General features: G+C 38.9%; 7 protein-coding genes and 3 long non-coding RNA genes across 13 annotated transcripts; 4 read left to right on the top strand and 6 right to left on the bottom strand.

Annotated features, from left to right (window-relative positions):
* Positions 1-17,271: 17,271 nt before the first annotated feature.
* Positions 17,272-18,667, bottom strand: LOC135610007 (uncharacterized). Its single transcript, XR_010486005.1, has 2 exons — positions 18,534-18,667; positions 17,272-18,414 (listed from the first exon to the last, which is right to left on the bottom strand). It is a non-coding gene; the product is annotated as an uncharacterized LOC135610007 (long non-coding RNA).
* Positions 18,668-18,694: 27 nt separating this feature from the next.
* Positions 18,695-20,703, top strand: LOC135610006 (uncharacterized). Of its 3 annotated transcripts, none has more exons than XR_010486004.1 (3): positions 18,695-18,853; positions 18,993-19,464; positions 19,539-19,844. It is a non-coding gene; the product is annotated as an uncharacterized LOC135610006 (long non-coding RNA). The 3 variants fall into 3 exon arrangements; XR_010486002.1 differs by lacking the exon at positions 18,695-18,853 and adding an exon at positions 20,047-20,703 and having other exon boundaries at positions 18,860-19,464; positions 19,539-19,926; XR_010486003.1 differs by lacking the exon at positions 18,695-18,853 and having other exon boundaries at positions 18,860-19,035; positions 19,168-19,464.
* A 524-nt stretch (positions 20,704-21,227) lies between these two features.
* Positions 21,228-22,230, bottom strand: LOC103981442 (glycine-rich RNA-binding protein 7-like). Its single transcript, XM_009398170.3, has 2 exons — positions 21,892-22,230; positions 21,228-21,788 (listed from the first exon to the last, which is right to left on the bottom strand). The coding sequence occupies exons 1-2, from the start codon at positions 22,003-22,005 to the stop codon at positions 21,426-21,428; spliced, it is 477 nt and encodes a 158-aa protein (XP_009396445.1). The 5' UTR covers positions 22,006-22,230; the 3' UTR covers positions 21,228-21,425.
* Positions 22,231-25,075: 2,845 nt separating this feature from the next.
* On the bottom strand, positions 25,076-26,358 carry LOC135609022 (uncharacterized). 2 transcript variants are annotated; one of them, XR_010485664.1, is made up of 2 exons: positions 26,276-26,358; positions 25,076-26,060 (listed from the first exon to the last, which is right to left on the bottom strand). It is a non-coding gene; the product is annotated as an uncharacterized LOC135609022 (long non-coding RNA). The 2 variants fall into 2 exon arrangements; XR_010485665.1 differs by having other exon boundaries at positions 26,280-26,358.
* A 917-nt stretch (positions 26,359-27,275) lies between these two features.
* LOC103981441 (deoxyuridine 5'-triphosphate nucleotidohydrolase) lies at positions 27,276-28,374 on the top strand. The gene is made up of 3 exons (XM_009398169.3): positions 27,276-27,599; positions 27,674-27,765; positions 27,894-28,374. The coding sequence occupies exons 1-3, from the start codon at positions 27,406-27,408 to the stop codon at positions 28,136-28,138; spliced, it is 531 nt and encodes a 176-aa protein (XP_009396444.1). The 5' UTR covers positions 27,276-27,405; the 3' UTR covers positions 28,139-28,374.
* A 655-nt stretch (positions 28,375-29,029) lies between these two features.
* LOC135610005 (uncharacterized) lies at positions 29,030-30,248 on the top strand. Its single transcript, XM_065103890.1, has 3 exons — positions 29,030-29,293; positions 29,417-29,629; positions 29,992-30,248. Exons 1-3 carry the CDS (start codon positions 29,072-29,074, stop codon positions 30,070-30,072), a joined length of 516 nt encoding a protein of 171 aa, XP_064959962.1. The 5' UTR covers positions 29,030-29,071; the 3' UTR covers positions 30,073-30,248.
* A 394-nt stretch (positions 30,249-30,642) lies between these two features.
* On the bottom strand, positions 30,643-32,647 carry LOC135610003 (omega-hydroxypalmitate O-feruloyl transferase-like). Its single transcript, XM_065103887.1, has 3 exons — positions 32,513-32,647; positions 31,890-32,339; positions 30,643-31,793 (listed from the first exon to the last, which is right to left on the bottom strand). The coding sequence occupies exons 1-3, from the start codon at positions 32,537-32,539 to the stop codon at positions 30,945-30,947; spliced, it is 1,326 nt and encodes a 441-aa protein (XP_064959959.1). The 5' UTR covers positions 32,540-32,647; the 3' UTR covers positions 30,643-30,944.
* A 426-nt stretch (positions 32,648-33,073) lies between these two features.
* LOC135610004 (uncharacterized) lies at positions 33,074-34,643 on the bottom strand. The gene is made up of 2 exons (XM_065103889.1): positions 34,313-34,643; positions 33,074-33,522 (listed from the first exon to the last, which is right to left on the bottom strand). The coding sequence occupies exons 1-2, from the start codon at positions 34,560-34,562 to the stop codon at positions 33,194-33,196; spliced, it is 579 nt and encodes a 192-aa protein (XP_064959961.1). The 5' UTR covers positions 34,563-34,643; the 3' UTR covers positions 33,074-33,193.
* Positions 34,644-37,399: 2,756 nt separating this feature from the next.
* Positions 37,400-38,413, top strand: LOC135608703 (flavonol sulfotransferase-like). The gene has a single exon (XM_065101728.1). The coding sequence runs from the start codon at positions 37,400-37,402 to the stop codon at positions 38,411-38,413; it is 1,014 nt and encodes a 337-aa protein (XP_064957800.1).
* A 2,382-nt stretch (positions 38,414-40,795) lies between these two features.
* Positions 40,796-44,222, bottom strand: LOC135610002 (hexosyltransferase GAUT11-like). Its single transcript, XM_065103886.1, has 2 exons — positions 43,935-44,222; positions 40,796-42,372 (listed from the first exon to the last, which is right to left on the bottom strand). Exons 1-2 carry the CDS (start codon positions 44,079-44,081, stop codon positions 40,942-40,944), a joined length of 1,578 nt encoding a protein of 525 aa, XP_064959958.1. The 5' UTR covers positions 44,082-44,222; the 3' UTR covers positions 40,796-40,941.
* Between the last annotated feature and the right edge of the window lie 20,097 nt (positions 44,223-64,319).

Genomic DNA, 64,319 nt, shown 5'->3' with positions numbered 1-64,319 from the left:
TGTGCTAGATTTAAAACTTCTAGGTCTATAAGTTGGGAATCAAAGAGTGAAGTATTTATACATGACATCCTTGGTGTTTTAAGTCTAAGGACCATATACACCATTGGGACGACTGAATCACTGTATGATAATGAGGTGTCATCAACCATCCAATATTCATGAGTGGATCAATCAGTGAACTCATTCTCCAATGAGCACATGCGTGGTGTCGCTAGTGTCCCTACACTAGCAGTTATGAGACCAGCCACCTATATCATATGGATGAGTATATAACACACCAGTCTATCAGTCATCTCGATATCCCTCTTGAGTGTCCTATGATTGGGATTATTTATGGTCTATGTTTAATAGTGAATCAATCTCATTATCATGATCTCATCATGATCTGATTCCCATTGCATAGATCAATGAACATCAAAATGCATGCAATATGCACTTTAAAATGAGAAAAATATCAAATAATTAATAAGCAAAAAGAGTGTGTATCATGTCACATATGTCATCACTCACGTAATTGGCTAACATGATACCTATAACTAGCGATCCCTCACTTGATCTAAAGTCAATCACCTACATGTTTGTTTTCAATAAGACACTTGTAATGCTCAAAGACAATCTAAGACAATATCTTTATTAGTGGATCTACGATATTATCTTTAGATGTAACTCTTTCCACTACTACATCTCTTTGAGCTGCGATCTCTCAGATCAGGTGGAACCTTCTTAGAACATGCTTAGACTTTTGATGAGACTTAGATTCCTATGCTTAAGTAATCGTCCTAACGTTATCACAATATAAGGGAATCAGCTCATCGCTGGTATCTTGCTTGGAACTCTTCAAACATACTACTTCTCTATTCATGGTGAACACATACCCTAAATTAAACTTGCTATCATCAACATCAGACTAAAAACTCGATTCCGTGTAGCCCTCAACCCTAAGGTCACTTTCTCCGTATATTAGTAAAAGATCCTTAGTCATTCTCAAGTACTTAAGGACATTTTACTGCTTTCTAGTGCTATGAGCCTACATTCGTATGGTACATACTCGTGACACTCAGAGCATATGATATATTTGGCCTAATACATAGCATAACATACATGATATGCTAGTCATAGGTGCCCTACAAGCCAATCACGTGAGTGATGGCACGCGTGATATGATACACATTCTTTTTGCTTATTATGTTTTGATATTTTATCACTTTATATTGCTTGTTGCATATATGCATATATATCGTGATAAGATCATAATAATGATATCGATTCACCTTTAAACGTAGACCCTAAATAATCATGATCATAGGTTACTTGAAAGGGACATCGAGATAATTAGACAGACTGATGTGCTATATACTTGTCCATATAATGGAGGCAGCTGGTCTCATAGTTACTCGTGTGAGGACACTAGGGCTATAGTATAGGTGTCAATTGGAGAATGAGTTCACTAATTGATCTGCTCATGAAATATTGAATGGTTAATGATACCTCATTGTTAGACAGTGATTATGTTGTCCTAGTGGTATATCTGGTCTTTAGACTTGAGACATTAATGATGTCCTGTATGAGTACTCCACTCTTTGATATCAGACTTATATACCTGAAAGTTTGAGATTTAGCATAGCCGATCATCGGGAGTGGCTGTGAATCTTACGAGGACTATTGAGTGTCGATAGAGGACCATCTATTCTGGATGTCATAAGAGGAATATCCCATATGTTCTTACTTAGACAAATCTCTAGCTATGGTTATTCGGATTGAGAGAGAAAGAGTTCTTCGGGAGAATCTGATTAGAGCGAGACTCGAGTAGAAATCGTATGAGCTTGACAGCACTATACTCGGTATACGGTCTTTGGAATATTAGATGGATGAGGTGTTGAATCTTATATTTTGATGATGGAACCAATTGATAGTGTTTATGATATGATTTACATTTTGAGTGACGTAGGAAGCTTCGATCAGGGAGAGACAATTAAAGCAGGAAGAATCATGTAGGGCCGAAGTGGAATATGTCAGAAGATTGAACGTCAAGCTGGAGGATCAGTCGACGTATCTGCAAAAGCCTTCGGGCCATGGGTTCGGGCATCGAGCCAAGAATAGCAAAAATTATACCAAGGAAATCGGAGTTATGGATGTCAATTGGTCGATTGGACAATAGGCCGCAAGAGAGGATGATGCGCTGAAAAATCGGACGAGGCGTCGATGAACCAATGACATGCCAGACAACATTTGATTTAGCTTTATAATAATTGTCTAGATCGAAGTAGGTTTTAGGTGTAATTGGGTTGAAATTGGGCCAACTCAATTAGAGACCAATTAGGCCCAAGTTTGGGCTGTGTTAGGCCAAGCGAAAGACTCAAAAAGTGACCCAATAGGTGGAACCATCGGTGGTGCAGTCTCCGAGACTATATCAGGCGGTGGTACTACCAAACTGGGTAGTGGTATCGCCTAGTGGCAGGGTGTCAAGCGATGGTACCGCCCAGTGTTAGTGCTACAGGTGGTGGTACCGCTAGTATCTGAAAGACCCAGGATGAGACTAGTTTTGGTTCCAAGTTTGAATCCATTTGGAGCCTATAAATACCCCCTCTCATCCCTGGTTAACAAACATAAGCATAAAGAACTTAAAAGTGGGAAAACGCTATAACAATCACTTGAGAAATCCCCTCCTCTAGTTCTAAAGTTAGAATTATATTTAGAGAGGAGTGAGTGCTTATAAAAGGTTGTCTCTTAAACCTGTGAAATGGAGAAGAGGGGAGTAAAAGGGTAGTTGATCTACACCCGTTGAAATAAGATCGGTAGTGGAAGTCAATAGCCTCGAGTGAAGAGGAATCAAGAGTAGATGTAGGTCACGACGACCGAACCACTATAAAAATTTGGTTTGCATTTCTATTTTGCTCTTTACTTTCATTGCAAACTACTTTACTTTCACTATGCTTCCGTACACTTTCAAGTTTAACATCTTTCCGAAATGATTTTATCGAATGAAATTTTTGACTCGATGTGATTTTTATCGCTACACTAATTCACCACCCCCTCCGCCCCGTCTTAGTGTCGACTCGATCCTAACAATTGATATTAGAGACAATTTTTCTTATTTGGTTTAACACTCAAAAGAAATGACTCTTTTAATATTTCAATAGGGTCACCCTATCATTCGTCCTCTTATGTTCAATGGGACGAACTACATATATTGGAAAACTCGTATGAGAGTTTTGTTGCTTTCTATGAATCTCAATTTATGGAATATCATTGAAAACGGATTTCAAAAGTCTTATCTTTCAATGAACGAATGGAATAAATTGGAAAAGAAGACTTTTTCTTTGAATGCCAAAGAATGCTTCGTTTTGCACCTTAGATAAAAATAAATTTAATTGTGTTTCTATTTACGAAACTACTCACGATATTTAGCACACACTTGAAATCACACATGAAGGCACTAGTAGAGTTAAAGACTTTAAAATTAATCTTTTGATGCATGATTTTGAGTTGTTTCATACGAAACCAAGCGAAACTATTATTGACATGTATACCTGTTTTACGGATGTCATCAATAGTTTAAAAACATTTAGAAAAATTTTTTATAACCTTGAACTTGTTAATAAAATACTAAGATCCCTTTCCAAAAATTGGGATCCTAAAGCAACAACTATCAAGAATCAAAGAATTGAACCATATTTTGATTGAAGAATTTATCGGGTTTTTAATGACCTATGAAATGAGTTGTATGACACAAAATAAACGTGAGAATTACCTTCCAAAGAACATGAAGGATTTGATACTTCAAACAAAAGAAGACCACTTGAGAGAAATCTCAAATGATGGTGATAATGATGATCATGATGATCTTGAACTCTTAACAATAAATTTTAAAAAGTTCATAAAACAAGAATAAAAAAATAAAAATAAACTTAAAAAGAAGAAGTTACCAAAGAAGAAGAAAGTATTCAAGACGGCTTGGGATGAAATAAGTGTATCGGAAGACGAGGAGTAAACTGATGAAGACGAAGTAGCGAACTTCGCTTTGATGACTCTTGATAATGAGGTAAACAACTCAAACAAATCTCCTTTACCTTATTTTAAAATTACTTGATGCATTTCATGAGTTGTTTTTAAATTAGTTAGTAAAAGAAAAAATTATCATGCTTCTCTTTCTAGTGATTTTGAAATAATAATAATTAAAATTTGAGCATGACAATTGAATGTTAACTCATAGCACTAAGCATGAAAAGTTAGATTCATTGAAAAAGAAAAATGCATTACAAACAAAATGATTTTGATTGAAAATACTTTATGTTTAATGAAATCATATTTGATGATTTAATGATGCATAATGATGTAATACGTAATAAAAATATTAAAAGTTTTGGTACCATCTTTAATGATTTAATCATGCATGATGATTTGAAATCTTGGTGATTTTTGTGATGAATCTTGTCTTTGTCTTTTGGTTTTAAATATGATGCATGGTTTTGACATAAAAACAAAAAAATAAAAATTTGGGTATACTTGTATGAAATCAATTACATGAATTGAAACAACTAAAATGGTAATGCATTATTGAAAATTTCTCTATCACTATCTTATTGATTTTTCAAAAAGAGATTAATAAATCTATTTATGTTATTTTTTATGAATATCTTGAAAGTGATTTTGATGATCTGACGATTTGAAATTGAATGAGGAACAGTTTGATTTCATTAGAAGAGAATTAGGCATGCTAAATCTTCCAAATGTGTAAATTCTTTTTTCAAATTTCTTGGTTCTTCATAACTTAAATTTTCTTTTTAAATCGAGATCATCTTTCTATTTGCAAAAGAAGAGCCTTGATTCATGGAATTTTGGATTAATGACTTAATTAATTCTTTTGAATCCTTCTTCCTTCTATTTACAAGAAAAGGGATTTGATTTATGAAATTTTATTCATAGATTTTTTATCCTTCATTTAATGATTACTTCCCATGAATTCTTCCTCGATCTACTCACGAAAGAAGAATTTTATTCATGAACTTTTAGTATGTGATAATCATTTACAAGGATAGAGATTTAATTTTGTATGGACATCTTAATCCTTTTAATGAATTCTTTCTCTTTGCTAAAATAGAAGCTTGATTTAATGAAACTCATTTATTATGGATTTGTCTAATTTGCTACAATCTACTCATGTGGGCCTTGCTAATGATATTGTATTTTTTTCAACCAACAATGTTGCCTCATAATCTTTAACTTAGCCCACTTAAATATGACAGCTCATCAACATATTCCCTGCACAAAGTTAAAGCTGTTTCAAGGTACTTTTCTTCATGACTAAGGAATGCATTCATGGAGTTGGTTAGTAGTTGTAAAACACTTAATTTCGAAATTTCCTATGCATGAAGGGTTGTTTCATGAACTAGTACTTATTTTGGTGTTTAGAGCTTAGAAAGGACTTTAGAAACTAATGATATTTTGGCAAAAGCCCTCTTAGAGTACTCCCTTAAACTCTATATCTCTTGGATGCGTCCTTGAATGACAAGTCTTTTGTTTTCAGCTCTGTATCCTTGTTTAAAATCCTTGAGGTGATGAACTTTTTGTATCCCTTTGTGATTTTAACTTGGTGATTGCTATTTTTCGATCTTATTTAAGTTTTATCGTGAGTTCGTGTCTTTTCTATTCAAAACACTCATTCTAGCAAATACAACTATACTGCGACTTTTTTTCGAGAGTTCGTTCCTTGTCTATTGTGACTTTTTTATTCGAAATACTCATTCTAGCAAATACAACTCTACTATCGGTTTTCTATCAAAATCTATTCTGCTTTACCAACCCCCCCCCCCATTCTCCATCACCCCCGGTATCAGAGCTAAAGGTTAAAGATCATGGCAAGGTGGAATGAAAAAGATATAGTTGATGAAGGTAGTTGCCATGAAGATGATACTAAGTCATCGAGGTTGTAGCTATGAAGATTGATGCATAGTCTACAAGAAAAAAATGTAATAATCGAAGAACTTCAAAGTAGACACAACTAGCTTGAAAATGATATCCATGAATTTACTTCTGATGATGATACACCTCCTCATCTAAGGGAGTCGAGAAGATTTCGGGTAAGACATGGAGTCCAAGACGAGTGGCAAAACAAATATAACCCAAGATTGGATATTCTAGAGTTTGAAGGTAAAATTAATGTTGATGATTTTATTGATTGGTTTAATACATTGGAAAGATTTTTTGATTTTCATGAACCACTAAAACAAAATAAGGTAAAACTTGTGGCACTTAAACTTAGATGGAATATATCTTTTTGGTGGGAAAATCTGAAAAAATAAAGAGAACGTGAGGGAAAGAGTAAGATCGTGATATGGGAAAAAATAAAAAGGGAGTTGAAGAGAAAATATTTACCTGACAATTATTGACAAGAGATATTTCTCAAAATTCATGATTTTCAATAAAAAGATCTTAGTATGGAAGAGTACATAGCAGAATTCGATAATCTAATGTTAAAAGGAGAGCTTGTGGAACCAGAAGAGAAAACCATTGCAATATTTTTAGGAGGTCTAAAATATGAGATTGCTAAAATTGTTCATCTACAGCCATATTGGTCTTTAAATAATGTGAGCAAGCTGACATTAAAAGTTAAAAAGCAACAGAAGTTTGAAAAGAGTTCTCAGTACAGTTCAAAAGAATGCTATATAAAAGGAGGAAGTTCCAAGCCTATTATCCATAGCAAGGTGATATCGAAGGTGTAAGAAAAGGGTGAAGAATTTGCTGGCAGCAAAAAAATACCAAATTATTCTACCCCAAGTGGCAAAAAAATACTTCAAATGTCATGGTTTTGGGCATATTGCTTTAGATTATCCAAATAGAAGGATTGTAACTTTGGTTGAAGATCATAGTGATGGAGGAATAGATGAAGCTGATGACGAACCAAAATATGATGAAGATCACTGGACATCTTGGTTGACAGATGCATCTTGGAGTCCGATATGAACTCCCATTTCGACTGGGTGTCGCTGCAGATGATTCCAAGCCTGGCTGGCTTCCCTGTGCCATCAGCTTTCAGACAAAGGAGCTTATCCTTTAATGTCAGAGTCTGCTGCTCTGTGTAGCTCCAAACATCTGATTCATCACAGGGGCCTAACTCAATTGGTCCAAGCAAAGATGTCCTTAGAACACACAGCCCAGTCGATGGATGGAAGATTATGCTGTACGGTGAAAGATCAGAAAGACCTGGACCTGCATCGAGGAATCTTACAACTCTTAAAGCAAGTCTTACATGAATGTATCATAAAGCAAGGAAGTTACTCATACCTTGAAATATGCAGATCATGGTTTGTCTATTATATTGTAACATAGCTTACAAGTGTCTTATGTGGCCGAGGATGAAAGTTGGGTGAGAAAAAATGTGTTTCACACTAAATCAACTTCTCTTGGCAAGGTATGCATGGTGATCATCGACAGCGGCAGCTTTAAGAATGTGGTATATTTGGAGATGATGCAGAAGCTAAAGTTGGACACAATCCCTCATCCACATCCATACCAATTATGTTGGTTGTAAAAAGGAAATGACATCAAGGTAACTAAAAGATGTTTAGTTTTGTTTTCTATTGATATGTATTATAAAGACAAAGTATGGTGTGATGTTGCTCCTATGGACGCTTGTCATTTGCTGTTGGGAAGACCTTGGCATTATGATAGAAGGGTGTTGTATGACGGCTACAAATATACTTATTCTTTTAAGGTGAATGAAAAGAATATTATCTTAGCTCCATTACAACCTTTCGAAATCAGTGCACCAAAGAAGGAAGTTAGCGCTTTTATATCCTATGGCGAATGCAAAGGTGAATTAGACAAGGGTGGTCATGTTATGACTCTAGTAGTAGTAGAGGAAAATGAACAACACAAGAAGACACCAGCAATCATGAAACAAATCATGGAGGAGTTTAAAAATGTTATACCAGAAGAGATTCCACATGACCTTCTACCTTTGAGAGACATCCAGCATTATATTAATCTTATTCCAGGGCCTATTATACTAAACAATGCAGCCTACAGAATGAGTTCCAAGGAGCATGGATAACTTTAAAGACAAGTGGATGAGTTGATGGAAAATGGATTGATTCGAGAGAGCATGAGTCTTTATGCAGCCCCAACCTTGTTGGTACCTAAGAAGGATGGTTCTTAGAGAATGTGTGGACAGTCGCACCATCAATAAAATCACAGTGGACTATCATTTTCCTATTCCAAGATTCGATGGTTTACTTGATCAATTACATGGTGCTTATATTTTCTCTAAAATTGATTTGAGGAGTGGCTATCACCAAATAAGAATGAAGCCCAGAGATGAGTGGAAAACATCATTTAAAACTAGAGAATTCTTATATGAATGGTTGGTTATGCTATTTGGGCTATCTAATGCTCCTAGTACTTTCATGAGATTTATAAATCACATACTTAGTCATACATTGGAATATTTGTTGTAGTTTACTTTGATGATATATTGGTGTACAACAAGAGTAAAGAGGAGCATATGAATCATCTGAAAGAGATCTTTCTTATTTTGAGGCAGTAAAAGCTTTATGTTAGTCTAAAAAAGTGTGATTTCTTTACTTCTAGTGTTGTGTTTTTGGGATATGTTGTTTCAAAAGATGGAATTATGATAGATCAAAGTAAGGTAGAAGCTATTCTCAATTGGCCAACACTTACTTCATTGCATGATGTGAGGAGTTTCCATAGCTTAACTTCCTTTTATAGAAGATTCATCAAGGGTTTTAACTCTATTATCGCTTCAATCACCGAATGTCTGAAATGTGATAAATTCAAATGGACTAATGAGGCTAATGATGCTTTTGAGCTTTTAAAAAGAAAGGTGACTGAAGCTCCTATCTTAGTTCTACCAAATTTTGACAATGTGTTTGGGGTTGAATGTAATGCATCTAATGTGGGAATTGGTGCTGTTTTGAGTCAAGATGGAAAGCCCAATGCATTTTTTAGTGAAAAGCTGAATGATACGAGAAAGAAATATTCTACCAAGCCATTTGTCTTATATTCTGATAATGAGGCATTAAAGTTCATTAATCATCAGCACAAGCTAAACAAGAGGCATACAACTTGAGTGGAGTCTTTGCAATCTTATAATTTTACAATCAAGCACAAATCTGGTGTTCAAAATGTAGTTGCTGATGCATTGAGCAGAAAGTATTTTTTATTATCAATAATGGAAGTCAAAGTGGTTAGATTTAAAACATTCAAAGATCTCTATGAGAATGATGTGGATTTCGGCTCAATATGGTAGAATTGCAAATCAGGTTCCTTTCAATAATTTTCTATCTTTGATGATTTTTCTTTTCAAGCTAATGCTTTATGTGTTCCATCTTATTCTTTGAGACAAGAAATTCTAGCTGAAGCTCACGGTGGTGTTTTGGGTGGATATTTCGGTAGAGACAAGATTCTAGCTCTTGTTCAATCAAACTTCTATTGGCCTAAAATATTTAGAGATGTGGAGAAACATGTATAGCAATGTCGAGTGTGTCATTTAGCAAAAATAAGAAGTTAAAATTCTGGATTGTACACTCCATTGCCTGTGCCAAATGCTTCATGGGAGGATGTGAGTCTTGATTTCGTTTTGGGACTACCAAGAACTCAAAGGAACAAAGATTCTATCATGGTTGTTGTTGACAGATTTTTAAAAATGTCTCACTTTGTTCCCTGCAATAAATCGAATGATGCATCTTGTATTGTTGATTTGTATTTTAAGGAGATTGTTAAATTGCATGGTATTCCAAGAACTATGGTGTTTGATCGAGATTCAAAATTTCTTAGTCATTTTTGGAGAACTCTTTGGAGAAAGTTAGGTACTTTTTTGAATTTCAATAGCTCGCATCATCTACAAACAGATGGTCAAATTGAGATAACGAACAGAACCTTGGAAAATTTGCTTAGAAGCTATATTGGCAAGAATATTAAGCAGTGAGATATCATTCTTACACAAATTGAGTTTGCATACAATCATTCTATGCATCATAGTATTGATAAAAGTCCTTTTGATATTGTTTATGGTGCTAATCCTACTAGTCCTTTGGATTTCGTCCCTCATTCGACAACTAAGGAATTTAGTGGAGATGCTAATGAGAGAGAAAAGCAGATAAAGAAGCTAAATGAGGATGTTAAAGCAAATATAGAAAAGCAAAATGAGAGGTACATGGAAGCTACCAATAAACACAAAAAACATGTGGAGTTTAATGTTGGTGATTTGGTTTAGATTCATCGAAGGAAGGAGAGGTTTCCACTGGGCAAATTTAGAAAGTTAAAACCAAAGGCTGATGGTCCATTCAAAGTACTTAAGAGAATTGGCAAAAACACTTATAAGATCGAGCTATCTGAAGATTATAGAGTGTCCCCAACATTTAATGTTGCTGATTTAAGTCCTTTTCACAATCATGTTGACGAAGCAAACAAGGACTTAAGGATAAGTCTTTTTCAACCAAGGGAGATTGACATGGGAGTATCTAATTTGCTACAATTTGCTCATATGGACCTTGCTGATGATATGATATTTTTTTCAGCCAACAATATTGCCTCATAATTTCAACTCAGCCCACTCAAATATGATAGCTCATCAGCATATTCCTTGCACAAAGTTAAAGCTATTTCAAGGTGTTTTTCTTCATGACCAAGGAATGCATTTATGGAGTTGGTCAACAATTGTAAAACACTTAATTTCAAAATTTTCTCTATGAAGGGTTATTTCATGCAGTAGTACTTATTTTGGTATTTAGGGTTTAGAAAAGACTTTCAACTTAGTGGTGAGCTATCATTGTCTACTACAAAAATTAATGTCTACTACAAAAATTAAATTTGTTTTCATGGAAAATATTTAATGTGGGTCCTTTAACAAATGTGGTTGGTTTTTGTTGAGTGTTACTACTCACAAAGCTAATTTCTTCTTTTCTACGAATATGACTCTTATTGGCAAGAATCATGTTTAAAGATTTACTACTAATTTTAAATTTATCTAACATTTATTGTAATAATAAAATTTTCTTTTTGCATGAATATAATTCTTCACATTTAGTGCAAGGAGTTAACATGCAATTATCGTGCTCATTTTTTAAATTTTCAAATTCATTAGTAAGAGAAGCATGTTCCTTTTTTAATAATTTATATTTTTCACTAACTAGCTTACATTTATCAAATAAATCATGAAAAGTATTTAATAATTCATCGTACGGTAAAGACATTTCAGTTGAGTTGTATACCTCCTTATCGAAATCTATTAAGGCATAGTTCGCCACCTCGCTTTTGTTGGTTTACTCATCATCATTAGATGTACTCGATTCGTCCCATATCGTCTAGAATGCTTTCTTCTTCTTTGGTATCTTCTTCGATTTATAGTAAAATGTGTCATTTTTAAGTTCATTTTTAGAACTAGTTTTTTTCATGAACTTTTTAAGATTTTTTGTCAAAAGTTCTATGTCATCATCACTTGAGCTTTCTCTCGAGTGATCTTCTATTGTTTGAAGTGTTAAATTCTTCATGTTCCTTGGAAGGTAGTTCTCATATTCATCATGTTCAATACAAGTCATTTTATAGGTCATTAAAGACCCAATAAATTCTTCTAGTGAAAAATTATTTAGGTTCTTTGCTTGTTGTATTGTCGTTACTTTTGGATCCAAACTTTTTAGAAGAGATCTTAGAATCTTGTTTACAAGTTCAAGATTAGAAAAATATTTACCAAGATCTTTCAAACTATTGACGACATCCGTAAAACAAGTATACATGTCAACAATAGTTTCGCTTGGCTTCATTTGATACAATTCAAAACTATACATCAAAAGATTGACTTTAAACTCTTTAATTTTACTTGTGCCTTCATGTGTGATTTCGAATATATGCCAAATCTCATGTGTAGTTTCGCATATATAAACCCGATTAAATTCATTTTTATCAAGAGTGCAAAATAATGTGTTCATCGCTTTAGCATTTAAAGAGAAAGTCTTCTTCTCCAAATCATTCCATTCGTTCATTGGTTTAGAAGACTTTTCAAAATCGCTTTCAATAATGTTTCATAAATCGAAATCCATAGAAAGCAAGAAAATTCACATTCTAGTTCTCCAATATGTGTAGTCCATCCCATTAAACATAGGAAGATGAGTAATAGAAAGACCCTCATGATTGTCAGTAAAAACCATTTCTTTTGGGTGTTAAAGTAAACTAAAAAAATCTTAGCTTTGATACCAACTATTAGGACCGAAATCGGCACTAAGAGGGGAGAGGGGAGGGGGGTGAATTAATGCTGTCGTAAAAATGACGATTTGAAAACTTCGTTCGATGAAATCGTATCGGAAAGCGTTTAAACTTAGAAAGCACGTTCATAAGTGTAGTGAGAGTAGTAATAAAGTAAATTAGTTTACAATATGAGAATGAAAAGCAAAACATAAATATAAACCGAGTACACCGGATTTATAGTGGTTCGGACGTCATGACCTACGTCCACTCCCGATTCTTCTTCAGTCGAGGCCACCGACTTCCACTATTAAACCTCTTTCCAACGGGCAAAGATCAACTACCCTTACAACTCTTTTCTCCTTTTTCACGAGTTCAAGAGTTAACCTTTACAATCCACTCACCCCTCTCTTAAACTAAAACCGAAACTTAAAGCTAGAGGGGAATTCTTAAGGATTTACTATAGAGTTTTCACACTATTTTTGTTTTAATTCTTATCTTCATTGAGCAAGGATAAGTGGGGTGTTTATAGGCCCCAAATGGATTCAAATTTGGAGCCAAAATAGTCTCATCTCGGGTTTTCGGGGTATTGGTGGTACTACCGCCAGTATTGGGCGGTACCACCAACTATCAGTCTGACACTGGGCGGTACCACCACCCAGTCTAGCAGTACCATCACCGGATCCTGCTATAGGTCACTGAATGGGCCAAACAATAGACCCAATTTAGCCTTGATCAGGCCCAATTGGCCTATAATTGAGTTGAAATTGTTTTATCCCAAAATTGACTCAATTAGTCCTAAACTAACTCGATCTATACACACGATTACAAGCATGAATCCTATATTGTCCGGTATGTCATTGGTTCATTTGATGCTTCGTCCTATCCTTCAACGCATCGTCCTCTCCTTTGGTGTATTGCCCAATTGGCATGTTGACTCTTGCAACTTTCGATCTCCTTGTCGCAATGTATGATCCTTTGGCCCGATGCTCGAACTCATGGCATGAAGTCCTTCTGCCGGTACGTCGACCGATCCTCCAGCTCAACGTCCAATCTCCTAACATGTTTCACTCTGACCCAACATATGATTCCTCCTGTTTTAATCGATTTGCTTTTTCTAATCGAAGTTAGTCCTACGTTACTCAAAACACAGATTAGATCATAAACTCATTAATTGATTTCATCATCAAAATCTGAGATTCAACAATCCACATGGCAGTGGTTGTGAAGACGCTTCTCAAATCGCTGCTCAAATCTCCTTGCTGCGCACACCACATAATCAAGAAGGGGTCGACCCTTCTTCCAGTCCACACACCCCAAATATGGGCTACTGGTTGAGGAGGAGAGGGGGAGAGGAGAAAAGAAGGTGATAGTCAAATGAGGTATAACTTGTGACCCTTTGGTTTTCTCCTATTTATAGAGGTCTCATATCAACTTAATCATAATGGATCCTACCCTATTAGATAATGGATCTTCATCCAACTACTCAAGCCTCTTAGATTAGTGAATTTTTACCTAATAATCTTTTATTGGCCCTTATTTGATCTCGTCCATATTATCCAATAATTCAGGGGCTTATTGGATATCCAATAAGATATAGGCTCCAATGGATATCTCATATCTGAACCTCTACTCATCACAACACCTACCATATATGTGAATTATTATCTATATATGTGTGTGACCCTCTAGGCTTAATATCAAGCTGGACATAAGTAATACTTATCAGAACTCATTCTGACTCAATGAATTAATATATTTATAATAATTCACTCGACTCATCGGCTACGAATGTACTAGGCCACTACGCAATAGTCCTCAAACAATATAGGAGGGGAATCCAATCCATTAGACCTGTCTATCCTCAATTACCATGTATCTATAATCCCTTATCTATATAATATCCTAGAAATTGTATACCAGACATTGTGTTGTCAGGCCCAAACGGTTTCTACTCGAGTCTCGCTTTAATTGGATTCTCTCGGAAAACTTCTTTTCTCTTAATCCAAATGACTGTAGCTAGAGATTTACCTAAGTAAGAATACATGTGATATTCCACTCATGACACCGAGAGTGGATGATTATTTATCGATACTCAATACCTCTCGTATGGTTGGCGACCACTCCCAATGACTAGTTATGCTAGATTTGAAACTTTCATGTCTATAAGTCTGGTATTAAAGAGTGAAGTACTAATATAAGACATCTTTGGTATCTCAAGTCTAAGAACTAGATACACCACTGAGATGATGGAATCGTTGTCTAACAACGAGATATCACCAACTATCTAGCATTCCGTAAGCGGATCAATCAGTGAACTCATTTTTCATTCAGCACCTGTACGATATCCCTAGTGTCCCCACATGAGTAGCTATAAGACCAACTACCTCTATCATATGGATGAGTATACAACACACTAGTCTGTCCGATTATCTCAATGTCTCTCTTGAGTGATCTATGACTAGAATTATTTAGAGTTTGTATTTAAAGGCGAATCGGTCTCATCATAATCTAATTCCTATTGCACAGATCCATGGATATCATAATACATGGATCTAAGTCTCAAAGAACCTTTGGGTTAATGAGAATTGATTCCCCCGACGAGGGGAGGTCAGAACTTCATTCGCCTCTAAGTTGTCCAAGGATGGAGCATCAACCTCCTTGACCATTCGACGATCATGAGATCGGGAGGAGCTTGTGCGAGAAAGGAAATATATCCCAACTTACGAAGGTGAAAGCAAAGGATGTTGAAAGGCCGAGGTGTTATAGATCCGATACGCTGAGAGGATGAGGTAATTAAGAACTTATCACCTTACAAGGAGAACCAGTGCTAAGTGGAGAGGGCTCCTAATGGGGGCCTTAGAGGCTCAAATGAGAGAATAAGTCTCACCCCTATGATTAAGGGGGATTTATAAGGAGGGGGTCGATCTCTTTTCTCCCACATTGAAGACAAGTATCCTATTAAGTTGAATCCGAAAGGAAATCAATTGATGAAAGGGCACCTTAGAGAGCGAAAAAGCGATCAATGTGCGAAGACTTCCTCGGAGAGCGCAAAAGTGATTGATTTGCGAAGATTGTATCAGAGAATGCAAAAAGTGATTGATGTATGAAGACCACCTTGGAGAGTGGAAAAGTGACCAATGTACGAAAAGCACCTCAAAGAGCGTAAAAGTAACCGATGTATAGAAAATCCGACCTGTGTTAAAAGAAACTCATAACGACATAAAGCATAAGACAAAATATGTCCAATATATGTGAGTCGAGAAAATACAACCTGCATCAAAAGAAACTCACCACGACGGGAGGCACAAGATAAAACATGCTCGTGGTGCGTGAGGCAGAGAGGTCGGGAAACCTGACCCCCTCCTCCTTCGCTTAAGGTCATCGTTGAGTCGTAGAGGTCAAAAAACTTGAACCCTACATTCACTCGAGATGAGGAGGTTAGGAAACCTGACCCCCACCTTTGTCTGAGACATGAAGGTCGGAAAACACGACCCCCTCCCCCGCTCGAGACATACCAATATACAAACTTAACCAAGTAGGGAAGAGATGGCGAGGTCAGGAAACCCAACCCCATCCAACCAAAGTGCATCCCTCGATGATATGAAGAATAAGTCGACGATAGATCACCATCAATATTGCACGGGCACGATGAACTAAACATGTCAGATGAACTAGATGTGCCACTAGGTTGATGATGGATCAAAGAAGCATAAGCTTGATGTACTAGATGAACTAAACGCTGCACTTCAAATCTCTCTCATGAGAGCCCCGAAGCACACCTTTAAGGGGGGGGGGGGATACATGATAAGGAGTCAATTGTTAGCTAATTATCATTCGATATATTACCACCATATGGTGTCTAGTGTTGAAAGAGAAAAATGAAGGCCACTCTCCACCTGTCTACCCACATGGGAAAAGGTCTAAGACATGGTTGTTCGTTGCCCCCCCCTCAGTCGCTCACATTAATACGAGGCTAAGAGAAATATTGGAGGCAATTAGAGATTGCCTCTTCGTAAAAGATTTCATGAAATAGTCTAGCTTTTTACGATTAGGTATAAAGGCTTATCTTCAATATAATGAATAAAGGATCATCTTTTTAACCTCGTTGGAGGGATCGGGTCGAGAAACCTCTCAACCTCGATCTTCGTACAAGTAATATTTCGAGAGCTCAACATTTTCATGTCAGAGGTATTTTGAACAACCCTGCATATAAGAGGCTGGCTCACATCAAGTTGATCAGAACATCAACAACTTCTTTCATAAAAAAATACCTAAACAACAAAATGAACACACAAATAAGTGTTGTTGTGATTTTTTAGCTTCATTTTGATTTCTTATCTTGCTTTGTCTTTACAACTTCATCAATGTTGATAGGGCATATTCTAGGGTCACCCCTTGCGACAACAATCAGTAGCCACGTTAATACCAACATGGAGCCTCAGAGCTAATATAGTGCATCGCATCGACATCACCTTAGACTCGGGTGGGACGATCGCTTGTCTCACACTGTCTGAGGCTGTACAAGATGGTGCACATAGCACAAAATCATTCTGAAATTTCGAACATAAACAGAAGGTGGCCGAAGTGATAAGAGAAGAGAATCAGCCAATTGGCTCATTCAACATCATGATGCATTTCAAAAAACCGTCTCGTCCAGTTAATTCAAGAAAGGTGCTTAGATGATTTATATGTCAGTTTTATATGTGACAATTATTTGAGGAATTCAAATGCATCTACTGCAGGCCCATCTCTTTTATCTATAAGCTATCGATTAATTCTTTTCCCCCAACAACAAACAATTTTTTATCGCTAAAGCCATTTTCCAAGCTGTATACCATCAAACACATATTGTGCAAATAAGCTTCTGATTTGTATGAACAATCTAATGGCTTGGTAATCACAAGAACCATAATATTACCTACTTCATCATCACGAAACTTCTCGAGAACTATCTTACTTACATCTCTAACTCGAATGTTTGATAGTAGCACTGCAGCAGAAACATCGACTCAGAATCCTACAAATAGATCTGCTCTGGCAAGCATCAATCCGGAAACACTCACTATGTGATGAAAAGAAGAATAAGTGTCTGATCAAATTAAGATCCAAATCATAAATTGATTACAAACTTACAAGATATAGACGAGAACCTAAAATGCACATGCTGAGTCCATATTGTTAGCGAACAAATATATCATGGCCGTTGAGTCAGCACAGCTAGGTCCACGGGTCGATGTCGGGAGCCTATTGTGGGGTGATCTGGATGATGAGGTGGCCAGGCCCTCGGGAAGGAGTGTTGTTGGCGTTGGTCGAGATTGGGGCTGATTAACAACTCCACATTGTCGGACGACTGGTGCTCCTGTGCCGAGTCCCTCGTCGTCAACAAGTGGTCGCCCTCCTGCAAAAATGGCCTCCGCCGGATGATCCCCGGCTATGGCCCCTCCGACGATCAAATTAGTAACAAGAGAGATTGCTTTTCTTTTTCCCTTTTGTTTTTTGCCTCTCCCCTGGTTGGAGGCCGGCTAGGGGTTTTATACTATGGCGCGAGGGTTGATGGTGCGTCGATTCGACGTCGCCGCAACCCCCGAGGGATGAGACGACCCTTCTGACCGGCCATCATTCCGGGACGTGCAGAGCAGCGTCAGGCGACATCGCTCTGAGCTCCCGGGACGGGACGTGTGGCATATTTTCAGATGTTCAAATACACAGGTTCCAATCAATTCACCGTCGGGAAACGGGGGTTTATCATCTATTACAAGTTCCATCTTCCTTAACCCAACATTTCAACCCACAAAATCTAGCTGGGAACTTAAGGTGGAAAATTCCAACCAAACTAGCCTCTTTATTTGATTAACTGAAACTGTGAAAGAAGGGCAATCGCCATGCACGACCGCACATTACTCCTAGTATGGCGGACGCAGGTCACGGAGGACATATTTTGTCTCGATCATTACGTCGAACAGGTAACGTGCAGGCCTCCTAGACTGAAATCAGTGACCAGACGACCCGATAGGAAAGGGGTAAAAGGCTGCCGTTTCCCGTGATTTAGGGGGCCGGTCTTTACTTCACCGATTACGAAGAGTAAAGCTCAAGGAATAAAGTGAAACAGCGTACGAACCCTTTCGAAAGGCACGCCGCCAGCAGCGATGATGAGGGCGACGCAGGTTGCCTTTCAGCGAAGGAAGAGGACCGACGCTGCCGCTAACACTCCACCTGTGAACTCATTCAAGATAATTGATTAATAAGCGATATCAAAAATAGACCAACAATATCCCATGTCAAATCCACAAGCATAAGAATGATTTGATGACACAGATTTTTTCTACTCTCACCGAACGAAACCCTCCACGATCGGGGGCGAGCCCTCGGGACGAGTGGCCCGAATCGTGGAATATGCTCCACAAGATCCAAAAGCCAACCGCAATTATAGTCGGCATCATAAATATCTTGCAAAAGCCAACCGCAATCTTTTCGTAGCGTGAATAAGATTCTTCGGGGGCGAATAGGGAACCGCAAGCGCACGGCTTCCGGCCCGCCGTCGTTCTTCACACCCAGCAAATCCAGTCAAATGTCGGCGTCCGAGACCCGAAAGGCAAAGCAAGTCTCGAGAGCAAAACCGACCCCGCTCTTCCCTTCCAATGGGCGGAACTAGGTAGATTTCTTTCGATTCCGCGTCATCCTTCTCCCCACCCTCTTTCTCTCTCTCCTATTAATTTCCATCCTCGCCTTTCAAACATTTGGCATCTCTGCTGGCCTGCCTGTCTCTCTCTTCCTCTTTCCGCTTCTTGCAGCTAAAGGCGACCACCACAGTATCTCTGTTATGCTCCTCTGAAAGTGAGTGCATCATGCTGTTGCTCTTTGTTCTTGGTAGAAGCGTGAGGGCTTGTCGTGTCGTGATTTCTCATTTTCTGTCGAATTCAAACCGCAAATTAAATTAATGTAAATCGTACCATGCGGTGGCACCAGTGGTATTTTAATTCAAAGGCGTGCTCTGTTCTGCCAACATAGAGCATTTGGTGATCGGACACTGGGAATAGGTTTCTGGAGATGATGGAGTCAGCCAAGGGTCGATCGGAGGTGGAGTTCCCCGGCCGTGCCGTCTCGCCTTGTTGGAAGAAGAAGGCGCCCGACGCCGGCTTCTTGGCCAACGTCAAGGACCACTTCGACCAGTTCGTCAGCACGCCCATGGATCAGCATAGGATTTGTCTCAAGAAGACGATCAGAGGGGTAGGTGACCTCGTCAAGCTTAGGAAGCAAAGCAAGGTATGGAGGATCTCTTCTTCTTTTATCATCTTGAGGGGAATTCTTTTAGAGAGCGTTCGTTCTAATGGTCTTAGGAAGCAAGGCAAGCTATTGCGTCGTCGGATTCCGCTTCCAAAGACGGAGACGTGGATACGTCGAGGTAGGATGAGATCTGCAGTGCCTCAGCTGCTGCGACGGAGCATTCTTGTAAATGGCAATTGATCTGCAGAACACATTCTGGCAAAATTCAGTGTGATCACTCGATACTATAGATAAAAAAAAAAGGCATCTTCTTCTTCTTCTTCTTCTTCTTCTTCTTCAAGAATAAAGCACTAACCATGTTGATTTATTGCGCATCCTGCAAATTCCATGGCTTTTATTGTTTGGCTTGACGATTTCCATGAAGATCTTTTCTTGTGTCTTGCATACTTCTTCGCTAAGATGCACTGACAGCGTCCCCTTATCTATTCGTAGAGAAATTTGGTACTCCATCTGCCCTTTGTGTTGACACGAAATTGTCATGGAACAGATGACATCTTATTGTGATGTATTAACTGATCTCTCATTGTTTTGATTCTTCGCCATTGACCTATGAATGAGCAGGAAAAGGGTGGTGTTCTTTTGTTCGGAGAAAAAGAGCGAAGCGAAGTTGACTTCTCGCGTGCGCCAACTCAGTAGGGAACCGTCGAAACTTTACAGCCTGTGTTTGGTGAATGGAGTTAGATCATAGTGCATCACTGCATTAGGTTCCTCTTCCTCTTGCTTGGTTCACTTGTCTAAACCTGTAGTGGCAGGCATATGTAGTTGCTCAAAATTCAGTAGAAAGATTGGAAAAAGCTTCGGAGATAGAACAAAGGAAGGATTCTTTTGTTTTCCTAATGAGTAGCGGGGTATGATATTAGCGTTTTCATCTTGTTTAGGGGGTGGCAGAGGGTAACGTCAAATGGGAAGGCACCGAGGGACGAGCCGTCCCGTCCAAGCTTTGATACGGAGCACGCATGACTCCGTACTCCGCCCACAGCCCAGTGAGATGTTTGTTTTGTCTGGGCAATTCAAGCTGGCTTGTTACTCGCAAGGCAATCCAAGTATAGCTATTTTTGATATCACGTTTCAAATGTAAGCTAGAAAAGCTTGGGAATTCCAGATCCCTGCAGCTGGATTCTGCTGTATGATTAGATTAGATTAGATTGTAGGAATTGGATTGTATAAAATAATTTGATCAATGGGTGATTTATTGCTTAATAAATTAAGAATAAAATTCTTAAAAGACAAAATAAAAATCTGCCGTTCTCATTTTTTTTACTCCTTTTGTTTTTGTTTTATTTTCGATGAAAGGGGTTAAAGACGCACTCCTCAAAAGTGATAAAGACACAAAAGGCGAAAACCTCACGACAAGATCAATAATGACATAAAAGGGATTTAAGATGCCCTCGTTGTAGATGAAAATGAAGGGTGAAAGTCGATGATACGTCTCGATAATAAGAAACAAGGATAGTGAATAAAGAATAAAATTAATCATATTTTTATTATTAAAAAAATACTCTATGAAAATAAAATAAAAACTTAAAAAAAAAGTTTTAACCGAAAATAATTTGGCTGCTATTTTTAAATGTTTATACTCAAAACTAACTAGCACACACTTCACCCTCCTTTACTTTGGGATAGTAAGACGATAATAGTGAAATAATTAACAACAGATGTTCATCTATTCCACCCCAAACGCATCGTCGTCAACATATTAATGTCAAGTAGAAAGGATGCTTTTCTTCAGGCACTTATTCACCTTATTTTAAAAGTCTTTTCTTTTCTATTCTTTGATAATAACACCCACTCATACGACTGCCAAACCACAACCATCAGTCTACTAATACTGCAAGACCCAAAATGACGCCAGACAACAGACAAGTCCAAACTTAAAGATAACCAAAGCAGCAGATAACTACGAAGCCCAGCCCTCCGATCGCGGCAAGCGAACGACCGCCTTAGCTCCTCCAGTACCCATCCGACGATCCACCGCCGTACCCGCGGTCGCGGCCGTAACCACCGCCTCCGTCACGGCGACCGCCGCCGCCGCCGTACCCGCCGCCGCCGCCGCTGCGAAAACCTCCTCCGCCGCCGCCGTACCCACCGCCTCCGCTGCGAAAGCCTCCGCCGCCGCCGTACCCACCACCTCCGCTGCGGAATCCACCATCGCTCCGGCGGTTCTGGGCCTCGTTTACTGTGATGTTCCGGCCGTCAAGGGTCTGGCCGTTCATCCCCTTGATGGCGTCCCTCATCGACTGCTCGTCGCGGAAGGTGACGAACCCGAAGCCCCTCGACCTCCCCGTCTCTCGGTCGTTGATGATCTGCACCGTAAAACACAACGAAAGAGGTCTGAGATCCGAGATCTAGTAGGGAAAAAGGATCGAAACCCGAGTTGAGATCTTGGATCTGGAGAAGATAAGGGACCTTAGACTCGACGATGTCGCCGTAGGTGCTGAAAGCCCGCTCAAGGGAGGCGTCGTCGGTAGCCCAGGCGAGCCCGCCTACGAAGCAGCGGAACTCGACGTCGGAAGCCGCCATGGAAAGGATCGGAACGGAACCCTGAACAGGAAAGGACGGCGGAAGAGGGGGAGGTAACACCAACCCACCTCTGTAGGAGCACAAGAAACCCCAGGGCACCCCCAAAAGTACATATATAGAACGAGCGCTGGCGGATCTGGCGGTAACCTCACCGCCCTTTAGGTCATTTTACCCTTCCGCCTTCCTTATCGCTCCTGTGGGGGTGCGGCGGTCACCCTCCGGGCCTCACCGCCATTTGTTTAGGGTCCGCGAATACGTGTCCCCCAAACTTTCTTTTATGTGGAGCCTTCGACAACTTTGACGGTGGGTCCCATGGTAGGGCCGTGACGTTCGCGTACCCGCGGATTCTTGCGAAAATATCTTAAGGTGTCAAGTTATGGTTTTGCCCCCTGAGCGGAAATATTCCTTTCTTGTCCTGTGCAAATCAGATTTTTAATATATATATATATATATATATATATATATATATATATATATATATATATAAAGAGAAAGAAGAACACTTGGGGTATCTTTAATAAGGTTTATTCAAAGACTAGTGAACATTTTGGAAGATGATCGTGATTAATGCGTGGCTAATTCGTTTGTTTCGACGAGTAGGTTTTCTTGAGCAAGACCCTACAAGCGTGTGCATATAAAGGATTGAGAAATAGATGGCTTCATTCAGAAGTCGTCACCTTCAAGCAAACTCGGTTGTTGGATAGGAATTTATGTTTCAGTACCGTTTGTTCTTATGGGAGAAAATATAGCCATAAGTTTGACATGGACAGCCAAAAGGGAATCGATCTTCATTCAGGGATGCAGCCTTATCCTCCTCCCGCCTTTGTTCCTTGTGAAAGACCGTCCGCCTTCCAACCTTCACCGAGTGCGAAAAGCAACTTTAGAACAACTTTATATCTGAACCACCGAAAGTGATGGCCTCACGACCATCCAATAAGCCGTGGATGCGTCATCGAGCATTAGAACAGTAGTCATTATGTTTTTGTACGAGTATAACCCTACAGCTTTCCCATATTTTTACGAGGTCTAGAAATTTTTAGATGTCTATCTTACCGACTATCGCACCTGTATCTGATGTAGGGAAAAAGGCAACACATACATAAGTAATGTAATTTCAGATTAATATGCCACTTAATAACATAACAAAGAATCATAGAAGAGAAAAAAATGTTGGGAATAATCTCATCCGACGTGCCAACATGGACGATTTCATTCATAGACGCCAATGGATATATTACAAAGCTATCTTTGCTCATTCACCGAGAAAGAAACAACAGAGACCCAAAAAGAGGTTTGAAGATTATAAAAGCACTGTGGACGCTTGCTTCCCGTTTAAACGCTAAATTACCAACTCTTTTGCCTTTCCAAAACATCATTACCTGATGACACTACACATCAAAAGATAAAAAAGATAATTATTGCATAAACTATTATTTATTCTGACAGATTATTTTCAGCAGAAAACAAGATAAAATAATATAAATTATTAATATTCTGAAAGAAAATAATGGCACATAATAATGTTAAATGATCAGGCACAAAACAGTAATAGATAACACTGAACATGGTTTATACTAAGAACAATAAAACACGGTACAGTCAACAGTGTAGAAGATAATAAAGAAGCCTGTACACACAGTAAACTCTCCACAAAAAATAAAAAAGGATCTTGATGGACTCGAACCATCAACCTCTCGATCGAATTCGACCGAGCGCTCGACCAGTCTGAGCTTGAAGATCCACAAGCATCTCAAGAAACAAATTTTAATGATTTTCCTTAAATACAGTACTTCTTTTAACACTACATTACTTCTTTAACGACTGAATGGATTCTAACTAGTAAAGGCCAAATGTTACAAAGAGAAATCCCATTATCGAGAAACAACATTAAATTTATGTTATACAGCGGTTATTCAAAGGAGAAGCAGTAATTGGGTTCCAGATAAAGTTACAGCCTAAAAAAATTCAATAAATCAATACTTTGAATTACATACCTTATTGACAACAAAATATCAATATTTAAAACTAGATTATTAATTAAGCAACAACAAGATAATTCAATTTATCATATTTACTCAAATATATGATACGATTATTTCAAATTACCAGATTCCACTATGCAACATTACAATTGCCACTTAATAGATCAAGGCAACTAAAATTAAGCTTGCCAAAATTTAATCTGAGAAATTGTTTGCGCAACAAATAAACAGTGCAGAAATGATAACATTCAAGCATCCAACAACCATAAGTGGAAATGTCAAAATTAATAACAATAATACTAATAAATGAACTGCTCAAAAAAATATTAAACTACAATAGAAATATATTAAACTACCAATCGTTATTAAAGATCTGTCAAAATTACATATCAATCCACAGTAAATCATAAACCATATAATCCCAAATAAATGTGTGGAATCTTGGTTGGCAAGAGTGACAAGGATATGAAAATATTGATTAAAAGTATAAACTGGAACCACCATAAGAAAAGGAAAATCCAGTATGCATATGAAACCATAAACAGATCATATTGCAGAACAGTACTATTTTTAGAAAAACTTCCAATCCAATGTAAATAATAAAATTAAAGATGCAAGGTAAAATTAATGTAACAAAAACAACAGACATGACGTTAGTTCCCTGTAACAATATATAATCAATGAACTCTAATATTTATGGAAATACCTATCACAATATTTAAGATGTTCCTTATATCAAGAAGTGTGTACTCTGCTAGCGATGATCACTGCATTACAACAGGAAAAAATTTTGACTATTCCATTCACCTGAGTAAGCATAACGGTATAACATTCTTAATAAATCATGCTACAGCAATAACAATTAAACATAAAATTCTTATTTGCCTACAATCAGGTATGAAGTCTGTAACAGCAAATTGAACATACACACCATCGGGCCTTTTATTGCAGGTATGAACATAACAAACAATCTGGCGAAACTGAGATATTATAATAATGAAGTAACAGAAGCTAATAAATCAATTTCAATCACATGACGCACATTGAGAAGATATAGTTTTGACAAGGCAAAAATGTAGAAACTTCAATGACAGCAACTTCATTGTATTATGTAAAAATATTATCAAAACCAAAGAAAGAGCTTATTCTGTCCCCAGTTGTCCTCCAAATCCAAAAGATTGAAGAGTCCACTAGAAGGACAAGGAATAAGCTCAATGTCTCCACAATCAGCAGCGGGTAATTTATCACATACCAACTGACCTCAAAAACTATCAAACTTGATAAATAAGTTCAGAAAGGAAAAAACGATACATCTTAACATTCAAAACTAATGGAACTATGTAGCATATATCAACATTAAATCAAAGGTAAAGATGGATTATGCATATAAGCGTGGACTGAATAGAGTGAGATTATTCATAATGACGATCAAATTTTAGTTAGTAAAAATAATAGGAGACGTATGTCATAACTTTCAATTTCGATAATGGGTGCGCTAGTGGAGGTAATACCAAATAAGATGACAAGTAAACGAATTAGAATGTGATGATTGCACTATGACCCTCTGGTATTTTGGTCATGCAAGGTACCCTTAAAGTACTAGTTCAAAGAATCCAAGAGCGAGTTTACTAGCGACATAGAAGGATCACAATAACGAGACAAGGCACACGAGGGTGAGAACCTGGGGTACGAAAACACCCCATGCGTTCCCACCAAACACACGAAAATTGGCATACTTTATTACGGTTCTTTGACCTGCCATGCGAGCGCACCCAATATGGCAAAGGCCGAGATGACAGCCTAATAAGATTAATCACCAGACAACATCCCTATTTTACCTTACCCTCGGAGGAGATCTCTGGCTTTACACATCCACTACATCAGAAAGAACCTTATATTAACAGGAGAGCACATGAGATCCATTCATCGACGACCTACTCATATTCAGATCCAGATTGTCCGCGGGCGAGAATGCATCGATCAAGTCCAAGCAGCCACAACGCCGACCAAAAATCACCGTGATCTGTAAAAAAGAATTCTAAGTCACCGTAATACTTCTTCCATCGCCAAAACCTACATTTGCAGCAACAGATTCATCAATAATTGCTTAGGATTCAAACAACCAATCAACAAATTAGCTTACCGATCTACGAATATTATGAGTAAAAGATTAACAATTTACAGGTTGAAACATCGGCGAAGACGCTATGAGCCAAAAATCAGAAGAATAGCGTATAATATTAAAAAAGCAATGAAGGTGAACACGATCAAAACTAGAGAGGCATCACCTACACGCCAAAGATCAGCGTCCTTTGTTGCCAGACACTCCCGATCGAGAGCCGAACGATGGCTGCGGAAAAGGTAATCCACGAGACGAACGGGACGACAAAGCCTATATATCTCGATGAAAGGCGAAGAACGTGGAGTTTATTGACGAAGAAACAAAAAATGGACGGCCAGATGGAATCAGTAACTTTTTGATGGACCTGATGCTACCACGTGTCGGTAAAGTCAGTTGGGCGCGCACCGATTTTCCTTGCCTGACCGCAACGTTGGGTGAAGTCATTGCTTACGTTTTCATTACAAAGGATTCGCTTCGCGGTCGGAATTCCACATAGGGAAATAGACGAATCAACGAGCTAGATTGGTGGGATCCGGGGTGCTGGGCTCCTGTTTGCTGCTCATGACCCCATGCCAAATCGGATACGGAAATCAATTTCACGTTCCGTAACGATATCGAGTCGGCGGATAACAATTCGAAAACCGCTTGTCACGTCCTTTCTGTACGCTCGCTTGGGGGTGATCGATTTGAATACGGATATCTTTGAATTTTATATAACTATATTGGTATCAAAATCGCTAGTCGTTAATATATTTTTCTTTTTTGAAAAAGATAAATAATAGGAATTACAAATGAGGATTGACCACTCGTTAACCTATCGATCTGCACAATCAATCCGAAGATCTGATTGCGACATTTGAGCATATCGACGCAGTTATCTCATCACGCTTATTTCCCTTTTAATTTTTTTTCTGGAAACCGGCCTGTTTCTCTCCTAAACTCCATGGGAGATTTAAGGGCTGTTTGGTTGTCTTTTTAACTAACACTTGGTCATATATACATTTACACGAATTCGAATCAGAATATGGACTCGAACTTTGTTGTTTGACCATCAAATTGTTTTTATTGGAGGCGTCCAATCAATTTAATTTTCAATCTCACCTATGGAAAACTTATTTTGTAGCATCTTTTTATATTTCTCCGCAAAAGAAGAGGATGGCGGGAGAACTTGGCGCCAATTGATTCCCGCGTCCTGGTGTCCTTAAGAACCGCTTTCTACGCTTCATAACCAAACGCACCTCCTGAAGCCAATCTCTATTCTCTCGTCGTCTCTCCGAAATCGACGTGGTGGCGGATATGGGAAGCGGCAACGCCGGCATCCAAGAGCCGTCTCCCGAGCTTCAGAAGGTGGATCAGAATGGCACCCCTCGACAGGGAGAAGGCCTACTTCCGACCCACGATCTCCCGCTTCTTAAGGTCAAGAAGCTCTCCGACAAGGCCGTCTTGCCTTCAAGAGCTTCCCCTCTATCAGCCGGTTATGATCTCTCCAGGTGAAGAATGCGTAGTTTTCTGTAACTTGCACCGACTGTCTCCGCCTAACTATGCTGTATCTTCTCGATCTCAGTGCGGTGGAAACGAAGGTCCCGGCCCGAGGAAAAGCTCTGGTGCCCACCGATCTTAGCATTGCCATTCCTGATGGAACTTACGCTCGCATCGGTATAATTTCCACACCCCATATCGTGATTTCTGATATCTGCTTTGATCTTGTCATGTTCATGCTACGGGGTGTTCGACGAAATGAGTCAAAGAGGGTTCCCCACCATCATTTACTTTCCTCACTACAGCTCCTCGGTCCGGATTAGCTTGGAAGCACTCGATTGACGTGGGAGCAGGCGTGATCGATGCGGATTACAGAGGGCCACTGGGCGTCGTTCTGTTCAATTTCTCGGATGTAGATTTCGAGGTGAAGGAGGGCGATCGGATTGCGCAGCTGATCATCGAGAGGATCATGACGCCGGAGGTCCTCCAGGTCGATGATTTGGACTCCACTGCTAGGGGTGTGGGAGGGTTTGGGTCTACTGGAGTCTGATGCTGGATGTCGTTGTTGACATAGCTCTGCTTTGGTTCTGATACCTCAAACAGATGGTCTGTTTTTTTCTGTTGCCTTGATATCAAAGGTTTAGTTTTGATGACCGTTTGGTTGCTGATCTGCAACAATGAAACGAATCCTGTAGTGAATGTCCGGCATATAGTGCATCTTGAATTGTCACTACCTCTACCAGACATTTATTTCTTTGTATTAATGTCATTTAAAGCTTAATCCCACCAATATACAACAGCCCCTGCTTTCGGTGTACTTCTAACCTGGGCAATCATGCGCGAATCAATCAAATCCGAGAACGATATCAACCAATCATCCTTGGTCTATTATTAGTTTGGCTCGAACTCCTTCTCAATGCGGACACTGCTCGGTCACGTAAATTTCTCTTCTTTGTGGATGTCAATATCCTTGACTTTTTTTCAGTGCCAGCGATTGAAAGAGCTGTTCAATGTGATATCATAGCCTACGAATTTAGCGTGTGGATCCCACTCATTAAAGTTTAAGTTGCTTGGAATAATAAGAGGCGATATCGAAAATGGCATCTCACCTAATTGACTCGGGTCTCTGCGTGCTTGCCTCTCCTTAAGAAAACATGTGAAAAGAATCTAATTCAAAGGCCTACCGACACCTTATTCTACTATCCTACCATGTCAAGTTTTTTGTTTGTATACTTCTTATAATGAGTAGGATTATTCTCGTCGTTTGTTGGGAATTCTTCGAGATGAGTTTATTACACCGGACGTACAATAATACAATAATCAACATTTAAATATTAATCACCAATTAAGACATATATAAAAGAAAAAAAAAGGAAAATACCCTCTCCTCCCTCTACTACTCGTCTCATTGCGGCTTCTCCTCTGTATTAAAGAGAAAGGGGTTGACTTGTCCCATTCCAACCGCCTCCATTCCTGAGACGACATGAGAGACCGAGGCGATTCCCTGCCCTCGATCTCCGCGACCCCCAAGCGCCACTCCCCCTTCCCTCTCTTAGGCATGGGCCGGTACAAGCTGTGGGTCTGCGCCGCCATCCTCCTCCTCGCTCTCTGGTCCATGCTCACCGGCACCGTCACCCTAAAGTGGTCCATCGGCGGCGCCGACAGCCCCTCCGACGCTCCCGTATTTGGCGACCTCGACGTCCTGGTCCGCCACTCCTCGAAACTATAATATGGCTTTGTCTTCGGTTCCTCTGCGCCGTGATCTCTTGTCTTCGGTTCCTCTGCGCCGTGATCTCTTATTTCTTCTGTTTTGGCTCGTGTGATGTAGGAGGTGGAGGAGAGGGAGAAGGTGGTGAGGCATATGTGGGACGTGTACGTCCACAGCCGCATTGCTCGGCTGCCGAGGTTCTGGCAGGAGGCTTTCGAGGCGGCGTACGAGGAGCTCGCTGGCGACGATCCCTCGTCCAGGGACGCCGCCACGTCCGAGATTGCAAGGATGTCGATGCGAATGGCGGATCCTGAGCCCAATCAAGATGCCAACGTAAACTTCCACTTGAAACCGAGTCCAATAACTGATTTCTATTCTGTGGCTATTTGGTTTTCCTTTTCTCTTATCATGTAATGTTATTTCTTTTGCAACTTAGCTTGCTTGAATGATCAGTATAGGTAAGCATCACTTAATTTTGTTCTCTTTTATTTCTGCGATTTAAGGGGCACAATGGATTTCCAATGATATAAAATAGGTTTTGCAAAAGAATTAATGTCGGATAAAGCTTTATTAGGAATTCGGTATTCATTTCGGATGAAACATAATTGTTATCAGATTTCTTCCGAGACTTGTATCACTAATTTGTTTATGTTCATTCCTGTTTATGTTGACTTGTTTGCTTGCATGTCTTCCAGAATGGCGAAGAGGAGAAGAATCAAAGGGACGGAGATGGCAGGCCAATGCCGAACTCCTCATCACTGAAAGCTCAATCATAATGGCATTATCCAACTTCAACACAAACCGATGCGTCATGTACAAGACATGTGAACAAGCTCTCATCTAGAAATTAATTTTCTTTCTGAAGTTTAGCTTTGGTGGATGCTTGAAGTTGGTTCTATAATCTGTTATGGCTCAGTAATCTTAATGCAAACTCACCTGAAAGTTTGACTCCCATGCGCACGTTCACATTCCTTCCCGAAAACGTCACCGTAGTCTTCTCTTCCAATGGCCTCGTCGCCTGCCGCGGCCTCTTCCCCGTCTTCCCTTACAACTGTATCTGCAACCCCGCCACCGCCCAATGGACGGCGCTTCCAGAGCCGCTCCACCATGTGACCGACTCCGTCGCGCTCGTCTTCCGGCCGTTGCCGCTCAACTTTTCCGTGGACATTTTGGGTTCAGTCTTTTCGTTGAGCAGAGAGTTGAAGCGGCGGCTTCTGGGTCAAGTTGACTTATCCTGATGCATCATGTTACAGCATTATACCGAGGATGCTGATACAGAGCTCTCGTTTACAGGGGATTCGGAGCTTTAAAGCCTCATCAATTATGCCACATAAACATTAGATCTATGAACCCATAGTAACTTACAGCTTGATCACTTGAAATAGAGACGCACAAGAGTAAGTTGTGCATATAGGATTTGGTACACCATCCACCACCTAAATTCTTTACATTTTGGCTTTACAAACATTTCCACCAGCTTCGGCATTGCAAGTTTCACAATCACAGGTGCACTGAGATAAGGTTCCCTTCAGTCTCTTCTTTTATTTACTATCTGCAGTTGTTCTAAAACACCAGACTCGGTCATAAGCTTTCAGATTGCGTGGTCTTCTTTGACATGCTCCTATCTTTCTTTGGTGCTCGACTCGAACTACAGCCCCAACATTTCTTGGAAGGCCTTCATAGATGAAGCTGGCAATCCCACGACCACCGTTACACTCTTCATTCCATTGACCTGAGGAAGAAACACCACCACCTTGTGCGGCAGCTCCGCCGGGCCGGACTGAACCGCCTCGCCCCACCCGAAGTCCGAGCTCATGAACTTGAGTTTGGTCCACGTCGTGATCACCAGCGTCGCGGTCAGGGACGGTCTAGCCCGGTTCGACTCGAAGTAATCGATCGCGGACCGAATGAACCGGTCGGTCGTGTTCCGCACCGCGGCCTGGATCAACCGGGCGGCGAAAGAGACGGGGTTATCCTGCAGCTCGCCGGCCTCGCACAAGCAGCAGCCGAACACGACCCCGTTCCCGAAGAACCCCACCGGGAGCGGCGGCTGGAACCGACGCCGGACGTCGACCGCGAACAGAAGCTTGGTGTTCTGATGAGGGTCCATGTTAAGGGCCCGTGTCCAGGATCTCCAGATGAAGGCGGAGAGGGCCACGAAGCAGGTACAGGATCCGTCAACGGTGGCCATGAGCTTGAGCCGGTCCAGCTCGTCAGAGCCGAAGGTGAAGGCCCGGTACCGGTTTGGCTCGGACTCGAAGAGTTGCGTTAGGTTCGATTCGTCCTCGAGCTCGGCGAACTCGTGGTGGGGGAACTCGATCTTTGGGGGGTGACGAGCTCGTTGTATAGTACGGTCCAGGAACGGGGCCCGGGAAAGGCGACGGTTGCGGGCCGTCTCCGCCCACGACTGGAGGAACTCGACGCTTGATATCCCGTCTGCCATGCAGTGGTTCATGGCCAGTCCCACGACGAACCCACCGCACTCGAATCTCGTCACCTGGATGGCCATATAAACGTGATCCATATCATTAATCAACTTCATCTGGTACTGGTAAGAAGATTGCTGTCATATATAGACAGGCATTTACGTCACCTGCACAGTGAGGAGAGGAGTCTGCAAAATGTTCTTGGCTCGAGAGTCAACATAGACGAGCTTCCCAAGCTTCTCAGGATCAGGGATGGAGATGTCCCCCACCACCTCCATGCCGCACTCCGCTGCCGCCTCCACGAACGGCACACCCCGCCCGTCGCACTTCACGATGAGCTTCCCCTCCGGGCTGATGGTGAGGCTCCCCGAGAAGGGGTAAAAGTGGACCAGCACCTTGGCTAGGGCGTCTCTCAGGACCCGGCCGACGTCGGCGGTGCTCCTGTCGGTCGCCGCCGCGAACAAGTGCACCGTCTTCATGATCCCGGCGACGTTCTGATCTAAGTTCGACAGGAAGTAGAACTCGCCATCTCCGGCGACCTCAACGGGGTGCACTCTCACTGGCTCCGATCTCGTAACAATGAACGTGACTTCACCATTGGAATCTCTGTTATCCATCTACGAATACATGAAGAAACAAAATCTAAGCATTTCTAATGGGTTTTAGAGAATGATAACATATTGTAATCGGACTAATGGTATATAAATGAGATCGGTAAAGATACAAAGAGCAATGAACTTTAATCGTAAGAAAGAATGGTTTTAAGCACAAAATAGAAAAGAAAGATCACGATCAATGCGACACAAGAGATTGCCATGGCCGAACGAAGACTGCCTTAAGAACGAACAGCTCTCGAGCATGGTTTACATTAGGCCATGATCCATGTTCTCTAGAGTAAAACACTAGGCTGTAAAGCGGTACCCAAACGAAGTTCTGTGGACAGTGGACGATGGACATATATATAGAAGAAAGGGCAATGCTGGTGTTGGGATTGACAAATGCATAAATGTAGTTTGGTGAACCGGTTGCAGTGTCACGACACTTGAGACTTGTGACAGCAACTTTTGATCTCCCTATTCAAGGTGAGCTTGCAAAAGGATTCATTCTCATGAAGCTTTCTAGGGTGGCACAGCTGCTTTTCCAACCACTATTAGTGGTTCTCTTCATGTGCTGCGATAAGAGGAACTCAGGCTTGACATAAATGGTGATCAAACCCATCTCTCTGCGACCCAATAAATCAGGGTAGGTGCAACTACTCTTGAAGTCGATGAATAGACCAACACCAGCTGGTCTTTGGTCGAAATCGTCTTCCAAAGTGTTGGATCAGATGAAAAAAAATGAAAAAAAAAAGAGAAAAATGTCACGTGATACTCGACATTACATAGCTGACGTACGTATCACATACATGCATGGTTCTTAAATCAAAGAGTACTTTATACAGTACAAGGAGCCCAATCTGGTTTCGAGGCATTCACGCTTCGTCTTCTCCCTCTTGCGAACACTGTTCGCTGACAACTTCGGACCTGCAACGCAAAGTTCCAGCAGAGTAGACGCGGATGCTGTTTCCTCCTGAAGATAACTTTAGATCCCGGAAAACCATGCCGGGATTGGATCGGCAGAGGCACTCCTTGGGCATGAGAAGCACCCTCACCATGCAGCTCTCCTCCAGCCACGGAGCTGCATGGAGATGGGAGGGCAGATCGACCAAGAACTCTCCGAACTCGTCCGTCGTTCCACATGTCCAGTTAGTCTTCCTCGTGGATTCCCCATTTGTTCTGCATCCCACCCCAATTCTGGCGCCTTCAACCACGCAGCAATGTCGATGTTAGTCAACTCTTGAACCATCTGGTTTTCGTTTTTGGCCCACAATTCAATTTTTATATCATTTTTCTTTGGATATATGAACATCGAAGAGGTAACCGTGACAAAAACATTACACCTCATGAGAGCCAAGTCGCCGTACCCTCTAAGGAACAAAGACATCATCAAATATTCCGGAGAAATGGAAGGGGAAAAGAAAAAGGATTTCCTGTTACATCAAGCATTATATTATTCAATAATCTATAATTCAGATCATAACCTCAAGAATAATCTATAATTCAGATCATAACCTCAAGAACAAAAGAAGATTCATATATACTGCATCTCAAGATTGGAGAAATCCAGACACTAATGTATTCCTACACCAAAAAAATGTGTTGTTGCTTCAGTTGTCACTCACCACGTTGACCTATTAATTAGGATCACCCAACAGATGAAAATACTTCTTTATCTTCCAGCAAAAATGTTCGAATGAAACTCCTAAAAATGAGGATGTGTAGCTTCCATGGACTGAAGAAATTTGGAATGTTCGTGTGCAGATCATGAAAGAAGTAAGATCATCATGTCTAACACCACTAGTAGAAAAAGGAAACTAGATCGAACATGTGTATTCATAAACACTAGCTCGGTTCTTTCGAGTTCATGATATATATATTTATTGCATCTAAAACATCGCATAACTGTTTGTCTGCATACTGTTCGATTATACAATGGTTGATCCCCTGTTTCAGGACCAATAGACTAAAGGAAGAAGAAAAGGCTGTGTGACCTGGAACAGGGAAGGTGACGGGGTCGGATCCTGGCCTCAAGCATGCATCGCAGAGGAGGGTGCCGGCGACAAGCACGGAGGAGATCCTCTCCTCTCCATATCCTGCCAATCGCACAAGCTCCGCACGCGTGAGCTGCATGGAGAACTCCTCGCTCGTCAACGCCGAAGCACACAACCTGGAGCTAAAGAAGGACGACGACGCCACCAAAATGGAGGCCCCGAGAAGAAATTCATGCGTCTTTGGCATCATCTTCTTCAGCACTATTATCTGGCTGGAAGTGGGATCTCAGAAGTTATATATATCACGCACATACATATGGTTCTGACAATTAATGAATCGTGGGAGAGGTGATTTATAAGATTAGGATTGAATTTTTGGACATGACTAAATGTAGCTCTCGAGTGGTTGTTCAACCACTGAAGCAACCTCTTCCGTGGTGGCAAGCGAGGTAAGTGACAGAGATGCGTCGCCATACGCACTCAGCTCTTTACACAGAGAAGAAAACTCGGAAAGAATAAGATATTTGATCCGTAATGTTGTAAAAAAAAGTAAAACGAATTACTACAACAAACACATACAACGTATAGTTTCAAGCATTCATGCATTCGAAGTTAGGTGCATGAACTTGTGATCAACGCAACCTTTCTTGATGATGATTTTGCTAAAATTTTCTTGTCACTGATCACCTTCGCGAATCTTTGCAACGATCAAAATATGTCAGCATCTGCACTTGTTGCTTTGTAAACCAGAAGAATGCCATGTTCCTTTCCTTTAAACGCAAGCAAAAGCTTCCCCTGTATCAAACCAGACTTCTCCAACCATCCTAGAACTAGAACTCACAGGTTACCTTGTGAATCCTGGTGGGCAGTCGATCTATTCTGAACATTTCTGTCGCTTGATTTCGGGAGTCAAGGACATGTCTCACCTAACAACTGCATTGCATTGTGGTACCATTGCTTATTGCCTCCGTCTTCAGTGATTGGTGTTCCTCTATGTTTTGGAAACCAAGACGTGTCACGTTACAGTACGAATTAACTGAGTGTCGAGAAATTAAATGAATTTTCATTAAAAAAAGTATTATATATATAATAATAATAATATAATATAATTGTACAAATATTCATTATATTTATCAATTATCTAACTATCCATCTTATCTCAGATATTCTCCAATACTCGCCTCCCGTTGTTCCGCTAACTTGAAAATTCACTATACTATCAGCAAATAATCTATATCATGATACGTCAAAATAGTTTTAGATTAGCACAAATATTTAGTAGGGAATAGAGGTCAAAGATAAACCTAATAATAATACACTGATCAAATATGATAATAAATTAATTTTGCATATGATATGTGAATCACAAAACAATAATTAAAAGTACAAAATCATAAGAGTAATCAAGGGTGCATACATATTCTTTATATAATATTATCCATAAATACAACCAGTGTAGTTATCTCAAAATTAGAAATTCGTAATAATTTTAAAATTAATTAAAAAATGAGTGAATATTCATCTCAAGTGGAATATTTATTTTTTAATTATATTTTATGATAAATTGATAAAAAAAAGTTTTAATCTAAATCGACTTTTTTAAAGTTAGGAAATAGAAATCAAATCTTTATTTCAAAATTATCTCATTAGACTCCGAGGCAAGTTCTCCGATCTCTCCTTCTTAATTATTATTATTAGATAAATTTTAAAATTTTATATCTAGATGATATAAAACCTATTTTATATTTATTAAAAAATATATAAAAATATTTAGAAATGTTTTTAGATATTATAGATCAAAATATATAAAAATCATGAATAAATAATCATTATAATTTTATTTTGGGTAACTATCTATTTTAATTTTGTTCTACATAACTTTTTTTTTATATCTCAGAAATATTATCATGTCCGGCGCGACCTCGAGCACGCATCTCGGATTCGACTCATATCCAGTGGGCCGGCTTGCGCGTAGTCGGTGCCTCTTAATGGACCGATGGCTTGGCATGTTCAGCTCGGTCAAGTAATGGGCCGTGGTGGCCCAAGGCTAGTAGACCGAGTTCTCTGTGTCCCGCAGACTCTGCAGCCCACTCTCTGTAGCCCACGTACGACCCGGTACTGCAGCCCATCCCGTTTTCTCTTTCCCTCCCTCCGACGAATGTGCCGAGCACGTGAGCCCTTTTTGGCTTCTCTAGAATTATTATCCCAGAATTGTAATGAGCAGTTCGACCTAATATAAACCCTATGGTATGGACTTCGGGTTTGTGCTATTAAGATTAGTTTTCGAAAATTATGGCCATATGATGATTGACTCTAATTTATTTCTTTTGTATTTATTATACTACTACCTTTGTATATGTTTTGAGAAAGATTATGTAATATGAATCCTTTTCTTTATGTATATCATCAGCAACATCAAATATATTTGGACATCATATTGGTGCAGAAAGCACACGTCCAATAATAGTCGATGAGTTCTTTTTTTTTTAATCTCCCAATAATAGATAGAAAGAACTCTTATGTTACTCATAATAATAGATATAGTAATATCTCTAATCTATCAACACTGAATGAAGGTACCATTTTTACTTTTACTTTGAGAACTCGGTAGATCCCAAAAGGAATCGCTGTATTAATATTCGTGACATCAATAGGACCTATACATGTCCTCATATTATATCAAAATTATCTATCATTTTATAACATATCATCATGACTCGGACACACAAGACAATGTAATGATTGATACTCACTGTATGATGGGTACTAAGTTCTTGTGGAGCACAACCATACGAAGATATCCGATCTATATCAATCAAAGTAGATCAATTATGCATGTGTCAATACATGTATAAGACGGATCGACAAATAGATAAACATATTACTTGTTTATCATGTATCAAATTTAATCATGTGTGTGCCGAAAGTATGAAGTAATTTCTCGATAATCCAATCAAACGACGTGAAACTTGTGCCCTCTCTGTGTAATAAACAATCAACCATGGAGAGGAGAACCCAAATCCAAAGTCTATAAGAGTAGGTGACACAACACCTCCATTGCCCTCGCACCTCCGAGAGAAGCAGGTGATGGAGAACACACAGGAAGGCCTTCCGACTGACCAAGAGTTCCACCACGACCTCGTCTCCAGCCTTCCACTCGAGGAAGGCATGTCGCCGGTGCGCCTCCGAAAGTACCAAGGCGTTTGGATGTCGGAGTACTTCCTGGTGGGCACCATGAACGCACAGCGATACTTCAAGTCTCGCCCCACCGACATCCTCCTCGCCAGCTACCCCAAGTCCGGCACCACCTGGCTCAAAGCCTTGGCCTTCTCCACCATGACCCGAACCCGTCACTCCTTCGGTTGCCATCCTCTTCACCACCTCAACCCCCATGAGTGCGTGCCACTCCTCGACGAAATCGCCGGCAGCCTCGAGAGTCTCTCCGAGATCGACGCCGCGAGCGATCCTCGCCTTATCAGCACCCACCTGCCTTTCTCCCTGCTACCCGAGTCGATCAAGAGCTGTGGTTGCCGATTGATATACGTTTGCCGGGAGCCCAAAGATACGTTGGTCTCTCGGTGGCACTACCACGGCAAGATTGTAACAAATATGGGGAAGAGCGAGGTAATTCCTTTCGAGAAGATGTTCGACATGTTCTGCGATGACATCATGCCAAGCGGGTCGATATGGGAGCATGCCTTGGGCTACTGGAACGAGAAGACACAGACACCGGGGAGGGTGCTGTTCTTGAAGTATGAGGAGATGTTGGAGGATCCCACGGGAACGTTGACGAGGTTGGCCGAGTTCATGGGTTGCCCCTTCACCGAAGAGGAGCTTAGGGTGGGAGTGCCAGCGGAGATCGTAAGCCTCTGTAGTTTTGGGAACCTGAGAGATTTAGCTGTGCAACAGAACCGCAGAATCAGCCCTGGTGGTATCATGACGACGGAATCTTACTACAGAAAAGGAGCAGCCGGGGACTGGAGGAACCATCTCAGTCCAGAGATGGCTGAGAAGTTGGATCGGATCACCGCGAAGAAGCTGCAAGGAACAGGTTTGACTCTTGGGCGTCCCGTCTCGGAGACCACCGCCATGGACGCTTAATTAATTAGTTCCCAGCCCATGGAATGGATTCTGCTTGCAGTGTGCTTCGAAATTTCTACTGTGTCTGTGTGGTGTGATGAATTATGCTTGTGCGATTGAAATCAAATAAATTAGATCTAATAATATTATATAATATTACGATATGTACCCTTTTTTTTTTATTGAAAAGAATAAATCATACTCTATTTTCAAATCTGAAATATCAATCTGAGAACTTGATCCTTCTCCTCTCTTCCTATTTTTTTCACAGGACCACCTAGATTGATGGATTAGGGGATTAGGGGATTAGGAGAGAAGGAGATTGAAAGAAAAGTCTTAAACTCTCAATTGTTGAGATGCTATTCAGATACACACTTAGTTCTTAGAGGCCACACTTAACCCTTAGAGGTCCTGTCTATTTATAAACGAAAACAGAGGATCTAGGATAAGTTATTAGGAGAATTCCTCCCATCAATGTTATCTCCTAAGGAATTCTATTTTAACATGAACTTATTGATCAATAATCATAATTAAAATTTAATAATATTTATAATATATCTTATTTAATTAAATAGAACCACAGTTACATTTCCAATAAAGTGAACGACAGGTCCATTGTTTGTTTGCTTGGCAAAAGAGAAGCCGACAGCCAGCAATCCGGTGGATAAAAAGAAAAGGTTTGGTTGCGGGAGAAAGCAATTCGGTGGAAAGATAGATTTGAAAGGATCTTGCTGCGTCGGATAATGAATATATATATAAACCAGGCGATCTCCTACGTGATTATTGAAGGAGATTAACTTATGCATGTAGTGACACTCGAAAAAAGAAACTTAAACTTGTCGCTCAATTATGGAGGCGACGTACGTACGCACTGTGCTGGATCTGGAATTGCTCATCCATGATCTTGCCGGAGACCATCATCCTTAAAATAATTGACCTGCATAAAATGATAGCAGCCCAATCTCCTGGCTGAAATGATTGGCATGCGTATCCGTCGGATGTGTCCTTGTGTATCCAACGTGGAGTCGACCTAACATCAATATCATATCAGATTCTTGATGTGATCTCTCTAAAACTCTAAGTCAGGTTCCGACAATGATTTAGGTGGAGGTGAGAGTGAGAACGATCAAACCTTAACAACTACATTATGATTTGCCTTTTACGGTAAGGAGGAATAGTCTTATAACCAAAAATATTTTTCAAATATTTTCTGTTCGGTTGATACTAACATGAAGTTGGATAAGATTACCGCGAGGAAGCTGCGTAGAACTGGTTTGGCTCTCGCTCTTCCGGACTCGAAGACCACCACCACCATGGACGCTTAGTTCCCAGCCCATGGAGGATAGATTCAGCCGGTGGGCGTGTGCGATGTGCTCCACGGTTTTTACTCCGTGTTGCAGGTTTAGAGTTGACTGTGTGACTCGTCCGTGTGTTGAATTTTCTTATGTCGATCCAGCAGAAGGTGGACGACAGCTCCAGCTGAGATCATGCATGGATTTTGGTTTGCCTTATGCCAAAACAAAAGACAGTGACGACCTCACCCAATTAGCCACGGAGAGAGGGGGGACGGGGAGAACTCAAGGCCAGAGGAAGGCCTGATTCCTGGTAAGACCATGACGACCTCACCTCCACCCTTCCGCTCCGGCAAACTGCAAAGCGTGTCCTCGATGCGCCGCCGGAAGTACGATGGGAGCTCTACACGGCGGCGGGCATCATCAACGTCCAACGACAAAAAAGAAGATTTGTTTTCCGAAAAATCACTCTGAATAAAACTCGCATTAATAGTTTCAAGAATACAAAACAAAGTTCAGATTATAATCTCATCTTCATTTCTTTTCCTAAATAGAATTTAATTCCAATAAAGTATAAAAGATGTCACCTAAACCTATACCGCAATTGTAAATAGTTTCAATTTAAAATTATGATGATTGATTCCCTTAAGTTCTTTTCAGTTATAATATAAAATCATGTAAACACAATAAGACAGACCTATCAACCCAATTTGAGTAATATGTTAGACGGACCGGATCGAATGGGCAAATCTAATGTTAATTAACGAACAATTATGTCCACCATTCTGTGAGAAAATGGACCTGTTCATAAGTTCAGATTTTATCAAGAGATGGTGCAAATAATTGAACTCAACAGACACTCAAACCTTTAGAAAAGGTATGATCATAAGCATGGTATGGCATTCATGCAGACTCGCAAAAGGAATAGATCAAATCAGGATACAACATTATGAGTCCTGAATTTAGGGAGTAACAGAAAAAACTGGTTCTAGTGTATCTTTCTTTTACGAAATTCCATCTAGATCATCCAGTTTCCTTGAAAAACTGTGGTCCAAAAATGTATGATCTAACAAGCAACTATTACATCTTCCAAAATGAATTATTGATTTCTACAAGATATAGTATATCTATGCTGCCTGGTCGTAGCGCCCGATCTTTTCTCCTTCAACAGGTAAGGCTTGAAAAATGGGCACTGAACTTGACCATGAGAATACTAAAGATAATCTCCAGACAACCATGTGTCAGAACCAATGTATCTTAGTGCATGATGCAACCTGTAATTGATGGATGTCTAAAGTTGATGTATCTTTCCCATAAATGCTTATATCTTCCGATAGCCAGCTCTAGCCAGGGCTTCATGTTCCCATTGTAATGCACAACAGCTGCACTCTCAATCAACCTATCATCAATATCTTTGTCATATCCCAGTCCTAATACATGCCATCTCCGGTCAAGGGGCTCAATCAATCCATAAAATGTGAGGAGGCCAGGAGAAAGTGTCCCTGCCTTCCAGAGCATCCGATCAGCATTCTGTTCCTGCCAGTAGTGATATTTGGCGGTAACATTTACCTTTTTCCATGCTATGAGGTCAATGATGTTCATCCCAAATGCCCATCCACATGCCTGAGGATCAAACTTTGAGTTGATGATTGGATTGGAAAAATTCAGGTACTTGTACAACCGATGGAATGCCTCTAGACAAGTCTCCACAGCTCCCATAACGTTGCCATGCAATTCCACAGTGTATAGAGGGGTTAGATCCTTCTGCACCACAATGTCATCATCAAGAAACAGCACCTTTTCCAATAGTGGTAATATCTGTGGGATGTAGAAACGCAAGTGGTTCAACCGAGACTCAAATCTTAGATCCTGAAAATTCATTTCCCCACTTTGGTCTTTCAAACTATCCTGAAATAACTGTCGAATTAGAGGAGAGTAAGAGGCATTCAACCAGGAAAACTCCTTTATGCTTCGGATTTCTACTGTACACCCTCTAAAATCATTCATGAGAAACCAAGTAGTCATGGCCCAGTAGTTAACCTCATCAGTTACCACATGAAACACAAGCTGTTGAGGGTGGTCAGCACTCGAGACAGTTGAATTTATGACAACAGATGTTGCCAGCACGTTGTCAGAAAAGATACAGAAATGGTATAGGTTGTTGTCCACAAGCCGAGGAGAATTCCTCATTTCATCGGAAAATCTTTCAAGTGCTGGATTTCTGAACCACTCCTCTGTTAGCTTCATGCTTAAACAATGGAGACTTTTGGACATAGCTTCCATAGCCAGTTGACCAAACTGGACGCTCTGAACTATTGCTGAATTTGCACGCTCTTCAAGGGCAAGAGCGTGGCTCTTCAACGTTGATATAGTGGTGCTTACATCATAATGGAAGTCTTGGGCCTTGAATATTAGCTGCGCTAGTTGATTGATTATCGGATGTGCTTCTTCTTCGGTGATATTTTTACCCCTCACAGCTGCTTGAGAGAGCAGCCATTGGCAATTCTTTATCTGTGAGCTAAGTTCCCAAGCAAATTGAAGGTTGTTATGCTCTTTGGCTATCACTACATATGCCTTAGCAAGGGTCATCTGAACAGCAAGTTGCCTGGCAAAGGAGGAGCTACTTAAAAGTTCCTGCGTGAGATTTAAACTTATATGCATAACTTCTTCATTGGTCAGGCCCTTCTCCTGAAATAATTAAGAAAAGACAGCTGAGAAGCCTGCCACTAGAAAATTGAAAGAGGATGCACATGCTACACTTACATCCTTCAAATGACACCATGCATATTTAGCAAGATATTAAATCATAATAAGATCAAGATAGCACACAATTTAAATAAACTAGCAATCAAATATGACTGGCAGAGACCGGACGATTGTTTTAACATCACATTTCAACAAAAAATTTGATGAGGGAGGTAAATGATAGCTGAAGATTGAGAAGACAATGTGCGCATGCTTCAATAATTAATACTACTTGTTGAAAGTAAGCTTTGCAACAGTTAGTTTACTGCTAACTCCAGAAACCATGTTTGTAGTCTGGACATCAGGTTCTACCATGAGTGTAAAATTTTAGAAAAATTTGAAGAGGTTACTAGTTTCAGAAATATATCCACAACCTATTTAAGCCAATAATTTTTATGTAAAGAACAATTTTGAAGTCATATGGACACAGTCGCACATACAAAAGTTGTTATGATTGTTGACGAGGATTCCATATCCACAATAATGGTTGTTTTGTTACTACCTCCAAAGTGCATTATAAACCATCCACTTGGCCACCATAATAATACATAAGAAATTATACTACTTTAGATAGTACAAGCACTCATCAAGCCTCCTTCCAAGCAAATCTATGAGAAAATTGTCTTATGCAACTTGGATTTAATTCACATGTTGATGATGCTAGTCCTTTGATATCATATTCAGATCAAATGGTAGCACAGAAATTGCAAAAGTGAATCTTTTTGGGTAGTTAGTCTGATGCTTTGCTGGACACAAACAGAAAAAAGACAGCACTTCATCCTCAGGATGCGATCATGGTGTCACCGAAGAGCTTCTTTTTCCTTCTTTTAATTATACAATTCTTAATTTTGAAACAATTATCTTACATGACATTGTTAGTAGCGACAGGTTTTTTCCCCATATAAAATTCATATCTTCGACCCGAAGTAAACATCACAAATTTTTCATGGGAACCGTGAGTCATACACCCTGTTTCTGAGGCTAGTAATGGACACGTTGCTCAAACCAATCAAAATGTTAATAATCTGCCATTCTTGATTTTTGCCACGAGAATCATTTACTAGATGAATGTAAATTGTTCATTAAGTCCTCCCTTGGGTTTCGCATCTGATCCCATTGTAGCATCAACTCCATACTTGATTCTCATGCTTCAAATGGAAGATTCATGATCAACTTGTTCGTAAGCAAGAAATAGACCCCCAGTCTACCAGAAAAATAAGAACTTCTTCGAATCAACTACATGGATATCCAACCTAATGTTTGAGACGAAATTCCTTCGCTCACCAAGTTTTCATCAAGAACTCTCCTACTAATTAACTTTGATCCTGGTTTCACTATCTACTGCATCAATTAAAGAACTTATAAGTAATCCTTGTTCGGATTTCCTGACTGCTGTTACCAAAAAACTAGATCACGCGATCCAATTCTTTTGACTGTTTATGTAGCACGAATGTCTTCAATTCATAATCGAATAAAAAAGGAACAATTTCTAGCAGAGGTCGTACCTGCACAGGCGCGGCGTGCTGGTCCTGGCGGTGCTGAAAGAAGAAGAGAACCACCCCCACGACGAAAGAGATCCCAAGTAACGACCACATCCAACCGGGAAGGCGCCTCCTCGCCGGGCGCCGGAACTCGGGTGCCTGCCGCGGCATCTCCCCTCGATCCCAGACCCCACTCGTCCCCACGAAGATTCACACTGAATCAGCGAACCCAGCCGCTCGGATCGGTGTCCAAACACGTCCAAGTTCGATCTCCTCTCTCCATCGCCGCCACCGGTTCCGACTCGAGATTCCGAATCGAATCTAGCAATGATAAACACAGAGAGCGAGGAAAGCGATGCTTCGGTGTCGAAGGGAGCGACGGGATCGGAAGTCTGCGATGGTGGCGATGACGCAATTGGAATCCCGGAGGAGCGATATGGGAGGGAGGGGGCGAAGTGGGAGTCTCATGATGCCGATCGACTAATTTTTAGCCGTCTGATCGACGAGATTCGGTGCGGTCAGACAAGGTTGGTGAAGATTCGACGCGTTGTTTCAGGTACAGAACAGGGGAACCCACCAATAGCTGCATTGTGTTGGACTGTCTCCGTCTCGATGCGAAAGCGTCGGGACCATCGAATCAGCCAGTCAAACAGTGTGGATTGACTTCCGTACGGTTCATTGAATCCTCAGGCACAATAATTGCGTGACATTATTGAGTAGGGTTTTATTTGCATAACTAACCTTGTAGAGTCTTAAACGAACGACTTTACTCCAATTAGTTCAATACACTACTAATTTCCTATGATTTGTAAGATCACGTATATTAATACATGAGAATAATTAAGGTTCCAGTCAATTTTGACAATCGTGTGTGTGAAGTGAATGAAGAACGACATTCAAATCAATTTTGTCTATGATTTTCTTATTTTCGAGTAGTAAAAAATATTCGTTTGAGTTATAATTATATGGGTTAATTATAGATTTTTTTATAATTAATTATTTTTAATATCTCAATTTATATATTTTTTAAAAATTATATTATAATTTTTATATTTATAAAAATAAAAATATTTAATTTTATTTCTCACGTCGTCAATTTTACTAACGAAAATATCACACATAATAATAAACCAAACACGCACTCAATAAACCTTGATGGTATTTCTATTAACAAAGTTAACAACACGAGAGAAACAAAATTAAATGTTTCAATTCCGATATAACTTTTAAAAATATAAAAATTAAAATATTAAAGATAATTAATTATATAAAATAATCAATAATTAACCCTAATTATGTTATCGCCTAAGGCCACCTGCACTCATAATTTTAGAAATTACACAACGTTGGAAATTCCATATATCTCGCCTTCATTAATTATTCGTCATATTAACTGCCAGGTTATAGTGCTAAATTTTAATGAAGACACTAACGAGACGTTAACACAAGTTGTAGTCTGTGGTACTCTTAATGAAAGCCACTGTCCTCATCCTTTACCCGATGTCATTTTAATGATTCAAATAATGCATAAAAGGATCCCAAGAAAACATATATGGGTAAAGCTGATTCTTACTCTAATGAATGAATGGAGGTGTATTTAATTGGATGATAGGCGACAAGTCATCATTTAATTTATGAGGCATTGATTCGTGCTTATCATCACAATATTTAGGCATTAAATGCATATATTCTAAACATGATGAGATAAGATCGATACGGTACAAGATATCCAAATCTACTAGAACAGATTTATTTCTGATGTGACAAGGGAAGGGGCAGAGAACATCACGGAAGAACAGCAACCACTGATACGGAGCAACGAAGAGAGAGCAGGAGATGAAATGCTTCACTCCAAAACCAAAACACAGGATCACCGCATCTAGACGACCACAACGGCGACCAGCACTACCAGAACATGCAAGAGCTTCACGGAAGAACGACAACTACTGATTCGGAGCAACGAAGACAACAGGAGATTAAATACTTCACTACAAAGCCGAAACACTGATGACCACAACGGCGACGACGAAAACCAGAGCAAGGCAGAGCTTCTTGGATGGACGCCTGGGCGCTTCCATAGGCGCATTGGCTCGGAGGTCTAAGAAGTAACGCTTGGGATCACACTCGAAGGTGGCCCGAGGAATGCGCAGGCCCTTCCTCCCGGGAGCCTTCATTGTCTTGCCGGCTTCTCGAAAGAAGAAGCAGCAGCAGCGGCGGAAGAGGGAGGCGGGGTACGTAACCATCTTGAAAGCTCCTTTGAGGCAGTAGGTGAAATCCTTTATCACGATGGAGGCTACAAAGCCGATTGTGTTGAAAGCTCCATTGAGGCAGTAGCCGAGGAAGACGAGAGTCAGATGCAGCAGGATTGTTGCCAGGACCAGTTGAACCAGGATGCGCAACGCCTCGGGGCTGGCCGCAGCCGGCAGAACCCCGTCCAACTTCCCAACGAGGAACCCTACAACATCGCCCCATAGCTGGGAAAGAAGGGGTAGCTTCTCCTTTAGGGGCTCCGATATCAACTCCCCGTAGGACTTCACTGCTCCCTCTGCTTCCTTTACCTTCCTCGATGAAAATTGGAGCAGCTGAGGTAGCTTCTCCGACAAGGTCCCCTGCATGCTCTCCGTCACGCCTTTTGTTTGCTCCAACTTGTCCCGTAAACTAGAGGCCAGTTTTGCATCCTTGATGCCCTTCAGCGCTCCCTCGGCTTCCTTCATCTTCTCAAATAAGACATTTCTCAGTCCCTCCATTCCTCTTTCTCGCCTCTCCTGTCTTCGCCTCTCTTCTCCTGTCTTCACAAGATAAGAGTAAAGTGGAGGAAGTAGCGTGGGATGACAAAAAGTTTCGAATACTTTTCCATCGAAAGCTGGAGTGGTCTTCGGCTTTTTGTAGCCGATGGTGAAATGGAATCGACGACTCTTCAGCGACGCTTGGTTTTTCTTCGAGACCAAGCGTCGTTTAAGAGTGTGTGCCTTCATTGTCGGTCGACGGACCTGTTCATGATTGACTGGATCTGCGGGAGGTAGCAGAAAAAGGGTTCTCGAGCAGTGTTTAGTAACTGTGGTGTTTCTTCCTTTCACAAACTGTTAAATGCATTGCTTCCCTCTGCGTGCTGACTCGAGTGACGAAATTTATACAATTAATTAGAACATTATAATTCTAACTTTATAATGAGTTTGATGGAAAAACAAATATAAAAGGGTGATCGTAACATTAAAGGAAAAAGTTTTCGAGAAGAAAGATTCTGTTATTGATTAATAAAATTGATTTTGATTATCATAATTTTTTTTTCAAAAATACTGGTTTAAATAATCATGCTCTCTAAATGGACCCTTCAAATTATTTTTACTCAATTTTTTTTCCTAATTTCTTGAAACTCATATGAGTATTTGATTTTTTATATAATATTAATATTATCTACTTAATCTGTAGAGCGTGATATTTTTATAATCATATTATTTTAGAGTGAAAGATTAATATACTTTACTTTGGTTTTTTTTCTTCTAAATCTTATATTGTGATTTGCTTACTATTTTGTTACTAATTTGACTGACCCACATTATTAGATTATTTATAATTTATTTGCTGTTAAATTATGTTCACATATAGAAGGAAAACAAAAAAGGAAGAAGATTCTGGTGCTTATCACTTCTACATATTCATGATTTCTTATTTAATCTTTTTTTAACGAAATAATATTTTAAGATTATGTGGATTATTCTTATTATGTGAATCAAATGGAGGATCCAAATAGCTTCTTGTTCAAATTAATAGCAATCAATTATTTTATTTAAAAGCTTAGAACGAAGGATATCTTATTTTGTAAAGATTTGTATGATCCGAATGAAAGACAGGAGGCCAAACTAAATGACAAAACAGATAATAGTGTATTCCATCATCTATCTTAGAAAACAAATGCATATCTTTTATGGATGAAAGAAATTAATAGGATGAGAGAATACTCCCACAAAATTACGTTTTCTTAGTCAAAAGATTTGTTCATTTGAGATATGAGTATGGAAGTAGTATGACTGGTTAAGAGGAAGGTCCAAATCTAAATCAATAATGAAATTTTATCATTGCTATTAGTTATGACACATGAAAAAAGAATGCAGAATATTAAGAATAGTCAAAAGAACATAATAAAGAAAAAGATAGAACTACAGTTATATTTAATGGTGATATTATTATTACGTATTATGACAGTATAGTTAATCTCACATGCTAAGATTTTACTTGGGTTGTTAATTCACCTGCTTCATTTCATATTACCTCTCGCTATAAGTGTTTTACATCTTATATAGGTGGTTATTTTGAATGGAAATTGATGCGATGACAAAAATTATTAACATGAGATTTCTTTTTGTAAACCTACATTGGATGGAAAATTATATTAAACAATGTGAGATGGAAGGTTATATTAACATCTTTTGTAATTGAAGATGGAAGCTGGTAGTTTGGCAAGTCCCATAGTCCCACATCGGGAAAATCAGACTTGTTGTCTCGTCTTGGAACTATAAATAAGGGCCTGAGCTTTGATGTTAGACACACCACGAGAAGTACCACAGACACCACAAGAAGTACAGCAGGCATCACAAGAAAACCTGTTTATGGTTTGAAGTCTTCTTGTTTAGGAAGCTGAAGGTGTTTTATGGCCTAGGAACATTTCCTAAGGCATTTGTAAGTGTCCCTCTTTTATAATAGTAATTTGCTCCTCTTTCTTCCGTGGATGTAGGTCAAAGTCATTTGACCGAACCACGTATATCTGGTGTTCTGGTGTTTTGTTTGTTCTTGTCGCTTTTATTATTTCCGCTTTATTGTCTTTGTTGTGTTGCCAAAATTACCCTTTGGTAAATATCCTGGGGCTAGCTCTAACAAACTGGTATCAGAGCCTGGTTTTGGGATCTTTTGGCAACGATGACAATAACAAAGATTGTTGTCGAGAAATTCGACAGAGATGTCAACTTCGGCATGTGGCAACTCAAGATGGAGGCCATTCTAGTTCAAGACGGAGTTAATTTGGCACTTCAGGGTGCTGAGAACATTCCAAATGGTACGTCAAAGGAAGATCTTGCGGGTATGGATAAGAAGGCCCGATCCAGCATCATTCTAAACCTCTCTGACGAGGTTTTACGGGAGGTAGCTACGGAGACTACGGCTAAGAGCATGTGGGACAAACTTAAAGCCTTGTACATGAAGAGGACAGTGAAGAAAGCCTTGTACATGAAGAGGATAGTGAAGAATCGTCTCTACTTGAAGCAGAGTCTATATATGCTTCGGATGACTGGAGGTACATCTATACTCTCGCATCTTGATAAGTTTGATTCTTTGGTTATGGATTTGGAGAATATAGATGCAAAAATTGATGATGAGGATAAGGCTTTGTTGCTCTTGTATTCTCTTCCCCAATCTTTTAAGCATTTCCGTGATACTTTGATTTATGGAAAAGAAACAGTTTCTTATCAAGAAATTAAATCTGCACTGAAATCTAAGGAGCAGATAGACAAGAATATCACTGGGGAAAGTAGAGAGAATCAGGCTGAGGGTCTGGTTGTCAGGGATAAAATGGATAAAAGAGAATTTGACAGTAGTAGATCTAAATCTAGATCTAAATCTAGACATAGAAATTTGGAATGCAGATATTGTCATAAAATGGGGCACATTAAATCTGATTGTTTTAAATTGAAAAATAAATTAAAGCAAAAGGAAAAATTTGTTGAGAAAACTATTGAATCCGCTGAAGCTAGTGTAGCATCTGATGAGAATTTTGGAAATATTTTCTTTGCTACCGATGACAGGACAAAGTCTAAAAATGAATGGATTTTAGATTCAGGTTGTTCTTATCACATGTGTCCCAATAGGGATTTATTTTCCACATATGAATCTTGTAATGGTGGAATTGTTTTGATGGGCAATAATGCCGCATGTGATGTTGTTGGTAGAGGAACAATCCGAATTAAAATGCATGATGGTATTGTGAGGACGCTCACTAATGTTAGACATGTTCCTGATTTGAAAAAGAATCTCATCTCTTTAGGCACCCTAGAGGCCCTTGGGTGTAAATACACAGCTGAAGGTGGAGTTATGGAAGTTTCTAGAAGTGCTTTTATTGTTATGAAAGCTTGTAGGTCTGGTAGCTTGTATATTCTGCAGGGAACTACTGTCACAGGTTCAGTTGCAGTTTCGTCATCATCATTGTCTGATTCTGACATCATCAAATTATGACATATGCGTCATATGAGAAATATTCGACCACAACAAAGGTATGCAAATTTGGTTGCATATGCTTTGTCTGTTGCATAAGAAACAAGTGAAGTTGGTGAGCCTACTTCCTATTCAGATGCAATTTCTTGTGATAATTCCGCTAAGTGGTTGATTGTTAAAGGAAAAGTCCTTGTTCAGAAAATTCATACGAAGGACAATCCAGCTGATATATTTACGAAGCCTCTTCCGGTTTACAAGTTCAAGCAGTGCTTGGACTTGGTTGGTGTTCATTGTTGGTGATTGCCCATTGGGGCTTTTGTGAAGAAGGTGGAGCAAGTTTTGTTGGGACATGCCAAGGTGGAGATTTGTTAGTTTGGCAAGTCCCATAGTCCCACATCGGGAAAATCAGACTTGTTGTCTCGTCTTGGAACTATAAATAAGGGCCTGAGCTTTGATGTTAGACACACCACGAGAAGTACCACAGACACCACAAGAAGTACAGTAGGCATCACAAGAAAACCTGCTTATGGTTTGAAGTCTTCTTGTTTAGGAAGCTGAAGGTGTTTTATGGCCTAGGAACATTTCCTAAGGCATTTGTAAGTGTCCCTCTTTTATAATAGTAATTTGCTCCTCTTTCTTCCGTGGATGTAGGTCAAAGTCATTTGACCGAACCACGTATATCTGGTGTTCTGGTGTTTTGTTTGTTCTTGTCGCTTTTATTATTTTCGCTTTATTGTCTTTGTTGTGTTGCCAAAATTATCCTTTGGTAAATATCCTGGGGCTAGCTCTAACAGAAGCTCGCAAATGGTAATCTTGTGTTAGCTAAAGGAATGAAAACAAGTGAAATCAATTCATAAATAAGTTAATATAATTTATGACTCTACTGAATTATGGCATAAAAGGCTTGATCACATTAGCAAGGAGAGGTTTTCATATTATTATTAGAAAGAATTGTGTTCTTATAACAGGTATACATCTTAATACCTGCACTCATTGTTTGATCGATAAGCAACGCATAATTATATTTCATATATTATCTTTTTTATAAAATTAAATATTTTAGATTTAATTTATACCGAAGTCTATACTATAAATATTTTGTTACTTTTATTAATAATTATTTTAGAAAGGTTTAAGCTTTTATTTGAAGCATAAAAATTAGGTGCTTAATGTATTTAGTTATTTTCATACCTATGATGAAAGAGAAAAAAAATTTAAATACATCAAAACTGATAATGGTAGAGAATATAGCGGGTCATTTGAAATATATCGTAGGGAATATAGTATTATACTTGAAAGATAGTTCCTAAGACATGATATAATAGAGTTGTAGAAAAAAAGAATCAAGAAAATCATAATGTCATGCCTTCAAATGATGATATGGATGAACATATTGAGCAACACCATCTACAGAAATAAATTGAACATCAATTAAGAAGATACACCAAAGAACATTGACCTTTTTTAAGATATTCTTCTCGTGAACATATATTATTTACTAGTGAAAGAGAATTAGAAATTTACCATAAGGTTATGTTACATGAGAAAAAAGAAAAAGATAATTGATCGTGAAGAAGAAGATGAGATGAAATTCTTGATTGAAAACTATACATTTGATTTAGTAAAATTACATAATGAAAAAAGAGCATTAAATAACAAATGAGTGTTTAGATTGAAAAAAAAGAAGAAAATAACTAATAGCATAGATATTAGTCATACGTGCTTTGTAAGTCTTTTTTTGCTTATTGTTGTTGTTGTTGTTGTTGTTGTTGTTGTTGTTGTTGTTGATATTTTCTCATTTTATATTGCATATTGCTGCTAGTTATAGGTACTCTGCAAGCCAATCAAATTAATGATGACACGTGTAACATGATATACACTTTTTTTTATTTATTAACATTATTCTCACTTTATATTACTTATTGTATATATTGTGATATACATGAATCTGTGCAATGAGAATCAAATTGTGATGAGATCATGATAATGAGACTGATTCACCTTTAAACATAAATATTAAATAATCTTTGTCATAGGTTACTCAAGAGAGATATCGAGATAAATGGAGAAACTAGTGTGTTGTATACTCATCTTTATGATGGAGACGGCTGGTCTCATAGCTGCTCGTGTGGGGACACTAGAGATATAGTGTAGGTGCTCATTGGAGAATAAGTTCACTGATTAATCCACTCACGGAATGCTGGATGTTAATGATACCTTATTGTCAAACAGTAATTCTGTCATCCTAGATGTGTTGGTCATCAGACTTGAGACATCAAAGATGTCCTGTATGAGTACTACACTCTTTGATATCAGACTTATAGGTTTGAAAGTTTCATATCTAGCATAGTCGGTCATTGGGAGTGGTAGCCAATCTTACAAGGGCAATTGAGTATCGATAGAGGATGATCATCCACTCTCGATATCATGAGATGTATATTTTATATGTTCTTACTCAAACAAATTCCTGGCTATAGTCATTCAGATTGAGAGATAAAAAGTTCTCCGGGAGAATATGATTATAACAAGACTCGAGTAGAAACCGCATGGGCTTGACAGCATCATGCTCAGTATACGATCTCTAAGATATTAGATAGATAAAAGACTATAGATATACGGTAACTAAGGATAGTCATGTCCAATGGATTGAATTCTCCTGTATTATCTAGGGAGATGTAGTAGCCTAGTAAGTCGGTACTCAATAAGTCGAGTGAATTATTATGAAGATAATAATTCACTGAACTATAAGGAGTTCTAACACATATGACTCACGGTAAGCTCGATATTGGGCTTAGAGAGCCACACACATATGGTAGGTGTTACGACGAGTAGAGGTTCAAATATGTGATATTCATTAGAGCTCATATCTTATTGGATATCCAGTATGCCCCTGAATTATTAGATATTGTGGATAAGATATAATAAGAGTCAATGAGAGATTATTGGGTAGAGATCCATTAATCTAAGAGACTTGGATAGTTGGATAGAGATCTAATACACAATAAGGTAGGATACATTAGGGTTAAGTTAATAAGGACCTCTATAAATAGGAGGGAACCAAAGGGGATATATGTTAGACCCTTTTTGGTTGCCACTTCCTAGACTCCTCTCTCCCTCTCCTCCTCACCCGATAGCCCCAGTTTGGGACATGTAGACAACAAGAAGGGCACACCCCTTCTTGATCACAAGGTACGCATGGAGAGAATGATCGTGTAGCGATTTAAGGAGCATCTTCTGTTAGGATCGTATCGACACTAAGTAAGTGGAGGGGGGGTGAATTAGTGCTTACGTAAAATTACGTTGATTCGAAAATTTTCATTCGATAAAGCCCATATCGAAAAGATGAGTCTAACTTCAAAGCGTTCGTAAGTATAGCGAATAAGTAAATCAGTTTACAATATAAATGAAAAGCATCAAGTAAATGCAAACCAAATTTATAGTGGTTTGGTCCTCGTGATCTATGTCTACTCTCGATTCCTCTTCACTCGAGGTCATCGTCTTCCACTACCGATCTTCTTTTAACTGACGAAGATCAATTGCCCTTACAACTTTTTTTTGTTTTCATAGATTTAGGAGATAATCTTTACAAGCCTCATACCTCTCTTAGACTAAGCCCGGAGGAGGAGGACACTTAGCACTTTTTCAACTCAGAATAATAATCCATTTCTACTCTTTTTTCTTACTGCCTCAAACAGAAAAGAATGGGGAATTTATAGATCCCAAATGGATTCAAATTTGGCACCAAAAAGAGTCTCATCTTGAGTTTCTGGGGTACTGGCGGTGGTATAGTCTACTAGACTAACAATTAGTAGTACCATCGCCTGTTAGTTTGACACTAACACTAACACTAGGTGGTACCACTGCCTAGTCATTTTATAGGTAACTGAATAGGCCTTTCACTTAGCCCAAAATAGGTCCAACTCAGGCTCAATTAACCCCTAATTGAGTTAATATTGTTTCACCCAAAACTAACTCAATTAGACCAAAACTAACTCGATCTAGACACATAATTATAAGCATGAATCCTTTATTGTTCGGCATATCATTGATTCATTTGATGCTTCGTCCGATTCTTCGGTGCATTATCCTCTCCTTCAGTGTATTGCTCAATCAGTATGTTGACTACCGCAACTTCCAATCTTCTTGATGCAATGTCCGATCCTTCGGCCCGATGCCCGAACTCATGACATGAAGTCCTTCCGGCACGTCGACCATTCCTTCGGCCTGACGTCCAATCTTCTAACATATTCCACTCTGGCCTAACGTCTGATTCTTCCTACTTTAATTGAATTACCTTTCCTTGATCAAGGTTAGTCCTGTGTCACTCAAAAGCACATTAGATCTTAATTTCATTAATTGATTTCATCATCAAAATCCGAGATACAACAATCTCCTCTTTTTTATGATAACAACCAATTGATGACGGAGTTTAAACTAAACTCCCCCTATCAACATGCCATATTGAAAATCAAGCATCATTCAAATAAATGATAACCTTTTAATCCAAGTTGAAATGATTTTAATCATGAATCATATCATATGCAATACATTGTATCATAATTTTAAAACATCAAAGTATACCGTGCATGATTCAAATTTTAAAATATTATAACTTCTCCCTCTTTGTCATCAACAAAAAGAAGAAAAGTACAACTATCAAGTTTTTGAAACATGCAAGTTTTATATCACTTTAGAACATGTAAACTAGTAAGTTATAGAGATATGCAAGTTTAGTAATTTTTGCTTCTCTTAATATGTGCAAGCTAGCAATTCTTACTTCTCTTTTGAGATGTGCAAGTTTAGCAATTCTTAGCAATTCTTGCTTCTCTCTTGAGATGTGCAAGTTTAGCAATTTTGTTTTTCTTTGCGATGTGCAAGCTAGCAAGTTTTTATCATTGAAATGTGCAAGTTAGTAAGTTTTCTTCTCGTTGAAATGTGCAAGCTAACAATACTTTCTCCCCCTTTGTTATTGTCAAAAAAAAGGGAAGAATATAGTGTTGTAATTCTTTTTTTTTTACATCAATTTTTAAATTATGGTAAAGATAAATAACAAAAATAAATCTACATCAATATTTCAAACATAAAAAATGAAAGATCAAGTCATGAGGACACCAAAAGACCATGTGTCATTTTTGATAAATTTCTTCTTTTGTAAATAAAAGGAATGATAGGAAATGATCTTGATTTAAAAAGAAAACTCAAGTCATAAAAATCGAGAAATCAAGATCATGATCCAAAAAATGTATAAGAAGAATTTATGCACTTGCCTAAGTTTAACGTTTAAGCTAGCACTTTTTTATTCTCTTTTGTAATATGCAAGCTAATAATTTTTTTCTTCCCCTTTTATCATCAAAAAGAAGGAAAGAATACAGTGATATAATTTTTTCTTTTACATCAATGTTCGAATCATAACATAAGATATACAAACATAAATACAAATAAACCATTTGAAAATCATGATATGAAATATATTAATATGAAAGATCATAAAAGATCAAGTCATGAATACCAAAAGATATGATTCATTTTGATAAGTATCTTTTTTAGTAAATAATGAAAATAAATCTTGGGAGATCAAAGATCTTGATTCATAAAAAAATCTCAAGTATCAAGTTCATGATTCGGATAAAACTCATTCAAATTTAATTTATCAAATCATCAAAGTCACTTTTTTAGTTTAAGAGATTCATGAAATAAATTCATCACTAAGAATAAAATTGAAAAGCTTTACAGATATTTTCAAAAAAAATGCACTCCCCTTTTTGTTTCAATTTATGCGATTGATTTCATACAAGTTTGCCCAAGTTTTTTTATGTCAAAACTATGCATCATTACTTAAAAACTAAAAAACAAATCATGACACTGATAAACATTTAGGTATTCATACAATTATTCTTATTTCATATTAGATAAGCATTAGATTCAAATTTAATTTTATATCTCTTGTTACACAAATGTTTAATGAGTTATGTGTAGTAACAAAACATCTTTAATCAAAGATTTGATTTGTTATAAATAATTTTAATTCTAATGATCTTTCCTTTATTGTTTCTGCTAATGAGATTTGAAAAGTGTATTGGATCTCCGATCATAAGCCTTGAGTATCCACTATTAAAATATCATATTTTTCTCCTACCTTTCAATTGTAGATATTTCTATAAGAAATGTGAGTTTGCTATAGTTACTCATTTGACTTTGGGTCCCTTATATTTAGATTTACCTACCTTATCTTTTGGCATAAAGTTATGTATGGTTCCTTTAGGAACCTGTTAGGACTCTAGATAGGAGGGTCCTAATTGAGTTTTATTGAAAGGGGCATTCATTTGAAACTTACCTAGCCGACCCCTATTAAAGAGGTGAAGAGGTCGGCTAAAGTTAGGATTGGTTTGGAGGTTGCTTCCCAGAAAAGCATTAGAAGTTGACTAGAAGTAGGAGTCTTGAGTAGGAGTCCTATTAGGAGTTGATGTTTAGAAGCCCTATAAATAGTCATATATTCATCATCTTTTCTCAATGAATAGATAAATCTTTTTAGTAGCCTTTGAGCAGAAACTTAAAGGAAGAAACCCCTATAGAGTTCCAAGGAGGCCGATCCCCTAAAGAGATCAACCCCAAGCTTAGAATTTGTAAGGGTTCTAACACTTGGTATCAGAGCAGTGTTCTTGGCATCTCGTTGCCCTTTCATAGCCATCCATTAGCCCTCCATAGTCACCCAAAGCAATTTCCATAATTGCTTAAAAGATCGTCGTCGAATTCTATCGTCATCTCCACCACCGCAGATCATCCTTTGATCTCCTTGTGAATTGCAACGGGTTCTAGTTTCTTACCTTACTACTGTTATAATTTAGTTATCCTTATTCAAAAATCTAAAAAAATTTATTCCTATATTGCTATATAAACTTTTCATCGTAAAGTTTTCATCTCTATGACGAAAGATGCACTGCAGAATTCCAACCACATAGCATAGTTTGTTTGATCTTGCTACTGCATTTTTTTCTGTCCAAATCTCTACGAAATTTTTATGATAGCTTTGGCACTTCTTAATAGCAGATTTTTCTTTAGTTTCGTCAAAAAATTCTCAATATAACTACTGACCTTTTACGTCTAAACTGTTATGCTTTAGACGTAAAAATATGCTGCAGTACCTTTCCATGATCGTCAATTTTTCTAAACCTTCCACCACCCCATGCCATTAACCTATCAACAGAAAAAAGATAGGGACATCTCTGATCTACAAGCATATACTATGGCTTCTCAAGATCCAATTGATGCCAAATTTAAAGCATTGGAATCTCGGATTGAATCACGGCTTGAATCACATTTGGAGGACAAATTGCACGCTTTGATTGCATAATTCAGAATTGGACAACCATTGAGTCCAACCAAATTTCAATGATGAGAGAGGTTAGAGAGGCCTCTAGAGATAGAGGGACAACCCTCAGACATGCTTCAGCCATGCATGAGGGTGGACTTCTCGCGATGGGAAGAAAGAGACTCAACAGGGTGGATTTCACGCGCTGAATATTACTTTCGCTACTACCGAACATCGCACGATGCTATGGTGGAAATTGCTATCATCCACCTTAAAGGGGATGCTATTCAATGGTACAATTAGCTGGAATACAATCATGGGGCTTCAACATGGAATTAATTTAATGAATCGGTTTGGACCTACGAAGTATGAAAATATCAATGGCCAATTCACAAAGATTCGACAAACCTCTACGATTCAAGAGTACCAAACTAGGTTTGATAAGCTATCCTACCTTACTCATGATTGGACTAACTGTCAATTGTTAGGAACATTCATCGAAGGACTCGAGCCAGAGATAAAAGGGGAGGTTAAGGTACGGCAAGGTTGCTATTTGGATGACCTTACCTATCGAGAATTATAGCAGGTTTGATGTTAAGGTTGCCGACAGACGAATTTTAAAGTGTGATCATAGGCGCCCGTGGGTGAAACTGTTGTTGTAGGACCAAGAGATAATTACATATTTCTTCCTCCTCCCTCTTGATGATTATGAGGCCATGCTCGACATTGAATGACTGACGACATTATGTGATGTTTCCTAAAATTTTATAATTAATTATGAAATTTTACACTAAAGGAAAACAGGTGATACTGCACGGGAAACGTGGGGGCGATGTAATGACGATTTGCACACAACAAATGTAAAAGGTTTTGCACAAAGCATGCAATGACTTTTTGGTAAAACTTAAGTAGAAAACTAAGGGAGAGGCAATAGAATTTGAAGATCTAAACCTACTTTCTTTGCTTACTGAATTTTCAGATATATTTGACGAACCGTGCTACCTACCTCCTACCCGTCGGCATGATCATTGTATACTGATTCTTCTGGGCAAACCTCCATCAAATACTCAGCCATATCGATATACACAAAGGATGAAATAGAAAGGATTATAAAAGAGATGCTTGAAATATGAATTATTTGGCCAAGCTGCAGCCCCTACTCTTCATCGGTGCTCCTCGTACGAAAGAAGGATGGAATATGACGAATGTGCGTTGATTACCAAGCTCTCAATGGCATAACTATCAAGGACAAATACTCTATTCCAATAGTAGATAAATTGCTTAATGAATTAAAGGTAGCATGAGTCTTCACAAAGCTAGACCTTCGATCCAAGTATCATCAAATATGAGTGTGCGAAGAAGACATACCGAAAACCATCTTTCGAACACACAATGGTCACTACAAATTTTTGGTAATACCCTTTGGTCTCACCAATGCTCCCTCCACCTTTTAGAGCCTTATGAATGATATTTTCCAGAATTATCTTCGTAAGTTTGTGTTGGTTTTCTTCGACGATAGCCTTATTTATAGCTCTTCTCTTGAAAGTCATTTTCAGCACTTACGAGTTGTTTTGATGATTTTGTGAGAACTTATTCTTTTTGTCAAATAATTGAAGTGTAACTTTCTTCAACAGAATGTGGAATATCTTAAACATATCATATCAGAGGAAAGTGTGGCAGTAGACGCCTCCAAAATTGAAGTAATATAGAATTGGCCGACCTCGAGGAACATAAAATTGCTACGTGGCTTTCTCGTTTTAACAGGCTACTACCGCAAGTTCGTGAAAAACTATGGAAAGATCAGTGCACCCCTTACCTCCTTGCTGAAAAAATATGCTTTCCAATGGTCTATTTATGATAAGGAGATGCTCGTGATTGTGTATGCAGTGACCAAATAAAGACCATACTTGATCGAGTGACGCTTTCAAATCAAGATCGACCATTAAAGCCTAAAATATTTCTTGGAGCAAAAGATATCTTCCCCTGAGCAGCAAAAATAGGTAACAAAGCTTCTTAGATACGATTATGAAATAACTTACAAAAAGGGAAAGAGAATGTTGTTGCATATGCGCTTTCGTAGCGACCCGAGCAAGTTAAATTTTCGGTCATTTCACTTCCGACCAGCGACTTCCTTGAGGATATTAAGAGGAATGGCGGGACGATCTAGACACTAGTAAGATTATAAAAAAATTGAAGGAAGCACCAAGCTCTGTGGCTCATTATTATTGGGTCTTAAAAGAATTGCGCTATAAGAGACGCATTATGCTTGTGCTAAATTCTACTTGCATAAAGACCATCCTTCAAGAGATGCATTCCACACCTATGGTCGGGCACTCCGGGTTCCTTAGGACTTATAAGAGAATTAAGAAAAAAATTTATTTTGTAGGGATGAAAAATATTATTGCTAAATTTGTGGCACAATGTGATGTATGTCAACGATATAAAGGTGAGACAGTGGCAAGTCCCGAAAACTGCAACCTCTACCCGTCCCAGACTCAATATGGACTGATATATCAATGGACTTCATCGAAGGGCTTCCCTCATCACAAGGAAAAGGTACAATTCTTGTCGTGGTTGATTGCTTGACAAAGTATTCTCACTTTGCATTGTTCGTAATCTCTACACTACTTCTAGCATTACTTGAATCTTTATGGAGAATATTATAAAATTATATTAGATGTCAAGATCTATTATAAGTGATCATGATAGGGTCTTCACGAGCATATTTTGGATAGAGTTATTCTAGATGTAAGACACTAAATTGAAAATGAGTACGGCGTACCACCCACAAACCGATGGCCAAACTGAAGTGGTGAACAGGTGCTTGGAGACATACCTCAAATGCTTCACCAGTGACCAGCCAAAATAGTGGACAAAGTGGCTTCCCTAGGTCGAGTGGTGGTATAATACAATTTATCATTCATCTACAAAATGTACTCCCTATGAGGCTATGTATGGTCGACCTCCCCTTATGATCCCAAAATATATGTTGGGCACCTCTAAAGTAAAACAAGTAAATAGGGAACTACAGGACAGAAACAAAATGTTGAAGTTGCTAAAAGATAATCTTATTGCAGCTCAAGCAAGGATGAAACAGTAATATGATCAACACAAAGGCAAAAGAGAATTTTCAGTAGGAGATTGGGTCTTCCCACGACTCCAGCCATACAAGCAAACATCAATCCAGACCAGAGCATCTATAAAGCTTTCACCTCAGTCTTATGGACCCTATCAAATTTTGGAGTGCATCGGAGTGGTAGCATATAGATTAAACTTACCTGCCAGCTCCTAAATCTATCCAGTCTTCCATATGTCATGTTTAAAGCTCAAGTTGGGACAAAATGAGACAAGCTCAAAGTCATCTACCAAATATGACTACTTAAGGAGAACTCCAGACCCAATCGAGTGCCATTATTGATCGATGGATTGTGACTCGATGACGACGACCTACTATTGAAGTGTTAATAGAGTGGGCGAACCTACCAGATGTCACTTGAGAAAACTATGACGACTTAGAGATCAAATTCCCAAAATTCATGGATCGTCAACCTTGAGGACAATGCTGATTTGAAGAGGGCGAGTCTGCCAGGACTCTAGCTAGGAGAGTCCTAATTGAGTTTCAATGAAAGGGGCATTCATGTAAAACCTACCTAGTCGACCCCTATTAAAGAGGTGAAGAGGCCGGCTAAGGATAGGATTAGTTTGGATTTACTTCTTAGAGAAGCATTAAAAATTGGTTAGAAGTAGGAGTCTTGAGTATGAGTCCTATTAGGAGTTGATTAGAAGTAGGAGTCTTGAGTAGAAGTCATATTAGGGGTTGGGGCTTAGAAACCCTATAAATAGTCATGTATTCATCCTCTTTTCTTAATGAATAGATGAATTTTTTTAGCAGTCTTTGAGCAACAACCTGGAGGAAGGAACCCCTATAGAGTTCCAAGGAGGTCGATCCCCTAAAGAGATCAACCCCAAGCTTAGAATTCGTAAGAGTTCTAATAAGGAGGTAGTTAAAAAGAACCTCTATCCTATGAGTCTTTGGTTCCCTCCTATTTATAGAGGCCCCCTATCAACTTAACTCTAATAGATCCTACCATATTAAGTAATAGATCTTTATCCAACTACCCAAGTCTCTTAAATTAGTGGGTCTCTACCCAATAATCTCTTATTAGCTCTTATTAGATCTCATCCATAGGATCCAATAATTCAGGGGCTTATTGGATATCCAATAAGATAGGGGCTCCAACAAATATCTCATATCTGAACCTCTACTCGTCGCAATGTCTACCATATATGTTTAACCCTTTAGGCCCAATATCGAGCTGACTGTGAGTCATACCTGTCAGAACTCTTTTTAACTTAGTGAATTATTATTTTCATAATAATTCATTCGACTCATTGATTGTAGACGCACTAGCCCACTACATCGCAGTCCTCAGACTACTAGGCATAGGTACCCTGCAAGCCAATCACGTGAGTGATGAAACGTGTGACATGATACGCATTCTTTTTATTTATTATATTTTAATATTTTTATCACTTTATATTGCTTGTTGTATATATGCATATATATTGTGATGTCCGTAGATTTGTGCAATAAGAATCGGATCATGATGAGATCATAATAATGAGACTGATTTGCCTTTAAACATAAACCTTAAATAATCATGGTCATAGGTTATTTGAGAGGGATATCGAGATAACTAGATAGACTAGCGTGCTGTATACCCGTCCATATAATGGAGGCAGCTGGTCTCATAGTTGCTTGTGTGTGGACACTAAGGATACAATGCATGTGTTTATTTGAGAATGAGTTCATTTATTGATCCACTCATAGAATACTGAATGGTTGATGATACCTTATTGTTAGACAACGATTCCATAGTCCCAGTAGTATATCTAGTTCTTAGACTTAGACACCAAGGATGTCCTATATAAGTACTCTACTCTTTGATACCAGACTTATAGGTTTGGAAGTTTCAAATCTAGTACAACCGGTTATTAGGAGTGACACCAACCTTACGAGAGCTATTAAGTGTCGATAGAGGATCATCCATTCTCGGTATCATGAGAGGAATATTCCGTGCATTCTTGCTCAAACATATCCTTAGCCAAGGTCATTCGGATTGAGAGAAAAAGAGTTCTCCAAGAGAATCCGATTAGAGTGAGAATCGAGAAGAAACCGTATCGGCCTGACAACACCATGCTTGCTATATGGTCTCTAGGATATTAGATGGACGAGGGACTAAAAGTACACAATAACAGAAGATAGATAGGCCCAAAGGATTGGATTCTCCTGTATCGTTTGGGGACTGATGCGTAGTGGCCTAATACATCCGTAGTGTCGAGTGAATTATTATAGAGATAATAATTTATTGAGCCAGAATGAGTTCTGATAGGTATGACTCACGACCAGCTCGATATTAGGCCTAGAGGGTCACACATATATGATATGTGTTTCGACGAGTAGAGGTTCGGATGTGAGATATCCGCTGGAGCCCCTATCTAATTAGATATCCAATAAGCCCATGAATTATTGGATCGTATGGATGAGATCTAATAAGAGCTAATAAGATATTATTGGGTAGAGACTCACTAATTTAAGAGGCTTGGATAATTAGATGAAGATCCAATACTCAATAGGGTAGGATCCATTAGAGTTAAGTTGACAAGAGACCTCTATAAATAGGAGGGTTTCAATAGTTTATAGTCTAGGGTTTCATTAGGGTTTCAAGAGTTTATAGGATAGTTTATATATATATAATCTTCTGACGCTTCGTCCGATCTTTCGGCACATCGTTCTTTCCTTCGGGGTATTGCCCAATCGGCATGTTGACTCCTACAACTTCTTATCTCTTTAGCACAATGTCCGATTTAGGCCCAATGCCCGAACTCATGACACGAAGTCCTTTTGCCGGCACGTTAACCGATCCTCTAGCCTAACGTCCAATCTCTTGACATGTTTTACTCCAGCCCAATGTTCGATTTCTCCTACTTTAATCAATTTACCTTTTCTGATCGAAGTTAGTCATACGTCACTCAAAACACAGATTAGATCGTTAACTCATCAATTGATTTCATCATCAAAATCTGAAATTCAACAAAAGTTAAGATAAATCTAATATTTTATATGGTATTAAATGATATAAAAGGTTTAATTTTTTTATTATAGATTATGGGTATGACATTTGGGTGGTCATGACTTAAGTGATGGGACCCATAGGGATTAAATAAAAAACTCTAACCTTAATCTTATATAAGTTAGATGACAAAAATGAAAAGATGACTAGCATAAAAAAGAAAAGAGCTTTCATCTATAAGAAGAAAGATTTTATTATTGATTAGTGAAATTCATTTCGATTGATATGATTTTTTAGTATGTTGATATAGACACTTTGCTCTTTGAATCGATTAATGTAGATCCTTAAGATCTTTTTTTCTACTCAGTTTTTCATTTTAATTTATTGAAACTCATATGAGGACCTAATTTTCATATGATATTGATATTCTTTAGTTAATTTAGAGAGTGATATTATAATTATATTATTTTATAATGAAAGATTGATCTGATTTGCTCATGATTTTTTTCATAAATATATTATCTCAATTTATTTAGTATTCTGTCACTAATATGATTAGCCTATATTATTATATTATTTATAATATACTTAGTATTAAATTATATCTTACTCGATTCACATAAATAAAAAAAAATCTGATATTTATCGCTTCCCCATATTCAAACTCCCTACCTAATTATTTTTTTGTTTTTCCAACAAAAAGAACGATCACTACCCAACTTGCAAAGCTGGGTCGAACGCCAGAAGCTGTAAGAATACTTCTGCTCGAGGAGGCTTACTAGCAGCACTGCCACCTCCATTTGGCCATGATGGTTGGAGCAGACT

Source organism: Musa acuminata, chromosome BXJ2-4, assembly GCF_036884655.1.
Source record: "Musa acuminata AAA Group cultivar baxijiao chromosome BXJ2-4, Cavendish_Baxijiao_AAA, whole genome shotgun sequence".
NCBI lineage: Eukaryota > Viridiplantae > Streptophyta > Magnoliopsida > Zingiberales > Musaceae > Musa > Musa acuminata.
This window is presented reverse-complemented; position numbering and strand designations above follow the sequence as displayed.

Bases quoted from the DNA above. Each gene is read 5' to 3' on its own strand.
- LOC103981442 (XM_009398170.3), bottom strand. From the start codon at position 22,005: ATGGCGGCTTCCGACGTCGAGTTCCGCTGCTTCGTAGGCGGGCTCGCC. The intron at 21,789-21,891 runs GTCCCTTATCTT...TTTACGGTGCAG, and splicing joins GCGACATCGTCGAGTCTAAG to ATCATCAACGACCGAGAGAC.
- LOC135610005 (XM_065103890.1), top strand. From the start codon at position 29,072: ATGAGAGACCGAGGCGATTCCCTGCCCTCGATCTCCGCGACCCCCAAG. The intron at 29,294-29,416 runs GTCCGCCACTCC...CGTGTGATGTAG, and splicing joins TTGGCGACCTCGACGTCCTG to GAGGTGGAGGAGAGGGAGAA. The intron at 29,630-29,991 runs GTAAACTTCCAC...CATGTCTTCCAG, and splicing joins AGCCCAATCAAGATGCCAAC to AATGGCGAAGAGGAGAAGAA.
- LOC135608703 (XM_065101728.1), top strand. From the start codon at position 37,400: ATGGAGAACACACAGGAAGGCCTTCCGACTGACCAAGAGTTCCACCAC.
- LOC103981441 (XM_009398169.3), top strand. From the start codon at position 27,406: ATGGGAAGCGGCAACGCCGGCATCCAAGAGCCGTCTCCCGAGCTTCAG. The intron at 27,600-27,673 runs GTGAAGAATGCG...TCTCGATCTCAG, and splicing joins GCCGGTTATGATCTCTCCAG to TGCGGTGGAAACGAAGGTCC. The intron at 27,766-27,893 runs GTATAATTTCCA...TCCTCACTACAG, and splicing joins TGGAACTTACGCTCGCATCG to CTCCTCGGTCCGGATTAGCT.
- LOC135610002 (XM_065103886.1), bottom strand. From the start codon at position 44,081: ATGCCGCGGCAGGCACCCGAGTTCCGGCGCCCGGCGAGGAGGCGCCTT. The intron at 42,373-43,934 runs GTACGACCTCTG...TAATTATTTCAG, and splicing joins AGCACGCCGCGCCTGTGCAG to GAGAAGGGCCTGACCAATGA.
- LOC135610003 (XM_065103887.1), bottom strand. From the start codon at position 32,539: ATGGCAATCTCTTGTGTCGCATTGATC. The intron at 32,340-32,512 runs GTGATCTTTCTT...ATGTATTCGTAG, and splicing joins TCTCTTGTGTCGCATTGATC to ATGGATAACAGAGATTCCAA. The intron at 31,794-31,889 runs GTGACGTAAATG...ATGGCCATCCAG, and splicing joins CTCCTCTCCTCACTGTGCAG to GTGACGAGATTCGAGTGCGG.
- LOC135610004 (XM_065103889.1), bottom strand. From the start codon at position 34,562: ATGATGCCAAAGACGCATGAATTTCTTCTCGGGGCCTCCATTTTGGTG. The intron at 33,523-34,312 runs GTCACACAGCCT...GCGTGGTTGAAG, and splicing joins CGTCACCTTCCCTGTTCCAG to GCGCCAGAATTGGGGTGGGA.